This window comes from Trichomycterus rosablanca, chromosome 2, assembly GCF_030014385.1.
Source record: "Trichomycterus rosablanca isolate fTriRos1 chromosome 2, fTriRos1.hap1, whole genome shotgun sequence".
Classification (NCBI taxonomy): domain Eukaryota; kingdom Metazoa; phylum Chordata; class Actinopteri; order Siluriformes; family Trichomycteridae; genus Trichomycterus; species Trichomycterus rosablanca.
In genome coordinates this window covers 54,212,413-54,284,501 of record NC_085989.1, presented here as the reverse complement: position 1 = coordinate 54,284,501, position 72,089 = coordinate 54,212,413, and the positions used below count along the sequence as shown (strand labels likewise).

The window sequence follows — 72,089 nt, the reverse complement described above, 5'->3', positions numbered from 1 at the left end:
CATTTGCATTTGTGGATTTTTCTGGTAGCTGTTTGTTCTCCCCCTATTGAACCCTAAATGTTTTAACTTTGTTTAACATTATTCCTACAGTCACCACAGGGTCCTAACAGTTAATACCAGATGTTTAGATACAAACATGCAGCTTCTGTGTCTCTATGATCTATTAATCAGTGTCTAATTAATTTTACACTATAATTTTACACTACAGTGTTAGTGTTTTTACCTTTATATGGAACAAAAAGCTGTCTGGAACAACTAAAGCATCTGACAACAGACATATGAAATGTGAATGTAAATGAACTGTTTTTTTATGTTAATGTTTCTTTACACTATTTCAGATACATCATGTTAAAACTCTCAACCACTAACCCAGAAACTTTCTTTACTTTAAGAATCTGAGAATTTTAAATGTTTACCAGGTGTCGCAGGAAAAAAATCAGTTAGTTAAACCAGCAGCAGTGATACAAAACTTCATGTATTAGATTGTATTTGTTCAATCTGAACATTTGTTGTGTTTTGTTTTAATATAGTAAATTAAAGAGGTGAATAGAAATCAATTCTGTCTGTCTACAGTTTACCCTGTCTGTGGAAGTTGCAATTTTTAATTCTGCATGACGACCTTGTTCCAGGTTTTTGTACATTTTAAATGAGCTTTCTCCAACCTCCAGGTAATTAGTCTAGATAATCACACAAATCAGTTATAATTTCAACAGAGAAGTGGAACAGTTGACATAATGAAAGATGAGCTGTGGTGATGAAGCAGTTAAGATACTGGACTAGTAATCAGAAGGTTGCTGGTTCAAGCCCCACCACTGCCAAGTTGTCATTGTTGGGTCCCTGTGCAGGGACCTTAACCTTCGAATGCTTGGACTGTTTTTAGTTGAACGGCCCCTATTGAGAGCTGTAGAAGGTTGAGTCTGATTTATAGTCAGCTGTACCGTTATGGAGTGTTAATTAGGGTTAACGCCTATTTTATTTACCTGTTGTGTAAATTCTGTATACTGTGTTACTCCATGTGTGAAGTGAATAACACTGATTATCTCTTCATCACGGCACCTGTTAGTGGGGGGGATATATTAGGCAGCAAGTGAACATTTTATCCTCAAAGTTGATGTTAGAAGCAGGAAAAATGGATGAGTTTGATAAGGGCCAGATTGTGATGGCTAGATGACTGGGTCAGAGCATCTCCGAAACTGCAGCTCTTGTGGGGTGTTCCCGGTCTGCAGTGGTCAGTATCTATCAAAAGTGGTCCGAGGAAGGAACAGTGGTAAACCGACAGGACCATGGGCAGCCAAGGCTCATTGAGGCATGTGGGGAGTGAAGGCTGGCCCGTGTGGCTCCTGTAGCTCTAACTGCTGAAGAAGTTCATGCTGGTTCTGATAGAAAGGTGTCAGAATGCACAGAGCATCACAGTTACAGGGCTGTTTTGGCAGCAAAAGGGGGACCAACACAATATTAGGAAGGTGGTCATAATGTTATGCCTGATGGTGTAAGTGATCATAATAAAGTGGTCAGGGGGTGTTTAAATGTACAGCCCTCGCTAAGTTCATTCATTCACTCAATCTGTGCTGCAATATAAACACACTGCAGGAGGAAATGTGTGTAGTGCTACTGCTGAAATAACTGAAGGTGAAGGTGTGTGTGTGGGGGGGGGGGGGGCGTGGGTAAATAGTAGAGCTCCACACCTCTTTTTTACTCTTTTTACTCAGTTCATGTGGAAGGAAAGTGGAGTTCAGCAGCTGAACCATGAGTGGTAGGAACTACATTTACTAAACTCATTATTTACATTTTATTTAATTCAGCTCATTTACTGCTGTTTGTGACTTTAAAACATATGACCTGGGGATCATGTGACTCTTCTGTAGGGGCAGTAAATATTAACCACAGGCACTTTTCATTTGATTATAAGATTTTTTTTTAAAATTACATTAACAATAATTTTTAAGCAAACAAAATAAAGTAAAAGTATTTTATCATGAAATGTTATACAGAGCCGCTCTAGATTACAGGACAAGATCTAATAATGTACAATGTTCAACACACTCACCAGTCACAACAAAGTGGCGTAATTCTTATCTGGACGTACACACACATTTTTTTAAATCAGTTTTATTTTTGTGTATCTGTACGATCACACTTGTGTGTATGTTGGTAGTTATGAGTATAGAAGTCTAACAACATATTTTCAACATTATATTTTCTTTTTTAAGCTGATCAGAGTGTCCAGGAACTTTCAAGCAGTGATCCATGACCTCCTGATTTACTGGGGTATTTACAGTATATTACAGTTCTTGTAGTAGTTCTACAAAGGAAAGACGAGAGAACACACAATTCGAATAAGGGAAAAGTGTGAGGACCTGGGGCGAAACGATGGCTCGGTGGGTAGCACTGTCACCTCACAGCAAGAAGATCCTGGGTTTAATTCCCAGGTGGAGGTGACATGTTCATCTGTGTCTGTGTGGGTTTCCTCCGGGTGTTCCGTTTTCCGTCCACAATCCCAAGACATTCAGTCAGGTTAATTGGGGAAACACTCACTTTCTTAACCAATTAGGGTCATGGAGGTGGGGGGTCTATTCCAGCTTTTCAGTGGGTGTAAGGAACACAGTAACACCCTGGATGGGGCACCAGTTCATCGTAGAGCAAACACACATACACCCATTCACCTATAGGGAAATTCAGTGTCTCCAATTAACCTGGGTGCATGTTTTTGGACTATGGACTGTGTGAGCTTTTTAGGGCTTATTTGGCGATGCAGCACCAAATTCATAAACGTGAAATTCATACAAATGTAGAAGATATTTCATCCTGCTCCACATCTACAGCATTTAGCTGATGCCTTTATTCAAAGTTCAAGTACAAATATGACCGAATGCACCGCAAGCATTCGAGAGATGTTGCTCATGTAACTTGGAAATTGTGGGGATTAAACCAACAACCTTCTGATCACTAGTCCAGTGCAGTAACTCCTAAGCTACATCTGCCCTTGATTTGCTTCTTAATTGCACCGATTTATGCAAAATCAAGACAGAAATCTTCAATCTAAATCAGGTGAGAAGTGTAAGAGGTTCTGGACATCCACCACATGTTGGTACCCGTGGAGCTTCTAGTAACGTGACTTTGGATCAGATATGTGGGTAAACGGTGAAACCATGCAGTGAGAGGAACATGTACCATCATGAAGTCGTCTTGATGTTTCCATGGTAGTTTCACATTCCATACTGTCAGAGGTTCCGTGTCCGGCGGCATCAACACTCAGCCTTTACTTCACCGTTGTGTCTGACAGTGAGATGTTTATCAGACTGTAGATGAGGGAGGTTCAGACACTTGTGTTTGCATTCCTGAGTAATGAGACAGAGCGGGAGAGTTAAAGACTCCCGTAACCAGTCAAAACCCACCATCTTCAAACCAGTTACAGCTGCTCACCAGAAGGATATTAGGAAAATCCCAGACTCAGAGATATAGATAACAGCAATGACTTATGGTCACACCTACACGGTACTCAACATGAGCCAAGTATCAGCCTAGAGGTACCACCCACTGTAACGTCATGGTCAGAATCAGGTCACACAAATTCAGGTCACATGTTTACACTCATTTACACATTTACTCATTACTCATTCTCTTACACCTAGAGGCAGTTTAGAGCCGCCAGTTCACCTTCTGCATGTTTTGGGTGGTGAAGTAAAACTCAGTGTGGTACCCAGCAGTGCTGCTTTGCTAGAGATGTTAAGTCAAGTGCAGAACACTTGACTAAGGAGGAAAGGAAAGACAGGGAGCCCTGAGAACCAGCTTAGACCGGCTACGCACAAGCAACACCCCAACCCCAACTGGCGCACCCTGTGCATAGTGTGGATTTATGGGTAGTGATTGCTCCAGAAAAGGGACCTCATACTGCATCTGCGGCAGTCCACTTTCTCAGGGCGGTTCCATCATGAGGCTCAAAAATGCCAAGACACCGGGTAATTTCCCAGCAAGAGCCCCCAGGAGAAAACTCTAAGAGGGAGAAACCATGATATGTAGAAAAACTTCCACCTGGAGCTCACACAGGTACAGGTGATTGTCCTTTAGGAGAAACTGACACTAACAGTCATCTGCACATCCATGCCCCCTCTGCCCACCAAAATGGCAATGCAGAAGGACACAACTCTTAACATGACTTACAGCCAAGCTCATTCATAATCTGAGTCATGTTACAAAAAAGCAAGAAAAAACCTCCAGTCTGTTATTCTCCTTTTTTCCCTTGGTTTGTATATTTGGCAACCCACCCAGCGTCCTACTACTCCACCACCCACCCACTCTCACTAACATGTACAAACCATTAACCTTTAAGAATTGAACAACTGTTACTCTTTGTATCTCTCTCTGTTTATTGTAGGTGAAAGCGAGTGGGTGCTGGAGGGTGAAGTTACCCCCGTGGTGTCCTCATGGACCGAGGAGAGGTGTGAGGAATTATGGGATCGAGTGGAGGGTGTGAGGCACAAACTGACCCGAATTCTAAACCCAGCTAAACTGACACCATATCTGCGGCAGTGTAAAGTCATCGACGAGCAGGATGAGGATGAAGTGCTCAACTCCACTCAGCTCCCTCTGCGCATTAGTAAAGCTGGTGAGAGGCCAGTGTTTTAATGCCCCCCCACTGCCCCTGACATTACAGCTCATATAACTTCTCACCCCACTGCCCCGACATAACAGCCCCTATTGCTTTTCACCTTACTGCCCCTGACATTACAGCCCATATAGCTTCTCACCTTACTGTCCCTGACTTAACAGCTCTTTTGCCTGTCATCTTACTGTACCTAATATCTCTAACAGCCCCTATTGCTCCTCACCTTACTGTCCCTTCTGCCCCTAACTGTCTTGTTTGCTTCTCACCTTAGTGTCCCTACTGCCCCAACAGCCTTTATTACTATCACCTTAGTGTCCCTACTGCCCCTATCAGTCCCTATTACTCATCATCTCACTGTCCCTACTGACCCTAATATTGTCTATTTCCTCTCACCTTACTGTTCCTACCACCCCTGACCTAATAGCCCCTATTGTCCCACCTTACTGTCCTTACCACCCCTGACCTAATAGCCCCTATTGTCCCTCACCTTAATGTCCTTACTGCCCCTGACCTAACAGCCCCTATTGTCCCTCACCTTACTGTCCCTACCAGCCCCTATTGCTTCTCACCTTAGTGTCCCCACTGCCCCTATTAGCCCTATTACTTATCATCTCACTGTCCCTACTGCCCCTAACATTTCCTATTACCCCTCACTTTTCTGTCCCTACTCTCCCTAACAGCCCCTGTTGCTCCTCACCTTATTGTCCCTACTGCCCCTAACAGCCCCTATTGTACCTCACCTTATTGTCCTTACTGTCCCTGACCTAATAGCCCTTATTGCCTCTTACCTTACTTTTCCTACCGCCCCTGACCTAATAGCCCTATTGTCCCTCACCTTACTGTCCCTACTGCCCCTGACCTAATAGCCCATATTGCCTTTTACGTTACTGTCCCTACTGCCCGTGACTTAATAGCTCCTATTGTCCCTCACCTTACTGTCCTTACTGCCCTTGACCTAACAACTTTTATTGCCCCTCACCTTACTGTCCCTGACCTAATAGCCCCTACTGTCCCTAACCTTACTGTCCTTACTGCCCCTGACCTAACAGCCCTTATTGTCCCTACCACCCCTGACCTAATAGCCCCTATTGTCCCTCACCTTACTGTCCCTACTGCCTCTGACCTAATAGCCCCTATTGTCCCTCACCTTACTGTTCCTACTCCCCCTGACCTTACTCATTACACTGCCACCTACCTTATTGCTCCTACTTTACCCTCCTGACTTTTTTGCTCCTCACCTTACTACACTTGCTGCTCCTTTACTTACTTTACCTTGCTGCCACTACAGTTCCTCACATTACTACACCTACTGTTCCTTACATTACTGTCAGTATTTACTTCACCTTATTGCTCCAACTTTACTTCACATTATTGTTTCTTTTCCCTCCACTATAGTTCCATTCACAGTAACGTCTTTACTCTCTTTTACCTTATTGCTCTTACTGAACCTTACCTTATCATCCGGTACAGGACAATAAAAGTACCCAGTACAGTAAAAAATAGAAGTTATCTTAAGCTTTTCAGAGGTCCACATTTGAGCTGGCACCCTGACCAGTTCATTACTGACCCAACTGATCTTTACCTTGCTGCCCCTCTTGCCCTTTCTACTCCTACTGCGTTGACTTTCCTTATTAATCTTCATCTCTACTGTCCATTGCCCTGCTTTCTTACATTTACTGGTTAGAGTGCAAAATCCCCATACATTACCCACTTGTGCACTTCCCCCTCACTGTTACCCCACTGACTCTCCTTTTACTGCCCCTGATTTCTGACTACTGCCACTGTTTCTGCTCCTTTTCCTCCACCCACCTCAGTGCTCTTTCTCCATGCTGACCTCACCCTACTGTTCCTATTTTCAGACCCTCTTGTTTAACCCTCTTGGAGACTCCAAACGTTTCACCTGCACTTCAGCACCAGCTTATTGTCTCTACAGATCTGCACAGTACATCATTATTATTTTGATTGATTCTGATTGGTTGGTTTGTTGTGTCTCCTGGCAGGTCGTTTATTGGATATTCTAAGAGGGCGTGGCCCACGTGGACTGCAGGCCTTCATGGAATCTCTGGAGTTCTACCATCCTGAACAGTACATGCAACTAACGGGCCAACGGGCCACACAGCGCTGCTCCATGATGCTTGGTGTGTGTGTGTGTGTGTTTGTGATGTTATAGACAATAAATCTGACTTTACATACATGTACATTTGTTTTGTCTGTGTCTGTTTGTGTGTGTGTGTGTAGATGAGGAAGGTCCTGAAGGTCTAACCCAGTTCCTGCTGCTGGAGGTGAGAAAGTTGCGAGAGCAGCTGTGTAACAGTCGCATGTGTGAGCGGCGTCTCTCTCAGCGGTGTCGTGTAGCCGAGGACGAACGGAGTCAAGCAGAAAGAAAAAATCAGGATTTTAGACAAGAACTGAGTCAACTGGAGAGGTAAACACACACACACACACCTACACTTACATACCAACACACACCTATACATACATATCATACCTACTCAAACACACACCTACACATACATATCACATCTACCCATACACACATACACATCTATACACAAACCTACACATAAATACACACACCAACACACATACATATCATATCTATCCATACACACACCCATACACATACACACCTACTTACACACACACACATACACACACACACACACCTACACATACATATCACATCTACCCATACACACATACACATCTATACACATACACACCTACTTACACACACACACATACACACACACACACACCTACACATACATATCACATCTACCCATACACACATACACATCTATACACATACACACCTACTTACACACACACACATACACACAAACCTACACATAAATACACACACCAACTCACATACATATCATATCTATCAATACACACACTCATACACACCTACTTACACACACATACACACACACACCAACCTTCACATAAATACAAACACACCAACACACATACATATCATATTTATCCATACACACACCTATACACACCACACATACTTACACAAACACACATACCTACACATTCACACTTGCAAACACACAACTACACACACAAACCTACAAACACACACACTTTCAAATACACACACCTGCACACACGCCTGCACATACACACTTACACATTTAACTACACAAACACACCTGCACATACACCTACACATACATTCTTACATATACACATACATACCTACTCACACACACACATCTATACACACACCAACACTCACCTATACATACATATCATATCTACCTAAAACATATACATACCTACTCACACATACACACACTTACACATTTACCTACTGTTACGCCCCAGGTCTAGGTCTGGGCGTAACCTGATTAAATTGTGACTTAAAGGGGTAAGATAAAAAGAAAAAAAAGAAAGACTTAACACTCAAAGTTGCAGTTGTCGTGTCTTTGTTCAATGACCACAAGAAAGACAAAAAAAAAAAAAAAGGGGCATTTACTTCAGGAATCGGTTACATGCCAAAATAATAAACAAAACCCACGTCTAAAATATTTCCCACTCCCCGAACACTCTGTCTTGCCTAAATCCAAAATAAAAGAGAAAATTAAACACAATTCCTTCCCTCGCTCCCTGGCTAACCAAAAAACAAGAAAGAATGATGTACAAACAAAAAGGGCACCGATTCTCTACTAAACCCACTATAAACACAACACAGGCCAACCAAGGCATTTAATAATGTTTTTGCTTATAAAAACAAAGCAACAGCCCACTACTAACAAACGAAGCGCCAGTCTAATAAAACAATCGCCTGCCCACGCGTGCCGCGTGTCTTCTCTTCTCTTTCTCTCTTAAGTAAGAGTTCCAGGTGTTCCGAACTTTCAATCAAGAGAGCAGTCCACCAATTACAGACAAGGAGGGCAGGATTAACATAAGCCAGCCAGGTTCATCCGACCTCAAACACCGGAATCAGGGCGGTGCTCCAATCGGATCTAAAATGCTCAGAGAACACACACACACACACAGAATAAACAAACACACCTGCACATATACCTACACATACATTCTTACCCATACACATATACACCTACTCACACACATAGACGTACACACACATGCACCCACACACTTACAAATACACAAGCATACCTACACAACACACCTACACACATAAAACCAGAGTGATTCATAGTTGAGAGTAAAATTGTGACTATAGGGCATCACACATTCAATTTCACTCACTCAGTCACGTCTGGGGGCAATTAATAGTACATGTTACCATGTAGTGTGTTTTATTTGTGTGTGTGTGTGTGTGTGTGTGTGTGACAGGCTTAAACTGGACTGGGAAGCAGGATCGAGGGAATTAGGCAGGTTGAAGGAACGATTGTTGGAGCAGGCAGTGAAGTATTCACGAGCTCTAGAGGAACAACGTAAATCCTCCAACCGCGAGAGAGATTTACTCACACAGGTAACACACACACACACACAAACACACACATGTTATTATTACACAACCAAATACAACACGGCTTAGACGTTAGTAAACATGTGGGCAGTGTGAGAAATGAAAACTGAGACTGAAGAACTGAGGACGTGAAGAAAAGAAAATGTGATGTAATTATTCAGAATCATTTTATTCTGACATCACTGATCCGTTCATCTTATTTTACTACAAAACTGCAGCAGTGAGCAATATTGTACATCAGATAAAACCTGAATTATTTTATTGAATCTGTCTGGTTATTATTTAACAGAACCGGAGCTGGTAAATGAATGTCAGGTGGTTCAGTGATTATTGTGGTGTTGCGTCAACACAGATTTGAAGATAACAGCATTAGCACTCTGCTATGAGTGTCAGAATAAGCTTTTCTAAGTCCAACACTGGATGAATTCCAAACTTGGTCAGACTCTGTTGTTTCAAACTTATTGTAAAAGCACCAAATATCTCACTCTGCTTGATCCTGGGCAGAGTCGTGTTGGGTTCGGGTTCACCTGTAACCACACTTTACTCCTCACAGACGGTGATCAGAAGCTAGGATCAAACCTAAACCCATAGAAACCATGCAGCCACGTGCCACCCACTCATCATTGGAGTTGCTCATGCGTTATTGTATTTAGTTGAATGGTGCAATGCTTTGTGGGAACTGTCCTTCTGGTTAGGTGATCATTACGTATCGTAAAATTCACACCGTCACCCTGCACACACTTGGACACACACCTGGTTCAGCTCAGCGATGGGTGGGGGGTGCATTCCTGGTTCTATTATAATGTTAACCATGGTTAGATCACTCTGCCCATTCTAAAGGCTCTTCTGTAATCAGCTTAAGTCAGATGGACATCAAGTAAAGATCTGATACGTGAGCAAGTCTTCAATGCAGCATCACCATTAAATCACCAATAACTGACCTTAGATCAGTTTTAATCAAGCTTTATCAATTACACAGCAAAATCATCTTAGACCAGCATAACTGGTCTGGTTTGGTGTAGTTTAGCTGGTCTTCTTTAGTTGGCCTCCCAACCTGATCAGCATCTAAAACCATTAAAATCCAGTAATATCAGCTACAACAAGCATTCAAGAACCATCAAAATTTATCTAAACCATCTGTGTAGCAAAAACAGATTAACTAGCATCCAGATCTCATCTAAAACCATCAGACTCCAGTCTGATCACCTGAGGCTGGTTACTAGCTGGAATCTGCTTGCTGGTACAGGCAGGTTTGTTTTTGTAATTTTATAATATGCACCAGGAATAGCATCAGGCTACGTTCAGACTAGGGTGGCCACATTCATAGTCCCAAAAAGGAGGACATTACACCCCAAAAAGGAGGACGTCATACCAGGAACAGGGGGACATAATACTGCAACACAGAATTGAAACCAGAACCCATATAACAGAGTTTTTGACCAATTTAAGCAAGAATTCTATAACGAATTACTGTTTTACTCACCAAATGTTGTGTCTACTTTTGATATTTAAGTCCGTTCCTCGCTGCCTCCAAAAGTTTCCTATTTGCTAGGAATTTGTGGTACATCTCTGTACACCCTTCTGTGAGGTTCACACAAACCTGAAGTTCTGCCTTGATGCTATCAACCTCAAGACGGTTTCTATCATTTCTCCATGCTGTGTTCATCATTGAAAAAACACGCTCTGTGTGAGCATTGCTGCATGGAATGGAGAATATATAAGCACTCACAATCTTGAGATTTTTAAGGGGCACCTCAGACCTGGTGAACAACTTGAGATACCTCTCCTCACTGTTGCAGTTTTCTGCCTCTGAAGAACTGAGAAATCTCTCCACAATGGCATATTCTTCATAACCCTTGTATTATGGTGAGAAAAAAATACATTGATTATGTTGCGGGTCATTTTTACCCGTATTGTGTAAATCCACTCAACACAGTCAAAAATGAAGTTAAACCAATAAGAACTTTATTTTAAATGATACAAACATTTAGAAGAAACGAGAAGAAGAGATATATAATTTTAACTCTATATTAAATAACTCAATTTCAATTTAAGAAGACACAAACTGAAAAGAACTGATTTAAATTTTTCCCTCTTCACGAACCCTTTTTTTGGGTTCTCAATGTTCAACATTTTCAGTGTTCCCCACATGATGGACAGAATGTGACTGTGTGCTTTCTGCAGATGTATTTCTTACACCTCACACAGCAGGTACTTGTTTTACTGTCATCTCGGGAGGGACAGACTTGACATCTTTTGCGTTTCTTTGCACCTATATCCAAAGGATCCATTGTTGGTTGGTCAGATGCCCTGCCCTGGACTTTTGCGATGACAGCTGCAGCTGCTGGGGATCGAGCTGGCCTGGCCCGGTTCTGGATCTTGGGAGTGACGAGTGCTTTGCCTAGGTCTTCCAGGAAAAGTCGACGTCGGTACAGTTTGCTGGCATTCCACTGCTGGTTGATCTCAATCCACAGCACATAGGCATTGTAAGCAGACACGTCCACAATGTTGTAGAAAACCACCAAGGGCCAACGGGCAGTCTTGCGCTGGCAGCTATATGTTGCTATGACTTTGTCAAGATTGTCAACTCCTCCTTTGGTGGAGTTGTAATCCAGGATCATTTGTGGCTTCATGTCCTCTCTCGTGCTCAGAGATGCATCTTTGTGCATTGTGCTCATCACAAGAACATTCTTGTTTCTCTTTGGGCAGTAAGAAACAAGTGTTGTTTTCTCTGTGAAAACAAATTTTGAGGAATGCAGAGGTCTTCCTTGCATCTTCAGAATCTCACTGGGAAGTTCTGGCTTATTTTTTCTGACTGTTCCCAACATAGTCAGCTTTCTTTCCTGAAGTTCATCTCCAAGACGGTAGGATGTAAAGAAGTTGTCACATGTGATGTTATGACCTTGCAGCCCTTCAGTCATCTCCAATACCACACACATTCCCTGATTCTTTTCAGGTGCTCCTCCAGGTGACTTTCCAGTATATACTTGCAGGTTCCATGCATAACTGGATTTTGCATCACAGGCTGCCCATATTTTAATGCCATATTTCGCAGGCTTGTTTGGCATATACTGTCGGAAAGGACAGCGTCCTCTGAATGGTACGAGGCGCTCATCCACAGTAACATGGGGGCCAGGATTATACAATAAAGGCAGGATTTCGACCCATTTATCCCAAACATCTCTGATCGCTGCAAGTTTGTCTCTCTCGCGACGACCAGCTCTGGTGTCACGATTGTCAAATCGGATCACACGAGAGATCATGTGAAACATCTCCAAAGACATTGTTGCTCGGAATATTGGCCTTCCATTCTCTTCATTCCATAAACTTGCAGTTGCTTCACCCTTTGACCTGTATACTCCAGCTAATACCAGAATTCCAATGTAAGCATGCAAGTCAGTTGGATCCAGTGGCTTCCATTTTTCTTGAAAGACACGCCTCCCCTCCAAGTTGGTCATGTCGAGGATTATCTTCTCTATGGGTGGGGATATGAAGAGCTGAAATGCTGATTCAATATCATCAATTCTTGTGACAGCAAATCTTGTCGGACCAGGCGTCATTTTGATGACATTAGAAGATGACAATCTGCCTCGGCTTTGGTGTGGTGATGTTGACCATTTTATTTTACCATCTTTAGATGTCCATGTCCCCTCTGTGGATGACGATTGTTGCGTGTCTTGGTTTTCATCTGATGAAGGGACACCGGCAGACTCGTCCTCTGAATCTTCCTCATTGTGGGAAAATTGACAATCTGGATCATCAATAGCATTGTCCTCTGGCTCTGAAGGATCCTCCGACTCTGAAATCTCTTCCTCTACATCACTATCCCAGTTCATAAGCTGCGATAAAACTTCTTCAGCTGTAAATTGTTTGGAGCTCATTTTGGTGTATTTCTCAAAGAAAGGGCATGGAAACAGTGACAATGACAGAGGAGATTAAGTCCCTCTTACACACACACACACACACACACACACACACACACACACACACCTGGTTCTGAATGGCTATTCAGAGGCAGTCAAAATAAAAAATATCAAAGAGACATGTTTATTTTGGATTTAAACAGCTTGTTTTTGTCTGGGTCAAAATGACCCACAACATCATCTTTGTATACAAACTCTGTGCAGACACTCCACGACACATCAAAGTGTCCAGATTTTACACAGCAGTTCATGACCCTAGATGAGAAAAACTCATAAAATATCTTGGAAAAAAAGTAAGGATAACCTGCACTTTGGTCAACTCAAAAATTGAAATGGGTCAAATTGACCCGTAACATAATACAAGGGATAAAGTCCATCCATATCAATGCCTTGGACCTGACAGACCTGAACAGCTTCACAAAATTTGTTAAACTGCACAGGACCTGCAAGGCTCAGTTTAGATACATGGCTGTGAAAGCTCTTTTCAGAGAAGTCATATCTGTCATTTAAGTATTTCTTTGCCCTTTCGTAAAAAAGAATAAAGTCAGCTTCACATTTTCTAGCTAGATCTGGTGTAAACTGTCTCAGCCTGGTGTTTACAGCAAAGCCAAAAAAGTGATCCCTAAGTCTCCTCTCAAATTTGCCATCCAGGTCCTTCATAAGCTTATACACTGAGGTGATGCAGAATGATTTGGCTTCTAATGCCCCAATGCAGTCAGTGAATAATTTTAGAGCATGGCTGAGGAACAAAAAATAAGTCTCTTACACATTACAGGAATTCTCTCCAAAGCATGTCTGCAGAACTTTGGGGCATTCCTCCTCACCTAAGCTCTGCATGTAACTTGTCAGGGGTTTCCAGTTCTGAAGAATTCTGTCAATAGATGGAAGTAGTGACAACCACCTTGACACAACATGTCGCAAAATATTGCATTCATCAACTTCAAGAAATTCACAGAATTCCCTTAATTGTGCTGTCCTGCTAGCTGAGATGCTGAAATGGCTATACACCTTGAGTACAACATTTTCAACATCAAAATCCAATTTCCCTGCAGCATACTTAGATGTGTTGTGGACTAGGTGAGCAAGACAGTTTGCTGCAACAATTTCCTTCTGGGACAGCTTCAGTTTTTGAAATACACTGTTGTGCTTTCCATAGTTCACACTGGCATTGTCTGCTGAGTAAGCTGAGATTTTGTTTAAATCCAGACCAGACTGATCTAGCTTGGAGAGAAGCTGATTGGTTATAGCTTCAGAAGTTTCATTACTGTCACTGTAAAAATCAAGCAGCAGATGTTGCACTCCCTTCTCAAAATTAAAGTATCTGAGAACAACTGGAAAACACTTTGTTCTACCTTTGTTTGAAGCATCTGTTGCCAGGGAAAATGGCAGGTTGTTTTCTTTAATGTAATCCACGTGTGTCTGGACAGAGTATGGAGCTAGCACATTATCACATGGAGATTTTGCTTTGGTTTTCCCACAGGTAACACCATTAGCAACAGTGGAGTCACCATAAATCTCTCTATCAACTTTAAAACCACAGTCCACACTTCTGTAAGAGTGATGATGCTTCACTGCATGATACACTTTGCAAAGTTCAGCAGCTGATATTTTGTCATTTAGGGGTGACCGAGTAGTACTAAAGAACGATGCCAGAGAGGATGTACCTGCACTCCGCACGTTTTGTTTGTGCTTGTCTGAATCAGCATGTCGTTCTATAGCATCCTTTCCTTTGCTGCTAATGTCTACATCACATCGGCATAGTGTGCAGAAAGCATGAAAATCATCTTTCTTGCTTTTAGAAATGAAATGATGTTGTGCTGACCACTCAGAACTGTATCTCGTTTTTCTTTTCGGCATTTTTCGCTGCATTCCAGAGCATGAGAGCTGATTAATTGACTCTATTAGAGGTGTGTACAGAGCGGGTGGGCGAAATTCAACCACCCAATTACAGACTAGCATTCAGAGGGCGGAGCTTCTGCGATTGGCCAGTGGTGGGCGAGCCACGATAGGTAGAAAATGAGGCTGTTAAACCAATGAAATACAAAGCATTTGTTTTGACATGTACCTGAGCCAATGACAGATAATGTTGATCAAAAATGAAACCAGTTCACTCCAAAAGACGGATTTTTAAGTGTCCGTCCTAGCGTTGCGTGAATGGAGGACTGGCAGCTGAAAAGCCAGACTGTCCATCCTAAAACCGAACGTTTGGCCACCCTAGTTCAGACAGGTTCAGATCTCTAATCTTATCTGAGTTGGACAGATTTAAAATTCTAGACACTTATGCTGCACAGTAGCAACAAACATGGTGTATGCTAAACCTTTCACTGTTTTCCATAACTATTTGCCTCAAGTATACTATATGTCTTAAATATGTGGACACTTAGCCATGGGCTTGTTGGACATCCCATGTTTAAACTGTGGGCATTAGTATGAAACCAGTTTCCCTATTAAAAAAAAGTCTTTATCTCCTCTGACAAGGCTTTCTCAATGAAGTAGTAGGAGTAGGAATGATGATTAGTGCTTTGAGGTTTAATGTCTGGCTTGCAATCGACCTCCCAATTTATCCTAAATGCAAGCCATAGCCTAGTGGTTAGGGTACTGGACTAGTAATCAAAAGGTTGCTGGTTCAAGTCTCAACAAGTCTCAAGCCAGGTTGCTGCTGGTGGGCCTTTGGATAAAGGTGTCTGCTAAATGCTGAAAATTTAAATGTGTTATTAAAGCTAAAACCAGGCCACTAGAGCTCAAACAAGAACTAGAGCTAGAGCTAGAAAGGGCCTTCTTCAAAGCTTTGCCACAAAGTTAAAAGCATATCATTTGTTTTATAAAATGTATTTTAGTTGTCAGCAATGGGTTTAGTAACCTTTCGTATGGCTTGGCAGGGGGGCCAGGATTACAGGATCATGCCCACATGCCATGTTATTAATAGACGGCAGAGAAGAAATGATGTGCAGAGACTGCTGATGAAAGGAACCGGCACTGTCAGTCATCTGCACCTCCTTGCCTCTCTGCCAGCTATTCATTTGTGCAGTCCCACTAAGCTTTACGGCAGGTGGGCCCCATAACAGGTTCGACTGAAACAAATAAATAGTCTAACAATTTTAATCATCTTCTTTATTTAAGGTGGAGCAGCTGAAGAACAGACTGGCAGAAGTGTAGAAAAGCGCTAACAATTACTCCAATCACTCAAAGTCTCCCAGAAGTACGAGTGGAACATGTACCCGTGGCGAGGGATTAAATGGACTAGGAACAGACAGCACCTCTGCTGGTCGGGTGGCAGCACTGCAGCGCTCAGACACCCTGAATGGGCTCATTAGTGAAACTCAGGCTCTGCTGGATATTCTGAAGCAGGATCAGAGGGAAGCGGCAGAGCAGAAGCATGAACTCTGTACCAGCATCCTCAGCCTGCAGGGGGAGCTGGAAAGCGCAGAGGCCAGTAATAAAAAGGTCAGTCAACATCCACACTTACAATTTCATTCTTCTGCACACCATCAAGAAACAGATTTTTACATTTAGCAACAGAGTTCCAGAACTTATTAAGTGCTGAAACAGCGGTCCACTGACCCCTTCTTATTCACCTGTACCTCGGTGGATTGATGCGTCTGGAGAGTTACTTGCTGATCTCCACGTTCCCCTACTTCTGTACAGGAGCCTCGGGCTATTAACCAGGGTCCTTACACAGTATACAAGACCTTAGTCCTGTATAATTTAGTCCTACCCAGCAGACTAGTGGCCGATTTTGTCTGCTGTAGGCACTGCCAATTGTGCCTGCTAGGGGGCGCCCAGCAAACTAAGAAAGTTCAGAATCCCAAACAAACATTTTATTTATGTATCTGAGCCCCTGACTGTTATTCTTCCTTTACCAAACTTTACACTTTGCTATTTGAGTTGTTTTAAACCTCCATCAATGGGAAAACAAGTATTTAAATTCTATATTTATTATTTTTATTAATCGTGGGACCTGTTCTACTGGGAAACACTGAACACAAGGCAGAAATACCCTGGAAAGTCCATCACAGGACTTCTGATGGCCATCCCCCCACTCTCAGACTAATAGCACCTCTGAGATTTAAACCCAGATCTCATCATTGGTGTGCTAGCGGAATGTCCTCAATTTCCTTCGGGATTAATAAAGTATCTATCTATCTATCTATCTATCTATCTATCCATCCATCCATCCATCCATCCATCCATCCATCCATCCATCCATCCATCCATCCATCCATCCATCCATCCATCCATCCATCCATCTATCCCGCTTACCGACCTGGGCACCTACGTTTTCTAAATAGGTACTTCATTTGCTGACTAAAATAAATTATCGTACCGTACAAGATGACGAGTTAATATATGTATGTATTCATGTTGTACTGATGTGTTATTTACTGTGTGTGTGTGTGTGTGTGTACAGTTGGAGTCTCAGTGTGAGCAGTTACAGGTAAAGCTGAGGACGCTGCAGTTGGACTGGGAGGCCGAGCATGAGAAAAGTTTATCTTACTTCAACCAGATCATGGAACTGGAAAGAGAGAGAGATCAGGTACACCACAAGTCACCACATACAGCAGATTCAGAAAGTATTCACACCCTGTGAGTTATTGTTTACTGTATCGTGCTGTGGATTTGTGTTTAGATGTTTATAATGACCATTTTACCATCAATCTATACTAAATCACCTATAATAATGAGGTAAAATATATATAAAGCTGCTCAGAAATTTACCACTCATGTAAGTTGGGGCTCAGTCAGTAAAGTTTCATTTGACAGAAATTCCAGCTGTGCTTTGCAGACCTAAATTTAGGCAGTTTGTCCCATTCTTCATGGCAGATACTATGAAGCCAGCCATCTATACATAAATATACATACATGCACTGAGCCTGTACTGATCAAGTGCATTTTTCAACCTGATGGACTCATGCTGTAGTAATTGTTGGTAAAGACACAATGATCTGTCAAAAGCAATAGTGTCTGTACAACAGTGTTCGGTTGGGAACTTTAGGAAAGGGTACACAAACAAAAACACACATATAGTATAGCATTATACATATACATATACTGTATATATATATATACAGTCCCTGACAGAAGTTCTGTCGCTTATCCATGTTGTGGAAACAAAAGCTTATAACCTGACTTTAAATTCATCCATTGGTTTTAGAAATGACTCATATGAAAGCTGAAACCCTCCCAAATGAGGTTTAATTTATGAAAATAAATTTGCTTCACTGCAGAAATATTGATCATTTAATGAACACAGAAAGGTCAGATTGTGGCAAGACAAAAGTTTTGTCGCCTTGTCATATAATGCACCTAATCCTAGTTTACAGCCTCACCTGTGCTCACTAATTGATCGGTTAATTAGTGGGTGTGTATAAAAAGAACCCCAGCACCCCAGACCTTCACTTGAACTGCAACTTCACCTCTGACAACATGCCAAAAATCCACCCTGCGACCAAAGCCTTGATTATCAAGAGGCTGAAGACCAGATCCACTGCAGAGGTGGCTGGCACCTTTAATGTGTCTCAGCGTCAAGTACAAAGAATTAAAAAAAGATTTGAAGAGACTGGAGATGTTTTTGACAAGCCCAGGTCCGGCAGACCCCGCAAGACAACTGCTAAGGAGGAACGTTTGTTGGTTAGAAAATCCAAAGACAGCCCCTCTTCCACTGCAGCAGAGCTCCACCAGGCCTGGTCACCTCAAGTCCCTGTGTCAACTAGAACAGTTTGTAGGATTCTGTCTCAAAATGGCCTCCATGGTCGAATCAGTGCCCAGAAGCCAGCACTAAACAAAAGGCAATTAAAAGGCCCACAGCCTACTAAACGGATGGACACTGGAAAAGTGGCAGAAGGTGGATTTCTCAGATGAATCTTCAGTTGAATTACACCACAGCCGCCGCAAATACTGCAGGAGACCTACTGGAGCCCGTATGGATCCAAGATTCACCCAGAAAACTGTTAAGTTTGGTGGTGGAAAGATCATAGTCTGGGGTTACATTCAGTATGGGGGTGTGCGAAACATTTGCAAGGTGGAAGGCAATATCAATAGCCTAAAATATCAAGAAGTATTAGCTACCTCTTACATTCCCAAGCATAAAAGGGGTCAAATTTTGCAGCAGGATGGTGCTCCATCTCATACATCCATCTCTACATCAAAGTTCCTCAAGGCGAAGAAGATCAAGGTGCTCCAGGACTGGCCAGCCCAGTCACCAGACATGAACATCATTGAGCATGTTTGGGGTAGGATGAAAGAGGAAGCTTGGAAGACAAAACCAAAGAATCTTGATAAACTTCTTTGCTATTCCTGATGACTTCATCAATAAATTGTATGAATCATTGTCGAACCGCATGGATGCAGTCCTTAAAGCTCATGGAAGTCACACAAAATATTAAATATGGCTCTAATAGCACCACAACTTCATTCACCAATGTTATGAAACATATCTTTGTATTTGAAGTAAATTATTTGTTTGATTTTCACATTACTTTCTGTGGGCGACAAAACTTTTGTCTTGCCAAAATCTGACCTTTCTGTGTTCATTAAATGATCAATATTTCTGCAGTGAAGCAAATTTATTTTCGTAAATTAAACCTCATTTGGGAGGGTTTCAGCTTTCATATGAGTCATTTCTAAAACCAATGGATGAATTTAAAGTCAGGTTATAAGCTTTTGTTTCCACAACATAGATAAGCGACAGAACTTCTGTCAGGGACTGTATATATATATATATATATATATATATTAGTGTGTGTGTGTGTGTGTGTCTGTGTGTGTGTGTGTGTGTGTGTGTTAGGCTCTGCGCAGTAGAGACAGTCTGCAGCTGGAGTTTACCGACTGCCTCCTGGATAAGAACCGTCTGCGCAAACGTATCACGGAGCTGCAGGGTGACGTGGAGCGGTTACAGATAGAACTGGATAAAAAGAAGGAGAAGAACCAACAGCAGGAGTTTACTCATTCACAGTCATGCAGTCACGGAGTGAGTACACACACACACACACACACACACACACACACACACACATGCAGTGGCTGTAAGGAGTCTACACACCCCTGTAAAAATAAAACCAAGAGTAATGATATTAGAATTGTAAACTACAAAAATTATAAGGATTTGAAAAAGGTCACAATGAACCGATCACATTTAAATATATGTAATTAATATTTAATAATAGTAGCCAGTACACACTGCCAAAGTGACTCTGATTTGTCCTGTACGATGTTCCTGACACACATTGGTTTTATTCCTTTATTCAATGTCTGTTTTGCCGTTGCACTATCCTAGTCAGGGTTGTAGTTACCTCCTGCATATAAACACAGACGAGGATCAAACCCAAGATTTTAGGAATCATGTTGCTTTGCGGCACCCACTCTACCAGATGCACCACCGTGCCGCCAGCTATGCCGCTATGCTGTATTTTTATTTGTGTGTGTGTGTGTGTGTGCATAGTCATTTCTGTCCTTGATCAGTGAGGAACGTCGCTTTGGACCCTGCTGTTCACTCAGTCTGACCCCCCCATGATCAGACAAACCAGGTACTGCATTTGTTTACGCACACACACACACACACACACACACACATACACACAATGTTTTAGCTAAAGGTACTAAATTCCTGAGCAAGTCAGAGCATGTACACAGACTGAAAATGTTTAAGGTCTCTTCCTTGTGTACTGATTGTCTTCATTTATTTATTTAGTGGATTCAGAAAGTATTCAGACCCCCTGACGTCTGTATTGTGTTGTGGATTTGATTTTGAACTGAAATTAAAAACTGAAATCTCATATTCACAAAAGAAATCAAACCCTTTATTAATTGCCTCATTGGCAGCAATTACAGCTGCAAGTCTTCTTTACACACCTGGATTTAGGCAGCTTCTCCCATTCCTCATGGCAGATCCTAAACACGAGCATCTGTCAACTTCAACCTTGAGGTCCTTCCACAGATGTTTGATGTGGTTTAAGTCTGGACTTTGGCTGAGCCACTCAAGGATTCATTTAAAGACTTGCCCTGAAGCCACTCTAGTTGTTTTGGCTGTATGCTTTAGGTCAGTGTTGTGTTGAACAACCTTGCACTGATCTCTGCATTGTCACTATCTGATCATGGAAATCCAGACTAAATATGTTCTGAATTCACTTTTACATTCATTTATTTGTGCATTTTGTGTTTATCATTCACAGTCCATCTGTAACAGTCAGAACAGTGAACATACAGAAGGTAAGATCAAGTCTCACAATCTTCTTGTTCAACCATAACCGAACCACACATAGCAAGGTCCATAAAGACATGGGTTTGTGGGTTTGGTGTGAAGGACCTTTAGTGAATTACACAAAGCCTTGAATTTAGCTTCATACATTGGTGACTAAGTCATGGCATAGACAGTTAAGGCTCTTAGGTAGACTTGTTGCTTTGTGGTAGACAGTGGTGACATTAGTGTGTGTGTGTGTGTGTGTGTGTTACAGATCTCCACTACACCTCAGAGGAAGACGTGCTCAGTCCGGTGTGTATCACAACATAACCCACACATTTTACTGCTGTATCTACTGATGTCTCATTTCTTACAAGTGTGTGTGTGTGTGTGTGTGTGTGTGTGTAGGTGTAGGTGTGCGGCGTTGCTCAGGAGATAAACAGACTTTCTACTTTCCCGTTTCCTCCCTGCATTAACTCCATCAACCGCAGAGTCAACACTGAGTATGATACACACACACACACACACTACATACACATCGACTAATAAACACTCATTAAATACTACACACACACTTTTACATTCCTTACAAAGACACACCACTTTAACATTAAGCATGTGTGTGTGTGTGTGTTTCAGGTTTGATCTGGACTCATGGGGTAGTGATGAAACCAGCAACATCACGGGTGTGTTATTCTAATGATGTTTCCATATTCCGTGATGATAACAGCCATACACCCATGAGGTGGAGCTCTTTCTTCTTCTTGGAGAAGCTTCAATATTCCACCACCTCACTAGGTGAGGTCGTGTTTAATTGTGTGTGTGTGTGTGTGTGTGTGTGTTTAGAACCGATAGCAGTGAGTGAGTGTGATGATAAGAGTGTGTTCATGTTGGATGTTCAGACTGATTATCTGATGGAGTAGCAGGTTACACACCATACACACCCAACAGGGGTTCTGGCCTGGCTGGAAATGGACCGGATTCAGTAACTCTTACTATAGCAGTTTTTTTGACTACACTTCTGTGATGCAGCATTAATACAGAAAAGTACATTGAGATCCTAGAGCAACATGTGCTGCGTTCAAGACGTCGTCTTTTTCAGGAACGTCCAGCATTTTTCAACAAGACGATGCAAAACCACCTGCTGCACACATTACAAAGGCATGGCTGCAGAAGAAAAGGGTACGGGTACTCGACTGGCCTGCCTGCAGTCCTGACCTGTTCCTAATAGAGAATGTGCTGAGAATTTTGAAATGAAAAAGTGACAATTTGGCAGCACTTGGTTTCTTCTTTGCATTGAGATTTTGATTATAATACTAATGATGACTTTGGATTGTAGTGTTTATTGAGCTCCCTGTGTTTATTGTCTTGTGTTTTCACTTTATGATTTATTTTAATTGTTTGTAGGGCGAGCTGCCATTTTGTTTGATTCCTCATTTCTTTTGTGTTTGATAGCTAGCAAGGTTTATGGTTGTGTTGTTGTTTTCTGCTTAGTTTTGTTGAATTCTCTTTGTAGTTAGTTTGAAATTTGGTTTATTGTTTTGGCATGTGCTCACCCTGAAGCTTATGTGTATTTAATGGTGTTTTAAAAGAATTGTAAAAAGTGCATTTGTGTATGTAATTATTTTGTCACCATGCCCACCTGACACAGACACATCTCCCTTTTACAGCATTATGACAGATGGCCATTTGCCCAGACTGTAGCAACCGCTCAAGTATGTGGGAGAAAAGCACAGAATAAGTAACATCTGTGTCAATATGTGAAAAGCAGTTTATATTAAACAGGTCACTGATGAGTGGACAGCCAAAGCAACCATGAACAAACTACATTTCCAAATACAGTCACACAGAGCAAATTACATTTCCAATCCAATACTGTAAATATCTCTGTAAATAAACATTTACTGCACTCTAAACATTGTATGCTATGCCCTTTATTTTTTAGAGAGTAGTGGTCATAACAGTGCAGGAAAGTGATGGGGTTAACTTCTGCAGACAAGGGAAGTGGGGAAAGTTTGAGGGTCAAGGTTTAAGAGTCATGGTTTGGTACTGGTAATACGTGTTCAAAATAATCCAGCTCACAAATAATGTCTGGATAGTGAAGGATCTTTCAGGAGATGCTTTTCATTAATAGAATGGGGTACATTGGACAGAGATGGGCTACTTCCAGTAATTACATACCCACAGTGTGTCCATGTCCAGGGTGTAGCTCATCAAATGTACACACAAGATAATAATAATAAAGTGGTTGTATAATGTTGTGTCTGTCACAGCAAACAGAATAAGAAAATAACAGATTTAAATTTAATTCATCTGTTTATTAGTATGCTAAATGTTTTACAGACATTCAAAACTTTCTTGTATTATTAAGATTACACATTAAATGTTTAGCTTGAATTTTAGATGTTGGCTGTGTTAGGGTGCCTGCGACGTCTGGTGAACATACCACCAGTTCCCAGCGTCGCAGGCGTTACAGAACAAAGAACAGCGTGGCCTCAAATAGGAGACAAGCTGATTAGGGCGAATGACCTGCATCTGCGAGCTCCCTATTTAAGGGGGCGTTGCCAGACTGCAGGCGTCGCACCTTTGTTCTCCTTTTTGGCTTATGGCTGCACTGTACCAGCCGTTTTCTTTTGTAGGGCTAGCTCGGTTACCCCAGGCACTGTATAGTGGTTGGGTGTGTAGGTCGAAAGGCTGAGGTAATTCAGGGCTTCGATTTCATTGTTAGATAAAGCCGGTGCGATTACGTGCAGCCCTCGCGCTGCGGTTTGTTTTAATCTCGCTACACCCCGCTTGCATGGTTAGCAGCGGGCTAATGCTAGCGTATTAGTCAAATCACCGCAGTCTTAAGTCGCTTCCCGATTCCATCGCAGCTTGTTTGGCTGAGTGGTTAAAATGCCGCTCTGGTATCACCGCAACCCCAGTTCGAATCTGCGCCTCACTCTTTGGCTCTTTTATTTTCGTATTCAGATCGGCTGCTTCCCAGCAACCCCGTGCTGGTGACAATGCCGATCCGGCTTACTTGAAAGCCCATTTTTGTTCGGCTTCATGGTTCTCACCATTATCCGGAGATCCGCCTCCCACTACGCTCCTTATAAGCGCAAGGAGCTGTTCTACTTGTAGCCACGCCGTAGCGTTGTAAGATACGCTTTCGGTTCGCGAATGAGTGACCAGGGTTCGCGACTCGCGTTGGTTTATTTGTGCTTTTGAGTTTTTCTTTCTCTTTTTCAGTTGCCAGTGACGTCAGTGGCTTCGTTCAGGATTTCCCGAATTGTTTTCTGTTCTCCTTATCCTTTGTTTATATTGTATATTATTATTTATTGTTAAATAAAAATAATTTTTTACTCTGCATCTTTGGGTCCTACCTCTCTCATTATAACAGGATGAAGTTGTAATAGTTCATAAATTCATTGTGATTCATTTATACATTTAAAAACAATTCTATAACATGCTCATATGTCATTTTTAAATATCTATTTAAAATAGAAACTACAAGCCAGCTAGAATACTTGTCTAAATAAACTTTAAATAAAAACTGTTTAAAGTATTTATTATATCTGTGGTACCAGATTTATTCCCGTACCTGCGAGAATGAAGAGGTTAAATTCCCTACACAAGATGCTTAAACGGAGCAGAACAATACTGCAATTAAAGATCAAAAAAATACAATAAATGAAACAACACCACCAAATAAAATCTGCAGCCTAAAGCAAATAAGGTGAAAGAAAAGAAACATTTGCAGGAACAGCTTTTAAAAGAATCTCCCATGTGCTGCATGTTACCACTAAGCTAACATTAACATGGCACCAATCCCCCAGGAAACTCTAAACCCAAAACATAACCAATTACGTCTGTGTAGATGCCCAGCAGGCCAGTAGCACTGCTGAGATTCAAAAATATTTCAAAACCAGCTCAGACCTTTTATCAAACTGGTTTAAAAAGAAAATAATAAAAATGCCCTCATGCATTGTTTTCACTTATTTTTCTTGACCTTTTTTTCTTCATTTGACCTACAAACCCAATTGACAAAAGAATCTATACGTCTGCCTGGCTTTGTTCTTTCTGATTCGACTTTTACATGGCACTCTTTATAACCCTGTTCCATACCCATATCAAAACCCTGTTCCAAACCCAAATATTTGGCTTCTTTAACTTTCTCCTCCAGTTTAGCATTAAATTCTTCCTCTGCTTGTTTTCTTGTTTCTTGTTTGGTTTGTTTCTTCAGATTCTCCAGCTCTTTGGCGTGTTCATCTTTAACAAAGGCCAAATTCCTCTGCTCTACCTCACTGCGAACCCTCTCTTCATTTTCTTTCTCTTTTCTGAATTTTTCCTGCTGCTCTCGAAGTTTATTTTCCATTTCCTGTCTGTGCTGTTTATCCTTTTTCTTTCTTTCTTGTTCATATTTCAGTCTTTCTGCCTCCAGCTGTTCCTTTATCTTTTGTATCTTTTCATTGGCCTTGTTTTCTATTTTTTTCTTTTCTTGTTCTTCTTTCTCTTTTCTCTCCTTTTCTTTTAATTCTCTTTCCTCTCTTTCTTTCTGCTTTTCCCATTCATAATGCAATTGCTTTTCACACTGCTCTAAATTCCACTCTTCCTCCATAAAACAGATTTTCATTTCCCAGTACTTCTGCTGTTCATCTCGTCTTTTCTCATCTTCTCTCATTCTTCTTTCTGACTCTTGTAGTTGTGATACCTGAAGTTCCAGTAGTTCCTTCTCTTTGCTTTCCTCTGCATGTTTTATTTTCTCTTCTAAATCTTTTCTTCTCTTCTCTTCCTCTGTTGCTCTCTGTTTATACTCCTGCTGTAATTTCTTTAATGCTTCTTTTTCATTTCTTTTCAGCTCTTCTTTTTCTCTCTCAAACTTCTCTTTCTCTTCTTTCTTCTTCTGAATCCATTCTTGTTCTCTCCTTTTTCTTTCTTCTTCCTCCTGACCTCTTAGTTTCTGATCTTCTTCTCTTTGCTTCTCCCACTGTTTTCTGTTCTCCTCTCTTTCTTGATTTATTCGTTTTATCCACTCATTCATCTTTAAATCATCTTCTTCTTTTCTTTTCCTGAAATCTTTTTTGCATTATTTTTTCTCTTTCTGCCAGCTCTGTTTTTATTTGTTCCTCTCTCACTTTAAACTCTTCCTCTTTTCTTCTACTTTCTGCTTCTTGTTGTTCTTTTTGTTCCTGCATCATTTTCTTCATGTTCTCCATTTCAGCTTCATATTTTGCTTTTAGTTCTTCTTTCTCTCGCTTCAGCTGCTCCTCTTTCTCCTTCAGGATTCTCTCCTGGTTTTCCTTTATTTCTTTCTCCACCTGCTGGAACATCTCATTGGTGTAGCAGCTTCCTTTATTCACTCTCACAATAGAGTCAATTTTATCAAGGAGAGCACAAACCTGAGTGTTGCTGCTTCTGTCATTATTGTTAAAGACATGATACCTGTTACCAAGCTCATACAGAAGTTTTTTAATGTCTGACCCTTTCTGAATGTACTGTGCAACTGTTTGTTTTTTTAACTGATCACCACTACTAAAGAGCACCATGGTGTACATTCTAGATTTCTCACCAAAAGTTTCTTTAATCAAATTCACTGTCTCTCTTTCCTCTTGTGTGAAGCGTTGTCCTATTTTCAGTACCAGCAGGAACACATGAGGACCTGGTGCAGCCATGGAGATGCATTTGATGATCTCTTTTTTTATCTCTATATTAGAGACTTTTGTATCAAACAGTCCTGGAGTATCAATCACAGTAATCAGCCTCCCATTAAACTCACACGTCTCTTTTTGACAAAACGTAGTGACTGATTCATATGAACTGTCTTCAAAAAAGATTTCTTTTCCTACGATGGTGTTTCCTGTTGCACTTTTTCCAACTCCAGTCTTCCCCAGCAGCACAATGCGGAGAGTATCAGGACTGATTAATGGATCTGTATAAACAGAGGAAAGTTCATAAACTTTAAAAATATCAATTTAAAAATACAGTGAATTTGACATGAAACATTTGTAAAGTATTGACAAAGTTGCTTTTTATTGAACTTGAAGGTTAAATTTTACAAAATGTCTTATGCTTCTAGGGCGGGACAACCAGATTATGTGAGTGGGGTCTTCAAATGTTGTGTAAGGACCCTGCCTGGTAGATAGATAGGCGCCTGTGCAGAGTGCAAGGGTAAAAAAGGGTTCGATTAAGTGCAAAAGCAGGCGTGAACAGCAATATCTACACCTCAACTGCAAATCAGCAGCGGAAGACAGATTTACTATGCTAAATTGGGAAAAAAGCAAGAAAATGTATTAATAAAATAGAATCCGGGACCAACAGTCCAAAAAACCCTGTTGAGCAGCTGAGGAGTTACCGCACAAATGTCACTTAAAACTTTACTGTGCAAAAAAAAAAAGCCTTATGTGAATCATGTCCCGAAGCAGCGTCGACGTCTCTGGGCTCAGAGGCATCTAGGATGGACCATCACACAGTTGAAACATGTATTTTGGTCAGATGAATCAGCAATTCAGGTCTTTTTGGAAAGAATGGACGCTGTATACTCCAGACCAAAGACAAAGAGGACCATTCAGACTGTTATCAGCAACAAGTCCAAAAGCCAGGGTCTGTCATGGTGAGGGGCTGTGTCAGTGCCAGGGTATGTCATGGTATGGAGGCGTGTCAGTGCTCTTGGTAAAGGTCATTTACAGTGGGGTCAAAAAGTATTTAGTCAGCCACTGATTGTGCATTTTCATTTACATTTTCAGCATTTAGCAGACGCTCTTATCCAGAGCGACTTACAGAAGTGCTTCCATAGTGAACATTTCATTTCTCAAGTTTAGGTAAACAACAGTCGAAGAACACAAATCTGCTAAACCTGTTAGAACCAAAGTGCCTTTTTTTTTTTTTTTTTTTTTTTTTTTTTTGGAAATGGAAAAGAAAAGAACAAAATGTTAGTAAATAAGTACAAGTCAGCTTAAGTGCTTAATAAAAATGTGTGGTTTTTAATCGTTTTTTAAAGACAGCAAGAGACTCAGATGTTCGGACAGAGGAATTTCATTCCACCACTTGGGCGCTAGAAGAGAGAAAAGCCTTGATGCTTGTCTTCCTTTAGTCCTGGATGGAGGCTCAAGTCGAGCTAGACTAGAGGCTCGGAGGTTGCGTGGTACAGAGCGGGGTTTGATTAGACCACAAAGGTAGCTTGGGGCTGGTCCATTTTTGGCTTTGTAGGCGAGCATCAGTGTTTTTAAACTGAATGCGTGCAGCTACTGGAAGCCAGTGAAGAGAACGCAGCAGTGGGGTGATGTGGCAGTGTTTGGGTTGGTTAAAAACCAGACGGGCAGCTGCATTTTGAATGAGCTGCAAAGGGTTTAATAGTGGACATGGGAGCTCCAGCCAGAAGGGAGTTGCAGTAGTCCAACCGTGAGATTACAAGTGATTGCACCAGAATCTGGGTAGCTTCCCTGGAGAGAAATGGTCGAATCTTCCTGATGTTGTAGAGGAGGAACCGGCACGATCTTGTCATGTTGGCTATATGAGGAGAGAAGGTCAGCTGGTTATCCAGGACAACACCAAGACTTCTTACCTTATCAGATGGTCTGATCTGGGAGTCATCCAGAGAAATGACTAGGTCCTGGGTTGGAGACTGATCTCCAGGAATGAGCAACATCTCTGTCTTGCTGGGATTAAGTTTTAGATGATGAGCTGACATCCATTGTGAGATATCTCGCAGACATGCTGAGATGCGAGCTGAGACTTGTGTGTCTGAAGGAGGGAATGACAGAACGAGCTGAGTGTCATCTGCATAGGAGTGGTAGGAGAAGCCATGGGAGGCTATGACCTTACCCAGAGAGCGGGTGTAGCTAGAGAAAAGAAGTGGGCCAAGTACAGAGCCCTGAGGAACGCCGGTTGAGAGAGTGCATGGGGGAGATGTGGATCCCCTCCATGACACTTGGTAGGAGCGCCCTTCCAGGTAGGATGCCATCCATTGCCATGCTGAACCTGTTACTCTAAGGTTGGAGAGAGTGGTCAGGAGAATGCTGTGATTCACTGTGTCGAAGGCTGCAGAGAGGTCAAGAAGAATGAGGACCGATGACAGTTTGGCTGCTTTGGCTGCATGAAGCTTCTCCGTAACAGCTACAAGTGCTGATTCCGTAGAATGCGCTGCCTTGAAGCCCGACTGATACGGATCGTGGAGGTCATTCTGAGTAAGAAAGGCAGATAGTTGGTTATAGACAGCATGTTCAAGAATTTTGGATAGAAAAGAGAGGAGTGAGATTGGTCTGTAGTTGTTAATGTCTGTAGTGTCTAGTGTAGGTTTCTTAGGAAGGGGAATGACCTGAGCCTTCTTAAAAGCAGTAGGGACAACACCTGATGACAGGGAGTTGTTGATGATGGGTGTGATGAAGGGGATTAGGTCCTGTGAGATGTCTTTGAGGATGGTGGATGGTATAGGGTCAAGTGTGCATGTAGTGGGATTGCTGGATGAGAGGAGCTGTGTAACCTCATCCATGGTGAGTGGGGTGAAGCTGGTGAGTGTGTTGGTGGGTTGAGGGTCAGTTGAAAGTGGGTCAGTTGGAGAGAAGGATTGATTGATTTTGTCAATCTTGTCCTGAAAGAATGTTGCAAAGTCAGTAGCAGTGAGAGAGGCAGATGGGGGAGGAGGAGGAGGGTTCAGAAGAGAGGAAAAGATAGCAGGAAGCTTACGTGGGTCAGCAGCAGACTGCTCTAGCTTGGCTTTGTAGAAAGATGTTTTTGCAGCAGTCACGTTGGATGAGAACCTAGACAGCAGATCGTGGTAGGAGTGGAGATCAACGCCAAGCTTAGATTTCCTCCACTTTCTCTCAGCTGCCCTTAATTCTCTTCTGTTGCTGCGCAATGCATCTGAAAGCCAAGGAGCAGGGTGAGAAGGTTTTCCTCGTTTGAGGGTAAGAGGACAGAGCTGATGGATGAGGGATGTTGAAAGAGAAGAGAGTAGAGTATTAGTTGCGGAGTTGAGTGGAAGGGTAGCAAGCATGTCAGGGTTAGGTGGTGAAGTTCGGATGTTGGAGATCAACAGGGAGGAAGATAAAGAGTGAAGATTGGGGCGTTTTGTAAGGGTGAAAGTGTGGTTGGAGGTAGGAAGAGTTGGGAGACAGAGAGAGAAGGACACAAAGTGATGATCGGAGAGGTGCAGTGGGGTGACAGTGAGGTCCAGAACAGAAGCTGGACGGCTGAAGACCAGGTCCAGAAGATTGCCTCCTTTGTGTGTCGGAGGGCTGTGGTTAAAGAGGAGGTCAAAGGATGAAAGAAGAGGAAGAAGACAGGAGGACTGAAGTTTGTCTGTAGGGAGATTAAAGTCACCAAGAAGAGTCAGAGGAGTTCCATCTGAAGGGAAGAAACTCAGAAGAACATCCAGCTCTTCTATGAAGTCTCCCAATGATCCTGGTGGTCTGTAAATGACAATGATATGAAGAGTAATTGGAAAAGTAACAGTAATAGCATGGAATTCAAAGGATGAAATGTTAAGGTGAGAAACATTCACAGGAGTGAAGTGCCATTTCCTGGTCAAGAGCAAACCTGTACCACCACCCCTACCAGATCCTCTCGGTGTATGAGAGAAGGTGTAGGCAGAGGATAAGGCTGCTGGTGTTGCTGAGTTCTCGGTGGTGATCCATGTCCCAGTCAGTGCCAGGAAGTCAAGGCTGTGAGAGAGTGCAAAAGCTGAGATGAAGTCAGCTTTTTGGACGGCTGATTGACAGTTCCAGACCCCACCTACCACCACTGTTTGAGACTGTTGCAACAGTTGGGGGGCAGATGAGGTTGCTGGCGTTGCTGTTTCTGTAATGTGACTTCTGATGTCTACAGGGTCTGTGAGATATAAGCACAGGAATGTTTGAGTAGCACATGCTGAGAAAAGTTTGATAGATTAAACAATGCCAGAGACTGATAGTACTTACCCAAGTTAGTTCCAGACAGACATTAAAACCTAGTGATAGAGAAGACCTAGCGGAGATTTAATTTTATACTATATTAAATTTTATATTTTATATTATATTTATATTAAATTCTAGTTAAATTCTAGCAATGTTAATGATCAAAGATACAAAGATAGAGTCTAGAACAAGTTACAGCAAAGAATATACACTTTAACCAGAAGCTTACCTTACCCAGGAATACAAATGAACACCATAAAAGTTACAAGCAAGTTCTCCTACTTAGAAAGATGAGAGAGGTCTGTAATTTTCATCATAGGTACACTTCAACTATGAGAGAAAAAAAAAAAAAAAAAAAAAAAGGAAATCACATTGTAGGATTTTTAAAGAATTTATTTGTAAATTATGGTGGAAAATAAGTATTTGGTCAATAACAAAAGTTCAACTCAATACTTTGTAACATAACCTTTGTTGGCAATGACAGAGGTCAAACGTTTCCTGTAAGTCTTCACCAGGTTTGCACACACTGTAGCTGGTATTTTGGCCCATTCCTCCATGCAGATCTCCTCTAGAGCAGTGATGTTTTGGGGCTGTCGCTGGGCAACACGGACTTTCAACTCCCTCCACAAATTTTCTATGGGGTTGAGGTCTGGAGACTGGCTAGGCCACTCCAGGACCTTGAAATGCTTTTTACGAAGCCACTCCTTCGCTGCCCGAGCGGTGTGTTTGGGATCATTGTTATGCTGGAAGACCCAGCCATGTTCCATCTTCAATGCTCTCACTGATGGAAGGAGGTTTTGGCTTAAAATCTCACGATACATGGCCCCGTTCATTCTTCCCTTAACACGGATCAGTCGTCCTGTCCCCTTTGCAGAAAAACAGCCCCAAAGCATGATGTTTCCACCCCCATGCTTCACAGTAGGTATGGTGTTCTTGGGATGCAACTCAGCATTCTTCTTCCTCCAAACACGACGAGCTGAGTTTTTACCAAACAGTTTCATCTGACCACATGGTATTCTCCCAATCCTCTTCTGGATCATCCATTTGCTCTCTGGCAAACATTAGACGGGCCTGGACATGTACTGGCTTAAGCAGGGGGACACGCCTGGCACTGCAGGATTTGAGTCCCTCTCGGCGTAGTGTGTTACTGATGGTAGCCTTTGTTACTTTGGTCCCAGCTCTCTGCAGGTCATTCATCGGGTCCCTCCGTGTAGTTCTGGGATTTTTGCTCACCGTTCTCATGATCATTTTGACCCCACGGGATAAGATCTTGCGTGGGGTCCCAGATCAAGGGAGATTATCAATGGTCTTGTATGTCTTCCATTTTCTTACAATTGCTCCCACAGTTGATTTATTCACACCAACCTGCTTGCCTATTGTAGATTCACTCTTCCCAGCCTGGTGCAGGTCTACAATTTTCTTCCTGGTGTCCTTCGACAGCTCTTTGGTCTTGGCCATGGTTGACTGTTTAAGGCTGTGGACAGGTGTCTTTTATACAGATAACGAGGTCAAACAGGTGCCATTAATACAGGTAAAGAGTGGAGGACAGAAGAGCTTCTTAAAGAAGAAGTTACAGGTCTGTGAGAGCCAGAAATCTTGCTTGTTTGTGGGTGACCAAATAATTATTTTCCACCATAATTTACAAATAAATTCTTTAAAAATCCTACAATGTGATTTCCTGTATTTTCTTTTCTCAATTTGTCTCTCATAGTTGAGGTGTACCTATGATGAAAATTACAGACCTCTCTCATCTTTCTAAGTAGGAGAATCAGTGGCTGACTAAATACTTTTTGACCCCACTGTACTTTTTTGTGATGCAGCATTAATGCAGAAAAGTACATTGAGATCTTAGAGCAACATGTGCTGCCTTCAAGTCGTCTTTTCCAGGGACGTCCAGCATTTTTCAACAAGACGATGAAAAACCACTTGCAGCACACATTAGAAAGGCATGGTTGTGGAAGAAGAGGGTACGAATACTGGACTGGCCTGCCTGTAGTCCTGACCTGTCCCCAATAAAGAATTTTGAAAGGAAAAATGCAACAACGACGACCCCGTAAGACGGATTGGTTTGCAGGAAGAACAAGACAAAATAAAAGCTGAAACACTAAATCACTTGGTCTCCTTGGTGCCAAAACCTCTTTTAAGTGTGATGAAATGGAATGGCAACATTACAAAGTGGTAAATGCTTTACCGTCCCAACTTTTTTTGGAATGTGTTGCAGGCCTGAAATGCAGAAATGGATGTTTATTAATAAATGAAATGAAGTTGAGCAGATAAAAGTTGAAATATCTCAGGTGGATACTGTCTGACATCAAATAAAAGTCAAAGTCAATGTAAGAAACTCTGTGTTTTTACTTTTCAAGTTATATAAATCAGTTAAATAAAAGTTCAATTGATTGAACAAATGACAACATATTTATTGCATTTTTAGAAAAGCAATTCACTGAAATACTGATCTGACCTGTTTTGGAATACATTTCCTAAGCTTGAATCTTATACAAATGCATGAGAATTTAAAATTGTGGCATAAGACCATAAGACACATCCTCAATGCATGAGATTTGAAAGTGAAGGAGTGATTTTTCTCTAAAACTATAGTTATTTATGCTGCATAACTGCATTTAAATCACACTTTGTTAATGGCTTAGTACTGGTCCTTGTGTTTTTACTTCCAAGTTATCTCTGCTAGTGTGCTTGCAGTTTCTCCTAAAACACAAATTACTGATGATTATTATAAAAGAATAAATATTTACCTTGTGTTTGATTCCTGTTCATCTGCAGTTCAGTTATCTGTTGTTGTAGAGTTTCAATTTCTCTCTTGTACTCCAACTGTGTTTCAAACTGAGCTTCAAGATACATGGTCATTGTATAGTGACTACACTGATTCTCTGTAAGAAGCTTATTCACATATATAATCAACTCTAATGTGTCTGTTCTGGCACTGACGAATTTATATCGTCCTGCACAGGAATTTATTACAGCCTCATCCACTGTTTTCCTCTGGGATTGTTGATTAATAAGAAATATGGTGTAGTTGTTGATTCTGGAGCTGAAGTGTCTCTGGATCATTTCTATTTCTGCTTTATCTTCATTAGTTAATCTGCCCTCAGGAATAATGATGAAGAAAGCATGGACTCCAGGATCACAGTGTAAAACACTGTGGAGAGTCTCACACATCACTTCTTCTGAGAGCTGAGTGTTGTAGAGAGCTGGTATCTCCACCAGGGTGAGCTGGTATCCACACACTTCCCCCGTCCTCGTCATACACACTGATTTGGAATCTGATCTCTGCTCTCTCTGAGGCAGTATGAGCTCTGATACAGCAGCTTTCAGTGATTCATCACGTCCACACAGAACCAAGTTCAACACTGGTAATGAGGGCACTCCTTCTGGCACTGAAATAATAGAAGATAAGATTAAAAGAATTGTTGTCTCTGGCCACTTTTAAGAGTGACAGGTTTACACTAATACACAGCTAAAGATTTAAGAAATTAAGATGACTAAAAACTATTGTAGGTTCCTACCTACAATGTAGTCTATAGGCGGAAATAATAGCTGTTGCTCTAATGTTCCGCAAATGTTTAAATAAACATGCACTATGTTTGCAAAGCACCAAAGGAAGATTTTGTTTGTAAGTTTATTTGGATTTTAACATCATGTTTTTTACACTCTTTGGTTACATTCATGACAGGAACGGTAGCTAATCGATACACAAGGTTCATCAGTTCACAAGGTTATATCAAACACAGTCGTGGACAATTTTGTATCTCCAATTCACCTCACTTGCACGTCTTTGGACTGTGGGAGGAAACCGGAGGACCCAGAGTAAAACCACGCAGACACGGGGAGAACGTGCAAACTGCACACAATAAGGACCCGGACCGCCCCACCTGGGGATCGAATCCAGGACCTTCTTGCTGTGAGGTGACAGTGCTATCCACTTAGCCACCGTGCCGCCCTACCAAAGGAAGAAAGGTGTAACACAGAGCTCTAACCAAAGTTTGGATATTAAGTATGTTCAAATCACTTAAAAGAAAGAAGTTAAACAGAAGAACAAGACATATTTAAGATTTTGCCCCTCTTATGTAGTAAGCTGCCCACGGGAAATGATTTGGTTTAAGTTTGTTCCATACTGTGCAGTGTAACAATTATATGGAATTTTAAGCACTTATACAACATAAGTTTGTATATTAGGACTTTAACGTCATGTTTTACACTTTGGTTACATTCATGACAGGAACTGTAGTTACTCATTACACAAGATTCATCAGTTCACAAGGTTATATCTAACATAGTCGTGGACACTTTAACGTCATTCACCTCACTTGCACGTCTTTGGACTGTGGGAGGAAACCCGTGCGGACACGGGGAGAACATGCAAACTCCACACAGATAAGACCCGGACTGCCCCACCTGGGGATCGAACTCAGGACCTTCTTGCTGGCCACCATGCCGTGACCGCCCCACTTATATATAGCAACCTGTATGTTATGTGAGTACATGTAGTGTGTAAGTAAGCTATGATTTGTAAGTAAACAAGTTACGGTTACATTATAAGTTATACAGTCACGTGTATTTTCCTATGCTATCTGCTACATGCTACCAGTTGTATAGCTATAGGAGCATGAATTGTAAATGCAGGACACATACATGCATTTCGCTTATTGCAATTTATTACTTTATTAATTTTTTCTTTCTTTCTTTCTTTCAACCCAGTTCTCACGGGTTGGTGTGCAGAAAATTAAACCCTGTTTTTTAACCATGGCTTCGTGCCTCGTGTTTATTACTGGAGGGAGCTACAAATATGTATATAAAAGAGAGAACTAAAAGACTAATAGTCACTTATTAAAACATGTCACATACACCATTTACATGATTTCCAACATATGCTCATGGTCAAGAACAAGTTGACTCTGACCGTCTCTCTCTCTCTCCCTTTTTTTATGTACACTACTGTGTATTGTTGTTTATTATTGTTTATTACAGTAATGTTTATTCTATAATTTAAGATTTAAGGGAAAATATACTTGTATTTATAACAAAAAAATACAGCATTTAAGACATTAGAAAGATTGGGTAAGGGGGGGTTGGGAGGTCTGGCACGGATCAATTCTGTTGACATCATTTCTTATGGGAAAAAATAGATTTAACTTACAAACATTTTGACTTAAGAACAGTAAGTCAAGGGTCATAAGTCAAGATGTGATTATTTATGTTTAATCTGCTCAACTTCATTTCATTTATTAATAAACATCCATTCCTGCACTTGGCCTGTTCATACAAATAAATATGATTCGACCAAGGTGTCCATATACCCTTACCTAAATAGTTTACATAAAAGCGAACATCCTCTGAAAAAAGTACAATGGGGACAAGAGCCTTACAGAGCTCGAACTAACCATACAGATAAAGCTCCAGATGAAAGATCAGTGTTTGTAAAGCTGAGCAATTACTTCCACCAAAACACAACTGTCAACAATTACATTAAATAGTTTTATTTCCAAATAAACATCTAAAATGTGACTTATTGCTTTAACCATGGCAAAACGTGCATATATATTTATGTTAACCTCACAACCTCTTTTAACAAAACTCTTTATGTTAAATGGCTTCTTCTTACTTTTTTCTTTAGGACAGCTCACACTTTTCCTCTCTTCTACTTTTTCAGGTTTGTCATAATGTTGCAAAGTATAATCGGTATCCTCAAAAATCTCACATGTGAGGTGACTTTCATTTACTTTCAGCAATTTGTCAATCTCCTCAAATAGCCAACAAACTGAAGTCTTGTCAAATTTATGTAAGAATTTAAATGTGTGAAATCTCCCATTACATTCATCCAGAAACTTTTTAAAACTTGCAGATTTCTCTTCAGCCTCCCAGCCAGTACTGATCAATATAGAATAGTTTAGTGCTCGGTCATTGAAACAGTTCAGTAAGCGTTTCAGTTGTTTTTTGTCCTCCTCTGTAAAACTCTGAGGCTGCACCACGAGTAAGAAAGAATGAGGACCAGGAGCAGTAAGTGAAACACACTCTTTTAGTCTCTCAGATGACTGAGTGAGTTCAGTATTGTACAGATGAGGAGCATTGATGATGGTGATGTGTCTTTCATCCACCCATCCTCTGGCTCTCTCACTGTGCTGATCTACTGAATGTGGAGGAACTTCAGTCTCAAATGCAGCTCTACCCAGAATGAAGTTCCCGACACTGCTGGTCTCTGAGTGACTCTTTCCTAACAGAATCATCCTCAGTTCAGACACTGAAAATGAAGAAAAATATAAATGATCTATAAACATAAATTATTGCTGTGCCAGGTTTCATATAAGATATAAAACATCTAAAGAAAAGAAACATAGAATTATATATTATTTAGAGATTTAAATTACAGAAACAGAATGCTGGACCATGATAGACATTAACTATTCAATTGGTTTTATCATTAAAAATTATATATGTTTTAATTTGAACATTTATAGGACATACAGATTAACAAAGTGTCAATACTTACAGTGGGGTCAAAAAGTATTTAGTCAGCCACTGATTGTGCAGGTTCTCCTACTTAGAAAGATGAGAGAGGTCTGTAATTTTCATCATAGGTACACTTCAACTATGAGAGACAAAAAATCCAGGAAATCACATTGTAGGATTTTTAAAGAATTTATTTGTAAATTATGGTGGAAAATAAGTATTTGGTCAATAACAAACAAGCAAGATTTCTGGCTCTCACAGACCTGTAACTTCTTCTTTAGGAAGCTATTCTGTCCTCCACTCGTTACCTGTATTAATGGCACCTGTTTGACCTCGTTATCTGTATAAAAGACACCTGTCCACAAACTCAACCATGGCCAAGACCAAAGAGCTGTCGAAGGACACCAGGAAGAAAATTGTAGACCTGCACCAGGCTGGGAAGAGTGAATCTACAATAGGCAAGCAGGTTGGTGTGAATAAGTCAACTGTGGGAGCAATTGTAAGAAAATGGAAGACATACAAGACCATTGATAATCTCCCTTGGGGTCAAGATCGCATCCCGTGGGGTCAAAATGATCATGAGAACAGTGAGCAAAAATCCCAGAACTACACGGAGGGACCTGATGAATGACCTGCAGAGAGCTGGGACCAAAGTAACAAAGGCTACCATCAGTAACACACTACGCAGAGAGGGACTCAAATCCTGCAGTGCCAGGCGTGTCCCCCTGCTTAAGCCAGTACATGTCAAGGCCCATCTGAAGTTTGCCAGAGAGCATATGGATGATCCAGAAGAGGATTGGGAGAATATCATGTGGTCAGATGAAACCAAAATGGAACTTTTTGGTAAAAACTCAACTTGTCGTGTTTGAAGGAAGAAGAAGAACCCAAGAACACCATACCTACTGTGAAGCATGGGGGTGGAAACATCATGCTTTGGGGCTGTTTTTCTGCAAAGGGGACAGGACGACTGATTCGTGTTAAGGGAAGAATGAACGGGGCCATGTATCGTGAGATTTTAAGCCCAAACCTCCTTCCATCAGTGAGAGCATTGAAGATGGAACGTGGCTGGGTCTTCCAGCATGACAATGATCCCAAACACACCGCTAGGGCAACGAAGGAGTGGCTCCGTAAAAAGCATTTCAAGGTCCTGGAGTGGCCTAGCCAGTCTCCAGACCTCAACCCCATAGAAAATGTGTGGAGTCCGTGTTGCCCAGTGACAGCCCCAAAACATCACTGCTCTAGAGGAGATCTGCATGGAGGAATGGGCCAAAATAGCAGCTACAGTGTGTGCAAACCTGGTGAAGACTTACAGGAAACGTTTGACCTCTACCTCTGTCATTGCCAATAAAGGTTATGTTACAAAGTAATAAGTTGAACTTTTGTTATTGACCAAATACTTATTTTCCACCATAATTTACAAAAAAATTCTTTAAAAATCCTACAATGTGATTTCCTGGATTTTTTTCTCATTTTGTCTCTCATAGTTGAAGTGTACCTATGATGAAAATTACAGACCTCTCTCATCTTTCTAAGTAGGAGAACCTGCACAATCAGTAGCTGACTAAATACTTTTTGGCCCCACTGTAATTGTGTGGTAGACTTGATTCTGAATAGATATAACTACAACCCCAAATCAGAAAAAGTTGGGACAGTATGGAAAATGTAAATAATAAAAAAACACAGAGTTTCTTACATTAACTTTGACTTTTATTTGATGTCAGACAGGATGAACCTGAGATATTTCATCTTTTATCTGCTCAACTTCATTTCATTTATTAATAAACATCCATTCTTGCATTTTAGGCCTGCAACACATTCCGAAAAAAGTTGGGACAGTAAAGCATTTACTACTTTGTATTGTTGCTGTTTCTTTTCACCACTTAAAGTGATTTAGTGTTTCAGCTTTTATTTTGTCTCATTCTTCCTGCAAACACGTTTTAAGATGTGCAGCAGTAGGTCGTTGTTGTTCCTCCACACATTCTCTATTGGGGACAGGTCAGGACTGCAGGCAGGCCAGTCCAGTACCCGTACCCTCTTCTTCCACAACCACGCCTTTGTAATGTGTGCAGCAGGTGGTTTTGCATCATCTTGTTGAAAGATGCTGGACGTCCCTGGAGAAGATGACGTCTTGAAAGCAGCACATGTTGCTCTAAGATCTCAATGTACTTTACCAAAGGCACTGACACAGTCCTAAACCATGACAGACCCTGGCTTTTGGACTTGTTGCTGATAACAGTCTGGACGGTCCTTTTTGTCTTTGCTCTGGAGCACACGGTGTCCATTTTTTCCAAAAAAGACCTGGAATGCTGATTCATCTGACCACAATACACGTTTCCACTGTGTGATGGTCCATCCTAGATGCCTCTGAGCCCAGAGACGTGTGACAAAGTGTTAAGTATCATTTGTGCAGTAACTCTGTATTGTAGAGCTTGATAAAGGTTTGATAAACTAATCCCTCACCCATGTGGTTATATCAGCTAGTGTTGAGTGGAGGTTCTTGATGCCGTTCGAGGGATGGAAGATCACAGGCGTTCAGGTTGCACCCTTGGCTTTTACGCACTGAAATTCCTCCTGTAAGTCTTCACCAGGTTTGCACACACTGGAACTGGTATTTTGGCCCATTCCTCCATGCAGATCTCCTCTAGAGCAGTGATGTTTTGGGGCTGTCGCTGGGCAACACAGACTTTCAACTCCCAATTTGAAATGTGGACTCGTCAGACCACAGGACACTTTTCCACTTTGTGTCAGTCCATCTCAGATGAGCTCGGGCCCAGAGAAGCCGGCGGCATTTCTGGGTGTTGTTGATATATGGCTTTAGCTTTGCATGGTAGAGTTTTAACTTGCACTTGTAGATGGAGCGACGAACTGTGTTCACTGACGATGGTTTTCTGAAGTGTTCCTGAGCCCATGTGGTAATATCCATTACAGAATGATGTCGGTTTTTAATGCAGTGCCGCCTGAGGGATCGAAGGTCACAGGCATTCAATGTTGGTTTTCGGCCTTGCCGCTTACTTGCACAGATTTCTCCAGTTTCTCTGAATCTTTTGATGATATTATGGCCTGTAGATGATGAAATCCCTAAATTCCTTGCAATTGCACGTTAAGAAACGTTGTTCTTAAACTGTTGGACTATTTGCTCATGCAGTTGTTCACAAAATGGTGAACCTCGCCCCATCCTTGCTTGTGAACGACTGAGCCTTTCGGGGATGCTCCCTTTATACCCAATCATGACATTCACCTGTTTTCAATTAACCTGTTCACCTGTGGAATGTTCCAAACAGGTGTTTTTTTGAGCATTCCTCAACTGTCCCAGTCTTTTGTTGCCCCTGTCCCAACTGAATTTGTTGCAGGCATCAAATTCAAAATGAGTAAATATTTGCAAAAAACAATAAAGTTTATCTGTTTGAACATTAAATATCTTGTCTTTGTAGTGTATTCAATTGAATATGGGTTGAAAAGGATTTGCAAATCATCGTATTCTGTTTTTATTTATGTTTTACACAACGTCCCAACTTCATTGGAATTGGGGTTGTATATATAGAGTATATAGAGTATATATAAAGTAGATACATACACATACATACATAATAGGAAGTGGAAGAGATTCTGAAATCTCCGGTGGTACGCACGCTGAGACTGTAGCCTAGTTGTTTGTTTGTAGCCATTAGCTAAATAACTTTTTATATACGTATGTTTTAAACGTTAATCTTTTGCGCGTAGTTGATATAGAGTGTTATTTTGTCTATCGTAAAAAAGCGCTTGTTTCTACGCTTGTTTACCAACGTATATTTGTTTATGATATTACCTCAAAGGTGGACCAATATATCAGATGAACAATTTGTTTATGTAAATAATAAATGCTCGGAAACTACAAAAGTAAAGTGTGGTGTTCCACAGGGGTCGGTACTTGGACCGCTATTATTTACACTATATATGCTTCCACTAGGTGAAATTATTCATAAACATGGCATAAAATTTCACTGCTATGCAGATGACACACAGCTGTATATATCAGCCAAACCAAATGATACTGACACAATCAGTAAGATAGAAGATTGTGTAAACGACATAAAAAACTGGATGTCGTGTAATTTTCTTTTACTTAATTCAGATAAAACTGAGGTTTTACTTGTTGGCTCTAAAGCTGCAAGAGACAAGTTGTCTAACCTGGTGCTAAACCTAAACACGTTCTCTGTTACTCCCAGCCCAGATGTAAAAAACTTAGGTGTCACACTAGATTCAGATCTTTCCTTTGATACACACATTAATAATATTACTAGAGTTGCTTTCTATCATTTGCGTAATATCTCTAAAATAAGAAATATACTATCTGTTAATGACGCTGAAAAACTGATCCATGCTTTTATAACTTCTCGATTAGATTATTGTAATGCTCTTCTAACTGGATGCTCTGGTAGATCCATAAACAAACTCCAGTTAGTTCAAAATGCAGCAGCTCGAGTGCTAACTAGAACTAAAAAATTTGATCATATTAGTCCTGTTCTATCATCTCTACACTGGCTGCCAGTTAAATTCCGCATCGATTACAAAACACTTTTACTAACCTATAAAGCGCTACATGGTCTGGCTCCACAGTATCTGAGTGAGCTTATTAATCACTACAACCCAGCGCGTCCACTTCGTTCACAAGATGCAGGGTTACTTATAGTTCCTAAAATTAAAAAGACCACAGCTGGTGGAAGAGCATTTTCTTACAAAGCTCCACAACTTTGGAATAATCTTCCTGCCTCTGTTCGGGATTCGGACACAGTCTCAATGTTTAAGTCTAGACTGAAAACATATTTATTTTCTCAGGCTTTTGATTAATATAGACAAAGGAGCAGAGCTTGGGGGTTCTTGGTCATAGAAACTTGTGGTGATCAGGGATGTTGGGTTGCTGTCATTCTGCCTCTCTTATCCGATCACTCAGGTTTGATGACGGTGGGGAGATGGGCGCTGATGTCCTGTGAAAGCCTTCATGAGCTTGTTACCTGCTCGCTCTCCCTTTTAGTTATGCTGTAATAATTAGGGCTGCCGGAGTCTAAAACTCTCTGTAAAACTGTTTTACTCAACTAGCATTGTACATTATTAACTACATTCTCTGTTGTTTTACTCCAAAGGCATTCTGATGGAAACCTGTTTACCCGCCGAGGTTAAGGATTAAAGTCGAGACTGCCGTGACAACTATGCTGCTCGTGCCGGATGTGACGGGTCTGGAGTAATTGCACCAAGAATGACAAGAAATCACTACAGACTTTATTATTACCAGTTATAACTTTTAGATCATTTAATTCTGTGTTTGTATGCTCTGTGTAAATCGTGTATTTATTTAAAGTATCCTCCAGGCCACCCAAGAAGGATGGGCCCTGCTGAGTCTGGTTCCTCTCAAGGTTTCTTCCTGTAATTTTCAGGGAGTTTTTCCTTGCCACAGTCGCCCTCGGCTTGCTCAACAGGGATTTTTGTATCTATTGGTCCTGGATTTTGTAAAGTTGCTTTGAGACAATGTCTATTGTAAAAAGCGCTATATAAATAAAGTTGACTTGACTTGATACATAACTAGAATGGCATTTTATAATGAAAGTGCATGTGAGTGCTGAAATCTAAATACAACATGATTTACAGTCCCCTCCAAAAGTATTGGAACAGTGAGGCCAAACCCTTTATTTTTGCTGTAGACAGCAAACATTTGGGTTTGACATTAAAAGATGAATATGAGACAAAAGATCAACATTTCAGCTTTTATTTCCAGGTATTTACATCTGGATCTGATACACAGTTCAGAAGATAGCACCTTTTGTCTGAACCCACCCATTTTTCTTGTGAGCAAAAGTATTGGAACAGATCAACTTAAAACAGATTAAAGTGTTGGTGTTGGGGTTACTCCCTTCAGTCTCCTCTTTAGCAAGTAAAATGCATGCTCTATAGGGTTTAAGTCTAGAGATTAACTAGCCCAGTCCAAAACCTTCCACTTCTTGCCCCTGATGAACTCCTTTGTAGTTTTGGCAGTGTGTTTTGGGTCATTATCTTGCTGCATGATTGTTACGTTCCTCTAAAAGATGTTATTACTAGGGTAAGGAGGAGGTAACCATATGATTGTGTGTTTAAGAAAAAGTAAATAAATAAATAAAGAGAGATCACGACGGTGATTGTCAGCAGTAAGTGTTCGAGTTTTACTTAGAAAGTGAATAACATAAGTGAGTTTTTACAGGTTTACACAAAGTCAAATATTTAAACAATCCAATTTCGCTGCTGCATACAAATATAGAACTAAAATTCAAAAACAACATTTTAGACTCAAAAGTAAAGGTGGACTATAGACTGTGCCAAAAGAAAGAAAAGAACAAAACAACTAAACTGCCTAACCAAAACTTACTCAAAAATACATAAGTGGCACCAGCCTGTAACCTAGTGTTTCTAAACAATTCATATATTACTACAAGCGGTTTGAATAAATAGTAATCGGCAGGAGCACGCTGAGAATATAACTTATCTACATTACTACAAGCGGTTTGAATAAATAGTAATCGGCAGGAGCACGCTGAGAATATAACTTATCTACATTACTACAAGCGGTTTGAATAAATAGTAATCGGCAGGAGCACGCTGAGAATATAACTTATCTACATTACTACAAGTGGTTTGCGGTCTAAACAATTCAGCAGTTTCCCAAACACAGTCTCAGCCTAACTGTAGTGCTCCTCCTCAGCTCCGTCTCCATTGGTGCCTTTATGTTCGAAGACCCGCCTCCAAAGACAACACAGGAAACGCGGATTGGCTACGGAGTAATAGCGGCGTTCTTTTCATAGGCTCCATTCTGCACCTAGTGAAGTTAGGTAGAAGCAAAAGAAAAGGAAAGAAAAACATACGTGCAGCACTTGCACGTAACACGCCCCTCCAAAAGAGAGAGCAAAGTTAGTTTGCGATGCTGATAAAAAAAATTACATCACAACATGGCTATACACGTGAAAGGGTATCAGCAATAACATTATGTACACCTTTCTTATGTTTAATTTCCAGCACATAGTCCTGTATCAAAAGAGCCCATCTCATTAACCTTTGATTTTGATTATACATACGTGATAAGAATACCAAAGGATTATGATCAGTGTAAACAACAACAGGTACAGAACTTGAACCAACATATACATCAAAGTGCTGAAGGGCAAGCAATAAAGCTAAAGCCTCTTTTTCAATAGTTGAATAATTCAACTGGTGTTTACTAAACTTTCGGGAGAAATAACACACCGGATGTGCTACACCATTTCTGTCCTCCTGCAAAAGCACCGCACCGGCACCGACAGCACTGGCATCGACCTCCAGCTGAAAAGGCTTACTAAAATCTGGGGCCGCAAGAACAGGGGTCTCAATTAAGAGTACTTTGACACTTTGAAAAGCATGGTCACACTCAGGAGACCACTTAAAAGGTACAGAGGGGCTAAGTAGCTTTGTGAGAGGCTCCACCACAGATGAAAAATTCCTACAAAACGCTCTATAATAGCCTGCCATACCCAAAAATCTACGAAGCTCACGCCTAGTGCGTGGAATAGAAAACTCCCTAATTGCCTCTACCTTGGCCTCTAAAGAACGTACCTGACCTCCACCGACTTGTTTCCCCAAATACGTAACCGTAGCTTTAGCAAATTCACATTTAGCTAAGTTAAGAGTAAGAGAAGCCTTGGTTAAACGTTCAAAAAGGGTTTGTAGTGTTTGTATGTGACTACTCCAATCAGATGAATAAACAACAAGATCATCTAGATATGCAGAGCAATTTGGTACATTACCAACTACAATATTAATAAGTCGCTGAAACGTAGCAGGAGCGTTTTTTAGACCAAATGGTAAGACGGTGTACTGCAGGAAGTTGTCTGGAGTTACAAAAGCTGACATATTAGAAGCTTCAGGGGTCAATGGAACTTGCCAGTACCCTTTTAATAAATCTAACTTACTCACATAACGTGCTGCACCTACATTGTCAACACAATCATCCATGCGGGGAAGAGGATAAGAGTCAGACAGAGTAATACTGTTCAATTTTCTATAGTCAGTACATAATCTAAACGTTCCATCAGGTTTGGGGACTAGTAGACAAGGTGAACTCCAAGGACTAATACTGGGCTTAGCAAATCCATGTTCTAAAAGATATTCTACTTCCTTTTTCATTATGTTTCTCTTAGCAGCATTTACACGATAAGGATGTTGTTTGATTGGGAAACTAGAGGTTACCTTAATATCATGTTGCAATACAGGAGTTTGAGAAGGAACATCACCAAATAGGGAAGGAAAGTCATGAACCAGCTTGACCAAGTCATTTTGCTTTCCCACCGACAAATGACCTAGACTAGTGGTAAACACAGATAAAGCTTGAGAGTTAGTCAGTCTAGCACAAGAAAGAACAGGTTCACGGAAACTCAAACCATCATTAAGATTAGTAGCCACATCAAGCTGAGTACTTACAATAGCTACTGGAAACATACTGGATTCTGCCTTTTCAACTGGGGTGCTCCTAGAACAATAAGCTTTCAACATGTTAATATGACATACTCTAGTGCTTTTCTTACGCTCTGGAGTGCTGATAACATAATCTGTATCACTGATTTTCCTTTTCACCACATACGGACCAGAGAATTTAATAGAGAGGGAAGAACCAAGAGTTGGCAGCAAGGCTAAAACTTGATCACCAGGAGTGAACGAGCGTACAACAGCTTTCTTGTCAAAAGTTTTCTTCATATTTTCTTGGGCTAATTTTAAGTTATCTTTAGCAAGTTCCCACACTTTATGTAGTCTCTCTCTGAACTTGCTGACATAATCTAGCACAGGTACAGGATCTTTCTTACTTGTGGCCAAAAAGGACTCTTTGAGAAGTCTCAAAGGACCACGGACAGTATGACCAAAGACTAATTCAGCTGGACTAAAAGAAAGTGATTCCTGCACAGCTTCACGGGCGGCAAACAAAACAAGAGGAACCCCCTCATCCCATGTCCTACCCGTGTCCAAACAGAAACGACGCAGCATAGATTTTAAAGATTGGTGGAACCTTTCGAGAGCACCCTGGGACTCTGGATGATAAGGACTAGAAACTACATGTTTAATTTCCAAAATTCGCATAACCTGAGCAAAGACTTTTGACAGGAAATTGGTACCCTGATCAGTTTGGATTATTTTAGGTAATCCAAAAATAGAAAAGAATTTCACTAAAGCGTTAACTATAACTGGGGCTGTAATTTTGCGCAAAGGTACAGCCTCAGGAAAGCGTGTGGCGGTACACATGACAGTAAGCAAAAACTGATTACCTGTTTTACTTTTCGGTAAGGGTCCCACACAGTCAACAAGGATTTTCTCAAATGGTTCACCCATCACTGGAATCGGACACAGGGGGGCTAGTGGAACAGTTTGGTTAGGTTTACCCGTGAGCTGACATACATGACATGAACGACAATATTTTGCAACATCTGTTTTCATTCCTGGCCAGAAAAAATATTTAAGAATACGATTATATGTCTTTGTGACACCTAAATGACCAGCCCAGGGACTATCGTGAGCTAAAGATAAAACTTGTGTTTTATAAATGGTGGGAATTACAATTTGATAAACCTCATCTAGATCTTTACGAGACTTCCACTTACGGACCAATACGTCATTGTCAATGAGATATGTAACTGCTTTATCAGGAACTTCTGTCTGCTTAACCAAGTTAAAACATTTGTTTAAAGCGGTGTCTGCTTTTTGAGCCTCTACCAGTTTATTATGGTCAACAGACAACTCCATGTGCGTTTCAGTGGAATTACACTCACCCTTCTCACTTTCTTCATTTAACTTGAGAACACCTTCAGGACATAAAACAGACCATTTATCATCAGATAAAAATGTTTCTCCCAAATCCACAACCTTTCCCAGTTTGTGAGACTGAGCGCGGGTGAGCACACAGGCAGGATAAATGTCAACCCCACCAGCTCCAGATGCATTACTGGTAATCTGTGGAGTGTTCAGAACTTCTAAAATGGGTAAAACTTTTCCACCTGCCAAGTCATTTCCTAAAATGAAGTCAATACCCTTTACAGGCAAAGCAGAACATACAGCAACTTTAAACATACCAGCACACAGATCAGTGCTCAACTTTACAAAATGTAATGGTTCCCTAATATAACTCATGTCAAGCCCCTGACACACAGCAAATGAACCGCAAAAGGTCTTGGCAGAAAATGGCAGAACATCAGCCAAGATAAAAGATTGTGCAGCGCCAGTATCTCTTAAGATTCTAATGGTCCTAACATCAGTGTCCCCTTCCAAACTAACATTGCCCTTTAAAATAAAAGGCTGATAACACAAGTTTATATCAGAATTATCAAGTACGCCTTCAGAAGACAAGGAACCAGCAAGTGCAACAGTTTTTGTCTGACTGGAACTTACACTCTGTTTATTCTGTCTCTCCTGTTTATTTTTCAAAGCCAAACAATTTACCGCAACGTGTCCTGGCTTGTGACAATAATAACACACTCTAACATCACTACGCAAAGGTGATGGACCAACTTGTTTTGACTGATTTTCAGAGGTTTGTGTTGGTTTAACTGTTTTAAAAGACTGCTTATGTGTCAACACAAATTCATCTGCTAAAATGGCGGCTTGTGGTGCCGTATTAACAGCACGTTCATTTAGGTACATCACAACCCGTTCAGGCATACAATTTTTTAATTCCTCCAAAAGAATCAGCTGCCTTAATGATTCAAAATCACTGACTTTGCTTGCAAAACACCATTTATCAAACATTGTTCCCTTTTCCCTTGCGAACTCCACAAATGTCTGGGTGGCGTTTTTCTTATAATTTCTAAAGTTTTGCCGATATGCCTCTGGAACACGCTCATATGCACGCAATACTGCTGCTTTTACAATATCATACTGTGAACTATCATTAAGAGACAGAGAAGAACATACTTCCTGTGCTTTACCCTGTAATTTACATTGTAACAATAAAGCCCACACATCTTTAGGCCAATGTAAGGTGGTAGCAAGTCTTTCAAAAACAGTAAAATAAGTGTCCACTTCAGTTTCTCTAAACAAAGGTACTAAAGAAATATACTTGGCTAGGTCAAATGGGGTGGTATGCGACTCAGACTCAGTAGACACAGAAGGCGCCACAGACTGGGTTTGTGTATCAACAAAAGGAGTAGCATGTGCGATGTTGGAACTGAGGCAAGCTCCCTTGACTTCAGCTCCAGCTCACGCAATTTAATTTCCCTCTCATTATCTAGCTCCATTTTGCGTACAGCCAGTTTAAAATCATACTCACATTTTCGAGCTTCAGCCTTTTCCTGAGCTTCTAACTGGAGACGTGCCAACCGCACTTTAACTCGACTCTCCATAGAACTCATGGATGAGTGAGAAGTAGTGGGAGATAACGGTTCATACCGAGGTAGAGTAGCTCTTACCTTAGACTCAGAAACCGTTCCCATTCTCTCTGGTGTGCGTGGCTGTTCAGAGACCCCCGGTGCCTCCAACTCCTGGACCGTCTCCAGCCCAGTAGAAGCTTCCCCATCAGGAGATAAGGTTTGCTCAGACAACATACTTCCCGTCGTAGTGTCTACCACAGGATCTGCAGTCAGCACCCCGACCTCCATCAGACGATCTGTAACTAACTTACGAATATCAGATTTTAACAACGCCCTTGATATAGGGAAACTGAAGTGACCAGCAATTTTAATTAATTCATCCTTTTTACAGCAAAGCAGTGCATCAAGACTGGGGCTAGCTAGAAAATCTTCTAAATTAAACCTGGCAGTAGCCATTACTCACACACTAGTACACTAACCTAAGCAAAACTCACAATTAAACTAACAATATATTAACACACAATAAATCCTGACCCTGGATGATTAAATTAGATTAGATCCCGGACGAGCCCCCACTTGTTACGTTCCTCTAAAAGATGTTATTACTAGGGTAAGGAGGAGGTAACCATATGATTGTGTGTTTAAGAAAAAGTAAATAAATAAATAAAGAGAGATCACGACGGTGATTGTCAGCAGTAAGTGTTCGAGTTTTACTTAGAAAGTGAATAACATAAGTGAGTTTTTACAGGTTTACACAAAGTCAAATATTTAAACAATCCAATTTCGCTGCTGCATACAAATATAGAACTAAAATTCAAAAACAACATTTTAGACTCAAAAGTAAAGGTGGACTATAGACTGTGCCAAAAGAAAGAAAAGAACAAAACAACTAAACTGCCTAACCAAAACTTACTCAAAAATACATAAGTGGCACCAGCCTGTAACCTAGTGTTTCTAAACAATTCATATATTACTACAAGCGGTTTGAATAAATAGTAATCGGCAGGAGCACGCTGAGAATATAACTTATCTACATTACTACAAGTGGTTTGAATAAATAGTAATCGGCAGGAGCACGCTGAGAATATAACTTATCTACATTACTACAAGCGGTTTGAATAAATAGTAATCGGCAGGAGCACGCTGAGAATATAACTTATCTACATTACTACAAGTGGTTTGCGGTCTAAACAATTCAGCAGTTTCCCAAACACAGTCTCAGCCTAACTGTAGTGCTCCTCCTCAGCTCCGTCTCCATTGGTGCCTTTATGTTCGAAGACCCGCCTCCAAAGACAACACAGGAAACGCGGATTGGCTACGGAGTAATAGCGGCGTTCTTTTCATAGGCTCCATTCTGCACCTAGTGAAGTTAGGTAGAAGCAAAAGAAAAGGAAAGAAAAACATACGTGCAGCACTTGCACGTAACAATGATGAAGGATCTCTTTATCAGTTTGGTTGCATCTTTCTTTAAATTAACAGACAAAATGTTTCTGGGATCATGAGCAGATCCTTTCTTTCTCCAAACTTTAGCCTTTCCATCACATTGGTAAAGGTTAATCTTTGTCTCATCAGTCCATTAAACTTTATCTGTACTTTCTGGCAAATTCCAGCCTGGTCTTCCTATTCTTCATGCTCATTAGTGGTTTGCATCTTCTGGTGAAGCCTCTGTACTTTTGTTCATGAAGTCTTCTGCGAACAGTAGATTGTGATACCTTCACTCCTGCCCTCTGGAGGTTGTTGCTGATGTCACTAACAGTTGTTTTAGGGTCTTTCTTTACAGCACGGACAATGTTTCTGTCATCAACTACTGTTGTTTTCCTGGGTCTACCTGTTTGACATCTGTTACTTAGTACAACAGTGACAACTTCAAACGGTTAACGGTTTCTACATTCCAAACGGTTGTACTGGCTATGGCCAATATTTGTGCAATGGCTCTGATTGATTTTCCATCTTCTCTCAACTTCACAATTGCTTGTTTTTCACCCATAGACAGCTCTCTGGTTTTCATGTTGGTTACTCCTCTAACTATAAATGCACAGTCTGCACAGGCAAAACCCAAATCTGAAACTGAGCGTAGACATTCAGCGCTATTTATTGTTTAAATAATCAATGTAACAGGACACACCTGGGCAACAAAACACACCTGACAGTCACATGTTCCAATACTTTTGCTCACAAGAAAAATGGGTGGGTTCAGACAAAAGGTGCTATCTTCTGAACTGTGTATCAGATCCAGATGTAAATACCTGGAAATAAAAGCTGAAATGTTGATCTCATATTGTCTCAATATGTCTCATATTCATCTTTTAATGTCAAACCCAAATGTTTTTAGTCTACCGCAAAAATAAAGGGATTGGCCTCACTGTTCCAATACTTTTGAAGGGGACTGTATATGTAGACATTATGGCTGATTGTAGCCATTATGGTCGGAAGTAGAAAATTTGCGACAAACAGAAAACTTCAAATAACGGAAATAATATTTGTCACATAAAATCTATTTCAATATGTCAGCTGTAGAAGCAATCAATAAGGTGGTACGTATTTTTATCTTAGTACAAACTGCATCAAATTGGACAATGTTTTCAAATTTGCAGCTGCAAAATGCACAAATCACTATCCGACAAGTTAGCTTCCATGAATCAAATGTAGTTCTGACCGGTCCTACGAGAAACTAGTACTTGCAAAAGGTTCCTAGAAACGTATTAGGAACGTATTAAATAAACACAAACCGGCATTGGGGAAATACATACACTTTCTCGGCTGCAATCTGAATGGAATCGCTGTGTTGCGAATTCACAACAAGCGGCGTTAAGGGCTAATTAAAAAGATAGAAAATCTTAAAAACTGTTTAAAGTCAGTATTTATAATATCTGTGGTACCAGATTTATTCTTGTACCTGCAAAAATGAAGAGGTTAAATTCTGCAGCCTAAAGCAAAAAATTTAAAAGAAAAGAAACATTTGCAGGAACAGCTTTTAAAAGAATCTCCCAGGTGCTGCTTGTTACCCCCACAGCTAACATTAAAAGATTCTTATACTGAGCATTGAGCTTTAACCTGAACAGAAGGTATTAATGAGCTTCTTCTGTTTCTCTTAAATCCTAAAAAATGTTTGCTTTTAAATTTCCACACCATTTTTCCATTCTCTTATTTTTTTAAATTTGATTTTTATTTTTACTTTATTTTCATCAACTGCTTTATTCTGGTCAGGGTCATGGTGGGTTTGGTTCACCCACAAACATCTGGTGCAAGGCACAAACACCCTGAACATGCCACCAATCCGCCAGGAAACCATCTCTAAATCCAAAACCAATAGCCAATTATGTCTGTGTAGATGCCTGGCAGACCAGTAGCACTGCTGAGATTCAAACCCGGACCACTGAGCCACCTGAATGCTTAGTTTTATTTATGTAGGTAAAAAGAAAGGTTCCAAAAAACTGAACAAATTTATCACAACAAAACCTACAAACATTTTTCTTTTCAAAACCAGCTTAGGCCTTTTATCAAACTACTATTTAAAAAATAATAATAATGTATTTATTCAATGTTTTTACTCATTTTTCTTGACCTTCTTTTCTTTATTTGATCCACAAACCAAATTGACAAATGAATCTACACCTCTGCCTGGCTTTGTTCTTTCTGACTCTACTTTTGCACGGCCATCTTCAAAACCTGAATCTTTTGCTTCTTTAACTTTCTCATCCAGTTTAGCATTAAATTCTTCCTCTGCTTGTTTTCTTGTTTCTTGTTCGGTTTGTTTTTTCAGATTCTCCAGCTCTTTGGTGTGTTGATCTTTAACGAAGGCCAAATTTCTCTGCTCCACCTCGTTGCGAACCCTCTCTTCATTTTCTATCTTATTTCTGAAATCTTCCTGCTGCTCTCGAAGTTTATTTTTCATTTCCTGTCTGTGCTGTTTATCCTTTTCTTTTCTCTCTTGTTCATCTGTCAGTCGTTCTGCTTCCAGCTGTTCCTTCATCTTTTGTATCTTTTCATTTGCCTTTTTCTCTATTCTTTTCTTTTCTTCTTCTTCTTTTTCTTTTCTCTCATTTTCTTTTAATTCTCTTTCCTCTTTTTCTTTCTGCTTTTCCCATTCATACTGCAACTGCTTTACACACTGCTCTAAATCCCACCGTTCCTCCATTCTTTGAATGCTCTTTTTGCAGTACTTCTGCTGTTCATCTCGTCTTTTCTTCTCCTCCTTCAACCTTCTTTCTGACTCCTGTAGTTGAGATAACTGAAGTTCCAGTAGTTCCTTCTTTTTACTTTCTTCTGCATGTTTTATTTTCTCTTCTAAATCTTTTCTTTTCTTCTCTTCCTCTGCTGCTCTCTGTTCGTACTCCTGCTGTAATTTCTTTACAGCTTCTTCTTCATTTCTTTTCAGCTCTTCTTTTTCCTTCTCAAACTTCTCTTTCTCTTCTCTCTGTTTCTCTCTCCATTCTTCTTCTCTTCTCTTTCTTTCTTTTTCCTCCTTCTGACCTCTCAGTTTCTGATCTTCTTCTCTTTGCTTCTCCCACTGTTTTCTGTTCTCCTCTCTTTCTCGGTTTATTTCTTCTGTCCACTCATTCATCTTTAAGTCGTCTTCTTCTTTTCTTTTCCTGAATTCTTCTCGCATTATTTGTTCTCTTTCTGCCAGCTCTGTTTTTAGTTGTTCCTCTCTCACTTTAAACTCTTCCTCTTTTCTTCTACTTTCAGCTTCTTGACGTTTTTGTTGTTCCTGCATCATTTTTTTCATGTTCTCCATTTCAGCTTCATATTTGGCTTTTAGTTCTTCTTTTTCTCGCTCTATCTGTTCCTCTTTCTCCTTCAGGATTCTCTCCTGATTTTCCTTTATTGCTTTCTCCACCTGCTGGAACATCTCATTGGTGTAGCAGCTTCCTTCATTCACTCTCACCATGGAGTCAATTTTATCAACGAGAGCACAAACCTGAATGTTGCTGCTTCTGTTATTGTTGTTGAAGACATGATACCTGTTACCAAACTCAAACAAAAGTTTTTTAATGTCTGAACTAGCTTTCTCTATATGCTGTTCAATTGTATGTTTTTTTAGTCCATCACCACCAGTGAAGAGCACCATGGTGTACATTCTAGATTTCTCTCCAAATGTTCCTTTGATTAAATTCACTGCATCCTGTTCCTCTTGAGTAAAGCGTCCTATTTTCAGTACCAGCAGGAACACATGAGGACCTGGTGCAGCCATGGAGATGCACTTGGCAATTTCTTTAGTGATCTCTATATTAGAAACCTTTCTATCAAACAGTCCTGGAGTATCAATCACAGTAATCAGCCTCCCATTAAACTCACACGTCTCTTTCTGACAAAAAGTGGTCACTGATTCAAATGAACTGTCTTCAATAAATATTTCATTTCCTAAGATGGTGTTTCCTGTTGCACTTTTCCCAACTCCAGTCATCCCCAGCAGCACAATTCTGAGAACATCAGGACTAGATGGATCTGTACAAAAAGAGAAAAGTCCATAAACTTTTAAAATGTAAACTATGAAATGAGTTTAACATTTGAATTTAGATATAGCATAAGTTTACTTTCAAAAAGTGAAAGCTTATCTCATATTGGCCAAAAAACAGTGGGAACGTGCTGTGGTCAGATGAGGTAGTGGTTCAACTTATTTTTGGAAACATCAAGTTCTTTTCAAATTCTAATTTTCATAGTCAAATTCAGCAAGTTCTCAAACTCAGCAGCAAAAAACCCTTTTCTTTCTACTTTTATCATGTACATAAAGATTTAAGAGAATAAACAAATCACAGATTCTCAATTTTACTTCTGTGTTCCATCATCTTTGCTATTACTTAGACCTTTTATTACTTTGTTACGCTCTTATTTACCCCTAGATCACTGTTACAGCTGCTGTGCAGTGTCTGTGTTCTTCCTTTTGCCTCCCTGTCCCTAGGTGGAGCCGAGAGAATTCCTAACTACCTGTGCTGGTGAGGTTATAAAAGGAGAAGAAATGAAGACCAGAGTGAGAGCGCGCGAGAGAGAGAGAGAGAGAGAGATTAGATTAAAAAAAAACCTTTATTACAATATTTACTGTAACAAATCTTTTACAATCTCAGAGAACATACATTTTACAATGCATAAAATTTGGCATGATTAGAAAGTAAAATACAATTCATATTCACTTAGTTTGCATAGGGCTTCTCTACAACACCATATTCTTTCAAAGCTATCAAGGTCTTGCATTAATTTATAATAATGGAAATCAACTAATACTCTAGATTTTGTTAATTTAGCAAAAAGTAAAACTGCATCTTGCCCAGGCTGTCTGTCCACTTTATTTTTCCTACTAATATAAATGGCCATCTTAGCTTGACCCAAGATAAAGTTAATCAATTTGCACATATATATATATATTTTTTTTACTATACTTAAAACCAAAGATAAAAATTTCCATTGTAAAGTCTTTATTAAAATTCCTGAAAATACGTTGTAGAATTAAAAACAAAGGTTTCAGTCTAAAACACTGCATAAAAGCATGAAAGATAGTCTCTCTTTGGTCACAGAATGGACATTTTTGATCAATTCCTGGGTTCAAGACCGATATAAACGCATTGACAGCCACAGCTCCATGTAGAATTCTCCACTGTAGGTCACCTGTTTTTTTAATTAAAGGTGGTTTATATATTGTTCTCCATTTTGGTTTTATCTTTTCATTGAGTTTAAGAACAGTACGCCAGGGTGTGTCGATCTTGTTCTCCAATGAAAAAATGTTCACACAGGCTTGGTAAAGTTGTTTCCCAGTGGTTGCACACAAAAGCATTGGTTCTACATTATCAAGGTTCAAGAACGGACCAGTAGCTCCATCTAGTTTAGATGTGAGTACTAGATTGGGGAAACTATCCTTCTCATCTGGAGCTGTCTTTCCTGTGAAGTAGTCATTAATTAATTTGTTTTCATCATCCATTAGAACATTTCGCCACTTATCTAAAATTTTAGCAGTCACTCGACTAGACTTAGACTAGACATACCCAGAGCCTCAGCTGTTTCTTCAATCTTCTTGAAATCTGGTCCGGCTATGTCACATATGTTTTTTAAAATCACAGTTTTTGATTTAAAAAGTATTTCCTTGAGTGCAGGAAAAACACAGGAACTGATGTCTAGACGTGCTCCGCCGATCAAAGGTTCTTGTAATATCCAGTGTAGGGAGATTTTGGATTTTCCCCTTTGCACATTAAAAAGACCCCAAACTCTAAAAAGATTTTGATAGAATCGAGGTAATAGTGAGGTGTTCATTTCCTGTGGTGACATTAAAAAAAGATTTTTCTCTAGTCCCATTCCACACAATGTTTTCAAAATTCTGCAGCTTACGTCTCTCCAAGAAGCGTTCACAGGTCCAGTCAAGAGTTTTTTCACAAACTGAATTCTGAAAGCCGCAGTCCTGCTTTGTAAGTGGATGAGACCTTGTCCTCCTTCTTCCTTGGGTAAAAATAAAACTGATTGTGGTGACCAGTGTAATTTGTCCCAAAAGAAATTAACCAGCATAGGTTGTATTTTGTTCAATAGATCTGGTGGTGGGTCCATGCAAATCAGTCTATGCCATAAAGAAGATGCCACCAAGTTATTGATAATAAGGACACGCCCTCTATATGACATCTTTGGAAGTAACCATTTCCACCGTTCCAGTCGACTCTTAATTTTTTCAACTGTTTCTTCCCAATTTTTTGGGGTAAACGTATCAGTCCCTAAAAAAACACCCAAATATTTCAGTCCATCTTTTTTCCATTGTAGTCTGCCGGGAAGATTTGGTTCTCCTTCTGGCCACTGCCCAATAAGCAAAGCCTTACTTTTGAACCAATTCACTTTTGCTGAGGATATATTTTCAAAATCTTTTAGAGTCTTTGATATTGTTTTGATCTTCTTTTCCATTAATAAAAACTACAATATCATCCGCGTAAGCCGATACACATGGAGAAGATACACAATCAGGAATAGATAGACCATTTAATGTTGACCTTAACTTACATAAAAGAGGTTCTATTGCAATTGAGTACAACATCCCGGACAAAGAGCATCCCTGTCTTACACCTCTATTTATCTTAAAAGGAGAGCTCAAACCACAATTGATTTTTAGCATACTCTCTACATCTTTATACAGAACCCTGATCTTATCGATAAAACCTTCGCTAAAACCAAACGCTGCTAAAGTGTTCCATAGGTATGTGTGTTCGACTCTATCAAATGCTTTTTCTTGATCTAATGAGATCAAACCCACGCTAAGTCCTAAAAGTTTTGAAACTTCTACGACATCACGAACCAGTGAAATGTTATCAAATATTGACCTGCTAGGAATGCAATAAGTCTGGTCCGAATGGATGATACTTCCTATTACCTTATTTAGCCTGTTTGCTAATATTTTGGACAAAAGTTTATAGTCACTGCACAAAAGTGATACTGGTCTCCAGCTCTTTACGTCTGTCAAGTCCCCTTTTTTGGGGAGAAGAGTTAATACTGCTCTACGGCAGCTCATTGGCAGACATCTTGCAGTTAGACTGTTATTGAGTACTGTCAAAAGATCTTCTCTTACCTCTGACCAAAAGGCTTTATAGAATTCCACTGGGAGGCCATCTAGCCCTGGGGCCTTACCACCTTCTGTACTCTGTAGGGCTTTCTCCAGCTCTTCCATGGTCAGCTCGGCATACAGCTCGGCTAACAGTTCACTAGGTACTTGAGGCATATTTTCTAAAAAGACATCATGTAAGAGCTGTTCATTAACCAGTTCACTTTTATAAAGATCACTATAGAACTGAACTGCTCGGCCTCTGATTTCATCAGGATCTGTTAATAAAACCCCAGCCTCAGAGCGCAGTGAATGTATAAACTTTTTTTGTCAATTTTTTTTCTCTAGGCTAAAAAAGAATTTTGAAGGTACATCCATTTGGTCCATACTTTGAAAACGGGAATGAACTAAGGCACCTTGTGCTTTTGCTCCCAGGAGCTCATGTAAAATATCTCTCTTTTTTTTCCGCATCTCAATATAATCAGCATTTCCAGTATTATGTGTCATTTTCTCAATTTCTAATAATTCCTTTTCAAGTAGTTTTATTGATTGGGTTCTATCTCTCGTGATGCTTTGAGTGTATTGTTTGCACAACTGTTGTGTTTGTATTTTACCTATATCCCACCATTGTTGTATTGATTTAAAAGTTTCTTTTGTGTTCTTAAAATTGTTCCAAAAGAATTTAAAAATATATTTAAATGCCCTGTCTTGAATCAGCGTTGTATTAAAATGCCAGTATGCACTCTTTGGTTTTACACAGTTTAAAAAAATAAAACACTGCACTAGACTATGATCTGAAAAAGCTACAGGAGTGATAAAACATTTTTGAAAAATATTGAGTTGATGCTTAAAACTGTAAAATCTGTCAAGTCTTGCTAGGGAGATTATATTGTCCCGTGTGTGTGCCAATGTATATTGTCTTACTTCTTTGTGACAAATCCTCCAAATGTCACTCAGATCGTGTGTTTTTATACACTGGGACAGTTTTTTTCGGGAAGGCATATGGGGTTTGATATGATTCCTGTCTAAGTTATCTAACGTACAATTGAAATCTCCTCCTAGTAGCAAGATTTCATCATTATTACAGTTTTGTAATGTATTAGAAAGTGTGTCTATAAAAGCTAACATTTCTGTTGTTTTTGTTGGAGCATAGACACAAATTATTACAAATATACTGTTTTCAAAGACAGTTCTGACTTTTAACATTCAACCATTTATTATCTCTTCACAATCGTATGATATGGGAATAAAATTCTTAGAAAATAAAATTGCAACACCTCCACTAACTGTATTGTTGTGGCTTAAAATAGAGAGTCCATTCCATTCTATAGCCCAATCAGTAGCATTCTCTGCATCACTATGTGTTTCTTGCAACAACATTATATTAATGCCCTTAATTTTTAATAACTCATAAAGTTCTGCTCTCTTTACCTTATCGCTTGCCCCATTTAAGTTTATTGAAGCAATGCGTATCTCACCAATAAATATGAGCAAGGAAAAAATGTGCAGATCCCCATTATTCTGTTATTTAACTTAAATATTAAACATTACAATCGATTTCTCCTTTATCTTTATTTTTCAGTTTTCTTTTTGCTAATGTTAAAACTTTTTTAAGTCTAAACACTTCAGTGTTTTCAAAGATACCCTTGGTCATAAACCATTTAGCTTTCTCAACAAATTGTTCCAAATCTGGGAAGTACTCTTCAGTTTTTACGCCTCTCTTTCTTTTTGTTGACTTCAGAAATAGTTTAATGTCTTCTACATCATACGTCCTATTTTTACTCTCACTTTGAGAGTTTTCCATAGCACCTGAGTCTGACAGGTCATCATCACTACTGATATCTATGTCTGTCTATTTTTTTAGCCTGATTCTTTTCAATATGACTTGCTCTCCTCTTAATTGGTGTTTTAAACACAATATCTTCATTTTCCATTAAATCTTCAAGTTTTTCTTTTTCATTGTTTTTGGCAGAATCCTTTTGTATGGATTCTGTATTTTCACCATTCTCACTTTTATCAGAAACTCCTGGGTTTTCAGAACTTAATTCAGTTCTGTTTACTGGATTTGATTCGGTTTCAACTGGGTTTATTATTTCAGTTTCTACATTGACACTGGCAGTAATGTTAAGACCCTGTTCATTATTTATTTCCCCATTTAAATTGTTTTTTGATACCCGTGTGTCTTTTTGGACCTCAGTACTATTTGTTTGGTTATCTTTGCTATTAGCATTATCAGACTCACTTACTGGATTTTTCTTAAATGGGCATGCTCTAATGAGGTGTCCTGGTCCGCCACAACCAAGACATTTCATTGTTTCTGTAGTGGCAAAGACTGTGTACTGTGTGAGAGAGAGAGAGAGAGACAGACAGACAGACACACACACACACACACACAAAGACAAAGGCTGCGTCCGGAATCGCATACTTCCATACTCAGTAGTACGCGAAATGAGTACGTGAGAGCGGTTAGTATGTCCGAATACATAGTATGCATAAAGAGGTACGCGAGAAGTACCCGGATGACCTACTTCTTTGGCAGCCATGTTTGAGTATGCAAGCGATGCACACTTGTGGTCCGCTAATGTATCCCATAATGCAACTGGAGCTGCGTAGGCGTTTGAAGCGGAAGAAGAAAGAAGAAGAAAGATGGCTGAAAACGCGGAGTCCTCTGTGTACAAGTGTACGTAAGATAAACAAAATAATTTTTTTATTATTGTGTACAACCCTAAATAACGTTATGATTAGCTTTATGTAAAACGACAGAAGTGATTTTGTCTGATTTTAAAATTGTTATACACATTACCTGTGAGTTTTTAAGCCAGCCAAGGTTATTGTTGTACACCCGAGAAATATAATCCGATAACGCATGTGCTAGGTTACATATTCAGGATTAACGTTGGTGCTGGTAGATTTACATCTTGTCATTCTGGTAGGACAATAAAAGCGATATACTACTTTTTATTCAATGTATTTAACTACATAGTGTTGTACAACATTACATGTGTACTTAATACTTTTGTATTTGAATACTTGCATACTTTAATACTTGCTTACTATAATATAATAATATACTATAATATAAGATAATGCAGTAATATATATTGAGCTGCTGTAATAAATGATCTATCTATAGATTCATTTAATTTTATCTGTAATGCTAGTGATGGGCCAAACTATCCTTAGGAGGGTAAACATATCTAGCTTTGGGGTTGTTGAGGCTAAATATTCATGATTGTTGTAATGTTGCTGCACAGTCACACTAGCCATCTCTTTTAAAACTAATGTTTGATATTGCAGGGTCTGATGAAGACACAAAAAATCTTATCCGGTGGAGAGTGGCCAACCAGGCCCTCTTCACCGGAAAACGGAATGCAGCGGTTCGAGGGTTTGAGTAAGTAACTGTTTGTTTGACATAACACAAAATTTGTGTTACATCTTATTCATAATATTAATTACAAAGGGTGGTATAAAGACAAGTTTTAGTATTTAAGTTTTGCTAACTTTTTCAAAGCATTAAAAACTTTTAATGACCAAACTTTTTTGAAGCAGTGTATGCTATATACATTAATAACTGTTATGTGCATTATATTGTAGAGCCTTTGTGTTGGAGAACCGCATGCAGGGGAAGGTGACCCACTTATGTGAAGAAAAAGTGGGAGAACCTCAAACAAAAATACAAAGTAAGCTTCGTTTGTTGGCAAGATCTTCAGTAAAAATATTAGAAAATATTTGTAATACAAGTTAAGGTCCTTGTACTGTAGGAACTTAAGTGTCCACCTCAGAGGGTGGTGAACAGCAGCATCCTGGAAATGGTACACGGATATGGATGAGGCAATAGGTGGGAGACCATCAATTAGCCCACCGACCCTTATTTCCTCATCCGGCCAGGATGCTGCTGAAGCTTCACCATCCTCAAAAAGCATGGAAACCCCAGCCAAAAAGAGACGAGTGGAGACAGATTTAGTTGCATATCTGAGGGAGATGGAAGAAAGGGAAAATGAGAGGGAGATAGAAGCAGCAGAGAACGAGGAGAGAAGATGGAGAGAGGCTGAGGAGAGGGAGGAAAGAAGAGAAAGGGAAAGAATAGAACGAGAGGAGAAGAGAGAGCAAGAGGCGCGCGAGTGAGAGGAAAAGCGAGAGCGAGAGACGAGAGAGAGAGGAGAGGAGAGACCAGGAAGCAAGAATGAGGGAGGAAAGGAGAGATAGGGAGGCAAGAGAAAGAGAGGAAAGGTTTATTAAACTCTTAGAGATTCTAATAAAAAAATAAATAGTTGAAAATCAAAGTGTTGTAGTGTTATTGCACGTTGTGAGAAAGAAAATGTGTTGGCAATTAATGGAAATAAAGGATTTTCTTTTTAATTTAACCTTAATTAAAAATAGAAAAAGTGGTAAAATTGGAAATTGTAATTAAAAAAATATTCAAGAAATGAACAATTTTGCTAAGAAAGTTTTACTTTTAAATGCATAAACTGTAAATGTAAATAGACAATCAAGAACTGTAGAACTAAACGTAAAAACAAACAACATGAACCTATTAACAAAACATTTTTTTAAACATAGTCATGCTCATAAAGAGCTGGTATGCGGTGCTGTGGTGCTGACACAGCTGCAGCTAGACGCTTTCTTGCATCTTCACCTGACGTAATGTCATTTATTACAGGCTCTGGTTGGTCAACATGTACCTCTGTTAATTCTGGCTCAATGATGTCTCCATGAGCGATACAGAGGTTGTGGAGCACCGCACCGCATGCAACAACCTCCAGGGCGAAGACAGGGCTCACCTCAAGGGCTTTAAAGAAAATGGAACGCCATCTTGTCTTCATCATTCCAAAAGCCCTTTCCACCACATTCCTTGGACAGTTTGCTGTTAAAACAAGCCTGTACAGGGTTCTGCACAGGCTCTCGATAGGGGGTCAGAAGCCGGATAGGCGTGTTAATGCAGGGATAACCCCCATCCCCAAGAATGTATAGTCCTGCAGGTGGGTATAAGCCCTCTTTATACACAGGGCTGTTCTTTAGTACCCTTGCATCATGAACCGACCCAGGGTAACCAACAAAAATGTCTCTGAACTTCCCCAGGTGGTCACAGATGGCTTGAAGCTGAATTGAGTGGAACAGCTTCCTGTTTAGGTAGCACTGTGCGTTGGCAGAAGGGGGTTTTATACGAATGTGGCACCCATCAATAGCACCAACTGCCACTTTAAAACATTCGGATCCGGCCAAGTGGGCAAACCCAGTTCCTACACACTCTAGTTCATCACCAGTTGGTAGGGTGATGATCCTCCTGACTAGCCCTCTGACAGCCCTACTCATTCTATGTACGATGTCGTGCACAGACGATTTGGGTATGACAAAGGCTCGTGAGACAACACGATAAGATGCTGCATGTGCCAGCCAATAGAGGAACACCAACACTTCAATGTCCCTGCTCCACCCATGATCAGCTTCAGTTTTTAATGAAGTGATGAGTGAGGTGATGGTGTCCCGGGAGAGACGAAGGTCAGCCCTGAGGTCTGCACCGCTGAAATACAGCTGCAAGATAGGCACAGCTGTGTTCAGCTTGCAGTACGATCTCGGGTTCACATGCTGTAAAATAAATGTACATAGTTTAGTTTTTGTTCTTACTGGTTTTTCATTGTTTTATTTATTATTATTATCATTATTATTATTGTTATTATAATTGTTTTTATGTTACCTATCTAAAATAAAATCAATGTGTGTTGAACTTCAATCTTCACTCATAAGCTATTATTCTTTTTGTCCTTTTTCGAAAAATTATTCTACTGTAATTATTAATGTGTCAGATCTATCATTTTGTCATGTTTTTTTTTTTTGTATTAGTCTAATCATGGTAATGTAGTATACTGTTGCTAAAAAGGTTAGTAGTACTTACATTATTTCTGAGGTAAAAAATCAATAATTTTCTTAGTTATCTTCTGCGATTTACTGCTCTCTGCCGTCTCAGTGTGGAGTCGGGATACATGACTGGATTAATCGGTAAGTGGCGCAAAAAGACTAGAAATACCCAAAATTTTAGCAAGTGGCGCTTGAAATGAGCATGCGGTCCGTAACTATGGTGATATTACGTCATCACGTCCTCACATCATCAATTGACGTTGGTAAGATGGCGGACGTAGTACGTACGGGTGTTGTGTGCATACTGCGTACTTACGTACTTAAAGTATGTACTTCTTTACCGGCCGAGTAGTGCATACTTCCTCCAATCTAGTATGTACTCAGTAAGTATGCGATTCCGGACGCAGCCACAGACTGAGAGAATTGGTGGAGAGAGAGAGAGAGAGAGAGAGAGAGAGAGAGAGACAGACAGACAGACAGACAGACAGACACACACACAAAGACTGAGAGAATTGGTGGTTGATGTATTGTGTTGTGGGCTGTGAATAATCCTTAGTGAATTAGTGAGGTGCAGAGTATTTGAAATATTGTAAATTTTTTGATTAGATTAGGTTCAACTTTAATGTCATTACACATGTACAAGTACAAGGCAACAAATTGCAGTTTAGCATCTAACCAGAAGTGCAATAAGCAGGAAGTGCAGAATAATGAGGTAATGAGGTATGTACCAATGAAATACAAAGCGGAAAAAGAATAAAAAATGTTTGTAGTGCAACCTTGCTAGGAGGAGAGTGTGTGTGTGTGTGTGTGTGTGTGTGTGGGGGGGGGGGGGGGGGGGTAACAGGGGACAGAGTTCAATATGGAGACAGGAAAAAGCTGTTCCTCAATCTAGTAGTCCTTGTCCGGAGGCTCCTGAAGCGCCTGCCAGAGGGCAGAAGGGCAAATAGTCTGTGTGCAGGGTGGGAGGAGTCCTTAAGAATGCTGCAAGCTCGACGCAGACAGCGTTTTCTCTGGACGTCCTCAATGGGTGGAAGTGGAGTCCCTGTGATGCGCTGGGCCGTTTTCACCACTCGCTGCAGTGCCTTGTGGTTGGCAACAGTGCAGTTCCCATACCAGACTGTGATACTGCTGGTCAGGATACTTTCTATTGCACAGTGGTAAAAGTTCACCAGGATGGCTGAAGACAGATGGTGTTTCCTGAGTGTCCTCAGGAAGAAGAGGTGCTGGTGAGCCTTCTTGGCCAAGCTGGAGGTGTTGGTGGTCCAAGACAGGTCCTCCGAAATGTGGGTCCCCAAAAACTTGAAGCTGGAGACACGTTCAACAGCTATTCCGTCTATGTGGATGGGGTCATGCGTGCCTCCTTCTTCCCTCCTGAATTCCACGTTACGTTGTTACTGATGAGTCCAATCATCGTGGTGTCGTCAGCAAACTTAATGATGGAGAGTGAGATGCTGATGGAGTAGGTATGGCCTGACCTAACATGCTGAGGTCTGTTGGTAAGAAAGTCCATAATCCAGTGACAAAGGGAGGTGTTAATACCCAGATCTCCAAGTTTAGTGACTAACTTGGAAGGGATTACAGTATTAAATGCTGAGCTGAAGTCAACAAACAGCATTCGTGCGTATGTGTTGCTATTGTCCAGATGTGTAAGCACAGAGTGCAGCGCCATGGAGACTGCGTCCTCTGTACACCTATTGCTGCGGTATGTAAACTGATGTGGGTCCAGTGTGGGTGGGAGACAGTTCTTCAGGAGTGCCAGGACCAGTCGCTCGAAGCACTTCCTAACAATGGGCAGGCACGTTGGGTTCGAGTGTTTCGGCACTGGTACGATGGAGGTGGATTTGAAGCATGTTGGTACAGTTGCCTGGGTAAGGGACAGGTTGAAAATGTCCGTAAAAATTCCAGTCAGCTGCTCCGCACATGTTCTCAGCACTCACCTGGGAATGCCGTCTGGACCAGCAGCTTTGTGTGCATTGATCTGGCTCAGTGCGGTGTAGACGTCTGTGGCAGAGAGTGAGAGGGGCTGGTGGTCTGCAGAGAGTCTGGTCTGGGTAGCCGTCTCCCTGTTGTCTCTGTCAAAGCGAGCATAAAAGTCATTTAGCTCTTTCAGGAAGGAGACATCTGTAGTTATCGGGATGGAGTTGCTAGGCTTGTAGTTGCTGATGACCTGGATGCCCTGCCACATGCGTCGGGGGTCGGAGTTGAAGTGTTCCTCAACCTTTAGCTTGTAGCAGTGCTTGCGTTACCTGTTCTGAAGGCGATGTTGCGGGCTTTCAGCAGAAGACGCACCTCCTTATTCATCCATGGCTTCTGATTTGGGTACGTGGTGATCTGTTTCTGTGTGGTAACACTGTCAGTGGTGGTTTTGATATAATCCAGCACAGAGGAGGTGTACGTGTCGATATCCGTGTGAGAGCCACAAGTAGCCTGTGAAGCAAACATACTCCAGTCCGTGTGTTGAAACCTGTCCTGAAGTACAGCGTCTGTCCCCGCTGGCCACACCTTGATGGTTGATGTTGATGGCTTCACACGTTGGATAAGTGGAGAGTACTTAGGAATGAGAAACAAAGAAAGATAGTCTGACTGTCCCAGGTGGGGGAGGGGGGTATTGCAGGAAACATGCTGGTGAAATTTTGGCAGTGCTGTCTTTAAGTTTGAGTGATTAAAATTACCTGAAACTATAAATGCAGCCTCTGGGTGCGCAGTCTGTTGTTTGCTGATGGCTGAATAAAGTTTGTTTTATAGGCTGCGGTTATAATAGTAGAAGTAAACTCCCTAGGCAGATAAAAAGGTCTACACTTAACCATGAGAAATTCAATGTTAGCCGAGCAGTGTTTCTCAACAGTGACAAAGTTTGTGCACCAGCTTTGTTAATATAAATGCACAGTCCACCGCCTCTGGTCTTAACGGAGTCATCTGCTGTTCTATCTGTCCGGAGTGTGTTGCGTCCAGTTAGCTCGATAGCATTGTCGGGTACGCCGCCATTTAGCCATGTTTCTGTGAAAATCATGACATTACAGTCCATAAGTCTCCTACTGCAGGTGATGCGAAGTCGTATCTCGTCCATTTTGTTCACCAAAGACCACACATTAGCGAGGAAAATGCTGAGTAACGAAAGCTTTAGCTTAGTTTTTAGTCCTCCGCACTTCCCTCGCCTTTGTTTATGTTCTCAACGCCACCTGCGAGCACTTCCGCCTGGCCGGTTAGAGTGCGTAGCCTCCGGTGTTTTGGAGATCTCAGGGATGAGTCGAAGATTGGTGATAAAACTGTCGGAGTAACTTCGACCGATGTTCAAAAGTTCTTGTCGGGTGTAGGATGTTAAAGTGAAGCTGTTCTGTATGAACAGACTCAAAATGAGCAGGAAAATACTGCAAAATCTCGAAATCTGGTATAGACGCAGGGTCCCGTGATGTGCTCGTGCCGCCATCCTGGTCGTAATTAAAAAATTGTGTTAAATTATGAATGTTATTACTTGTCTGTGTAAATAATTGTAAATATTGAGTGGGGTGTTTATGTGAGTTCAAAAGAGCTGGAAGGGGGTAAGTGCCATTTTTTTTGTAACCTTTTCTCCTGGTTTTGTGTTTAGGGAGTCAGGATAGAAGCCTGTTTTTTGTTTCCTTTATTTTTTGGTTAGGTTAGTAAGAGGTTTGGGGTTTAAAGTTAGTGTGGGTTTTGTTTATTATTGTGGCCTTACTTACCCCTGGAGAGAGAGAGCCTTATTTTACTGTATTATTGAATCTATTGTAAATAAGTTTGTAATTGTGACGCTCACTTTAGTGTGAAACTGGTGTGTGTAATTTTGGTGCATGAGATACTCACATACCCTAGGCTGGTGTGTAACAATCACCATCTTGCAGGGGTCCATAACAATGTCCCACCCTCTTTTTATACTTAATCTTGATGATTTCACCTGTTAGCAGTTAAACTGCTAATTGTGGCACCTTCCAAAACAATGTTAGTTGTATAATCTTAGTCTTCTGCCTCTGTCTCAACCTTTTTGTTTTGTGTTTTTTTAACATTTTGTTTGAGCGTATTTCAGGCATCAGATTCTATTGTTTTTAATATTTACAACGTACTCTTAGGTTTATCAGAAAAAACACTGTTGTTTTACTGCACAATGTTTTTGTACTGTTATCAGTTAAATATAAATTCAAGTGATTTAACAAATGACATATTAGTTGCATCTTTAGAAAAGTTTGAAGCAATTCACTCAAATATTGATCTGTCATATTTTGAAATCTTTTTCTAAAAAAATTTCTAAGCTTGAATCTCACAAATTCATGAGAATTTGAAATTTTGAAAGTAAAGCAGTCATCTTCTCAAAAACTTGAGTTTTAACTGTATTTAAATCACACTATATTTATGGCTTAGTACTGGTCCTTGTGTTTTACTGATTACTGACGATTATTATAAAAGAATAAATATTTTACCTTGTTTTTGATTCCTGTTCATCTTCAGTTCAGTTATCTGTTGTTGTAGAGTTTCATTTTCTCTTTTGTACTTCAACTGTGTTTCAAACTACTGGGCTTCAAGGTACATGGTCATTGTATAGTGACTATTTTTATTTTCTGTAAGAAGCTTATTTACATGGTTAAATAACTCTGATGCACCTGTTCTGGCACTGACGAATTTATATCGTCCTCCACAGGAATTTATTACAGCCTCATCCATCTTCTTCCTCTGGGATTGCTGATTAATAAGAAATATGGTGTAGTTGTTTATTCTGGAGCTAAAGTGTCTCTGGATCATTTCTATTTCGGCTTTATCTTCATTAGTTAAGCTGCCCTCAGGAACAATGATGAAGAAAGCATGGACTCCAGGATCACAGTGTAAAACACTGTGGAGAGTCTCACACATCACTTCTTCTGAGAGCTGAGTGTTGTAGAGAGCTGGTATCTCCACCAGGGTGAGCTGGTATCCACACACTTCCCCCGTCCTCGTCATACACACTGATCTGGAATCTGATCTCTGCTCTCTCTGAGGCAGTATGAGCTCGGATACAGCAGCTTTCAGTGATTCATCACGTCCACACAGAACCAGGTTCAACACTGGTAATGAGGGCACTCCTTCTGGTACTGAAATAATAGAAGACATAAAAAAAAAAAACTTTGACTCTGGTTACTCTTAGGATTGACAGGTTTACACTAATATACAACTAAAGATTTAAGAAATGAAGAATACTGAATTCACCGTAAAATCAGAAAACAGTTGGGACAATGTGAAAAAAGCAAATACAATAAAAATGCAGTGTTCTTTACATTTACTTTGACTTTTATTTGATTGCAGACAGATATATTTAGTTTTGTCTGCTCAACTTCATTTCATGTATTAATAAACATCCATTCCAGCATTTTAGTTCTGCGACACATTCCAAAAAAAGTTGGGACAGGGGCAATTTAGTGCTAGTAATAGAATGAAAACACTAAATAATGATGTGATGTTAACAGGTGATTGTAATCATGGTTTGGTACAAAAGCAGCATCCAGGTCTTTGATGAATAAAGATGATCAGAGGATCCAGTTTGTCCACAGATGTGTGAGAAAATGATTGAAATGTTATTTTGTGATTTGCACATTTCTCTCTCTACAGTGAAAAAGAAAAAAAATAGACACTGTGTGCTCTAAATCAAAGACAAAAAGGACCATCCAGACTGTTATCAGCAACAAGTCCAAAAGCCAGGGTCTGTCATGGTCTGGGGCGTGTCAGTACCCTTGGTAAAGCTCATTAACACCTCTGTGATGCAGCATTAATACAGAAAAGTACATTGAGATCTTAGAGCAACATGTGCTGCCTTCAAGACATCGTCTTTTTCAGGGACGTCCAGCATTTTTCAACAAGACGATGCAAAACCACCTGCTGCACACATTACAAAGGCGTGGCTGTGGAAGAAGAGGGTACGGGTACTGGACTGGCCTGCCTGCAGTCCTGACCTGTCCCCAATAAAGAATTTTGAAACGAAAATTGTGATAACAATGACCCCCTGTACTGCTGCACATGTTAAGACGTGTTTGCAGGAAGAACAAGACAAAATAAAAGCTGAAACACTAAATCACTTGGTCTCCTCTGTGCCAAAACATCTTTTAAGTAGTAAAAAGGAACGGCAACATTACAAAGTGGTAAATGCTTTACTGTCCCAACTTTTTTTTGGAATGTGTTGCAGGTAAATGAAAATGCAGGAATGGATGTTTATTAATAAATGAAATGAAGTTGAGCAGATAAAAGATAAAATATCTCAGGTGCATCCTGTCTGACATCAAATAAAAGTCTATAGTAAGTAAATGTAAGAAACTGTGTTTGTTTGTTTGTTTATTAGGATTTTAATGTCATGTTTTACACTTTGGTTACATTCATTACATCAACTGTAGTTACTCATTACACAAGCTTCATCAGTCATGGACAATTGTGTATCTCCAATTCATCTCACTTGCACGTCTTTGGACTGTGTGAGGAAACCGGAGCTGCCACACAGGGAGAACCTGCAAACTCCACACAGAAAGGACCTGGACCGGCCCACCTGGGGATTGAACCCAGGAAAGTGCTACCCACTTAGCCACCATGCTGCCCAAGTAAATGTAAGGAACTCTGTGTTTATTATTATTTGCATTTTCCATGCTGTCCCAACTTTTTTTGTTTATATTTATATATTGGCCCAGTATGTGGATACACACAACGAATTTGTTTCCGGCTGATGGTATCTGATGCTATCTATCTAGTATTAACACAGTATACAAGCAATGTATGCAATAAACATTAAACACAAACATATGCAAACTATAAGACTATATACAGGCAATATATAGTTTGCACAGCATGTGTACTTTACTACAAAGTGTGGTCAATTGGCAGCAGATGAATATTGCCACGCTTACGTTTGTATTGTCAGTCATTTATTTATTTAGAAGGGAGATGGTTTGTGGGAAGAAACTGCTCTCGAATCTGGTGGTTTTAGTGTGGATTGACCTGTAGCGCCTGCTGGAGGGGAGGGGTTGAATGAAGTTATGGCCAGGGTGTGAGGAGTCAGTAATCATTTTCACTGCCAGTCTCTTGGTCCTTGAAGAGTACAAGTCCAGGAAAGAGGGCAGAGAAGCACCAACGATTTTCTCAGCTGACTTTACCAGTCGCTGCAGTCTGTTTCTGTGTTGTATTGTGGCTGCTCCAAATCAGACTGTGATAGAAGTGCACAGAACTCATTCTATTGCAGCAGTGTAGAACTGTCTTTGTAGCTTCTGTGGCAGACCCAGCTTTCGCATTTTCTGCAGGAAGAGCATTCTCTGTTGGGCTTCTTGAGAATGGAGTTGATGTTATACTCCCACTTCAGGTCCTGGGAAATGATACAGTGTATCACAAAAGTGAGTACACCCCTCACATTTCTACAGCTATTTAAGTATATCTTTTCATGGGACAACACTGACAAAATGATACTTTGACACAATGAAAAGAAGTCTGTGTGCAGCTTATATAACAGTGTAAATTTATTCTTCCCTCAAAATAACTCAATATACAGCCATTATTGTCTAAACCACCGGCAACAAAAGTGAGTACACCCCTAAGAGACTACACCCCTAAATGTCCAAATTGAGCACTGCTTGTCATTTTCCCTCCAAAATGTCATGTGACTTGTTAGTGTTACTAGGTCTCAATTGGTGTGTTCAATTTAGTAGTACAGCTCTCACACTCTCTCATACTGGTCACTGAAAGTTCCAACATGGCACCTCATGGCAAAGAACTCTCTGAGGATCTTAAAAGACGAATTGTTGCACTACATGAAGATGGCCAAGGCTACAAGAAGATTGCCAACACCCTGAAACTGAGCTGCAGCACAGTGGCCAAGATCATCCAGCATTTTAAAAGAGCAGGGTCCACTCAGAACAGACCTCGCGTTGGTCATCCAAAGAAGCTGAGTGCACGTGCTCAGCGTCACATCCAACTGCTGTCTTTGAAAGATAGGCGCAGGAGTGCTGTCAGCATTGCTGCAGAGATTGAAAAGGTGGGGGGTCAGCCTGTCAATGCTCAGACCATACGCCGCACACTACATCAAATTGGTCTGCATGGCTGTCACCCCAGAAGGAAGCCTCTTCTGAAGTCTCTACACAAGAAAGCCCGCAAACAGTTTGCTGAAGACATGTCAACAAAGGACATGGATTACTGGAACCATGTCCTATGGTCTGATGAGACCAAGATTAATTTGTTTGGTTCAGATGGTCTCAAGCATGTGTGGCGGCAATCAGGTGAGGAATACAAAGATAAGTGTGTCATGCCTACAGTCAAGCATGGTGGTGGGAATGCCATGGTCTGGGGCTGCATGAGTGCAGCAGGTGTTGGGGAGTTACATTTCATTGTGGGACACATAAACTGCAATATGTACTGTGAAATACTGAAGCAGAGCATGATCCCCTCCCTCCGGAAACTGGGTCGCAGGGCAGTGTTCCAGCATGATAATGACCCCAAACACACCTCTAAGACGACCACTGCTTTATTGAAGAGGCTGAGGGTAAAGGTGATGGACTGGCCAAGCATGTCTCCAGACCTAAACCCAATAGAACATCTTTGGGGCATCCTCAAGCGGAAGGTGGAGGAGCGCAAAGTCTCGAATATCCGCCAGCTCCGTGATGTCGTCATGGAGGAGTGGAAAAGCATTCCAGTGGCAACCTGTGAAGCTCTGGTAAACTCCATGCCCAGGAGAGTTAAGGCAGTTCTGGGAAATAATGGTGGCCACACAAAATATTGACACTTCAGGAACTTTCACTAAGGGGTGTACTCACTTTTGTTGCTGGTGGTTTAGACATTAATGGCTGTATATTGAGTTATTTTGAGGGAAGAATGAAGAATAAATTTACACTGTTATATAAGCTGCACACAGACTACTTTTCATTGTGTCAAAGTTTCATTTTGTCAGTGTTGTCCC

General features: G+C 40.5%; 3 protein-coding genes across 3 annotated transcripts; all 3 read right to left on the bottom strand.

The window, feature by feature from the left end:
* Positions 1 to 10,428: 10,428 nt before the first annotated feature.
* LOC134302239 (piggyBac transposable element-derived protein 4-like) lies at positions 10,429 to 12,943 on the bottom strand. The gene is made up of 4 exons (XM_062987277.1): positions 11,309 to 12,943; positions 10,844 to 10,917; positions 10,663 to 10,759; positions 10,429 to 10,455 (listed from the first exon to the last, which is right to left on the bottom strand). Exons 1-4 carry the CDS (start codon positions 12,941 to 12,943, stop codon positions 10,429 to 10,431), a joined length of 1,833 nt encoding a protein of 610 aa, XP_062843347.1.
* Positions 12,944 to 25,680: 12,737 nt separating this feature from the next.
* LOC134335501 (GTPase IMAP family member 4-like) lies at positions 25,681 to 33,887 on the bottom strand. The gene is made up of 2 exons (XM_063018044.1): positions 33,787 to 33,887; positions 25,681 to 27,072 (listed from the first exon to the last, which is right to left on the bottom strand). Exons 1-2 carry the CDS (start codon positions 33,806 to 33,808, stop codon positions 26,192 to 26,194), a joined length of 903 nt encoding a protein of 300 aa, XP_062874114.1. The 5' UTR covers positions 33,809 to 33,887; the 3' UTR covers positions 25,681 to 26,191.
* Positions 33,888 to 33,894: 7 nt separating this feature from the next.
* Positions 33,895 to 67,730, bottom strand: LOC134302228 (hyaluronan mediated motility receptor-like). The gene is made up of 5 exons (XM_062987267.1): positions 67,615 to 67,730; positions 52,438 to 54,270; positions 36,654 to 37,289; positions 34,013 to 34,428; positions 33,895 to 33,921 (listed from the first exon to the last, which is right to left on the bottom strand). The coding sequence occupies exons 1-5, from the start codon at positions 67,634 to 67,636 to the stop codon at positions 33,895 to 33,897; spliced, it is 2,934 nt and encodes a 977-aa protein (XP_062843337.1). The 5' UTR covers positions 67,637 to 67,730.
* Positions 67,731 to 72,089: the final 4,359 nt, after the last annotated feature.

Bases quoted from the DNA above. Each gene is read 5' to 3' on its own strand.
- LOC134335501 (XM_063018044.1), bottom strand. From the start codon at position 33,808: ATGAACAGGAATCAAACACAAG. The intron at 27,073-33,786 runs GTAAATATTTAT...CTGTTTATACAG, and splicing joins GAACAGGAATCAAACACAAG to ATCCATTAATCAGTCCTGAT.
- LOC134302228 (XM_062987267.1), bottom strand. From the start codon at position 67,636: ATGAACAGGAATCAAAAACAAG. The intron at 37,290-52,437 runs GTGTAGATTCAT...CTTCATTTTCAG, and splicing joins AAGAACAAAGCCAGGCAGAG to TGTCTGAACTGAGGATGATT. The intron at 33,922-34,012 runs GTAATAAATTCC...AGCTTCTTACAG, and splicing joins GGAAAACAGTGGATGAGGCT to AGAATCAGTGTAGTCACTAT.
- LOC134302239 (XM_062987277.1), bottom strand. From the start codon at position 12,943: ATGAGCTCCAAACAATTTACAGCTGAAGAAGTTTTATCGCAGCTTATG. The intron at 10,918-11,308 runs GTCTGTCCCTCC...CCATAATACAAG, and splicing joins AGAAACGCAAAAGATGTCAA to GGTTATGAAGAATATGCCAT. The intron at 10,760-10,843 runs GTATCTCAAGTT...CATTCCATGCAG, and splicing joins AACTGCAACAGTGAGGAGAG to CAATGCTCACACAGAGCGTG.